At 46.3% G+C, this 72,089-nt stretch overlaps 2 protein-coding genes and 1 non-coding gene across 10 annotated transcripts in view; all 3 read right to left on the reverse strand.

The window, feature by feature from the left end:
- Positions 1-1,666: 1,666 nt before the first annotated feature.
- ZFP28 (ZFP28 zinc finger protein) lies at positions 1,667-35,439 on the reverse strand. 6 transcript variants are annotated; one of them, XR_012780889.1, is made up of 10 exons: positions 35,186-35,439; positions 33,660-33,754; positions 30,070-30,196; positions 27,251-27,346; positions 22,963-23,126; positions 21,369-21,468; positions 20,726-20,821; positions 20,328-20,342; positions 16,505-16,637; positions 1,667-2,306 (listed from the first exon to the last, which is right to left on the reverse strand). XR_012780889.1 is itself a non-coding variant. In XM_075537664.1 (9 exons), the coding sequence occupies exons 1-9, from the start codon at positions 35,388-35,390 to the stop codon at positions 16,612-16,614; spliced, it is 924 nt and encodes a 307-aa protein (XP_075393779.1). In that variant the 5' UTR covers positions 35,391-35,439; the 3' UTR covers positions 7,845-16,611. The 6 variants fall into 6 exon arrangements, 5 of the variants coding, with proteins under 5 accessions (XP_075393779.1, XP_075393780.1, XP_075393777.1 ...); XM_075537664.1 differs by lacking the exon at positions 1,667-2,306 and having other exon boundaries at positions 7,845-16,637; XM_075537665.1 differs by lacking the exons at positions 1,667-2,306; positions 20,328-20,342 and having other exon boundaries at positions 7,845-16,637.
- Positions 15,442-15,604, reverse strand: LOC142432984 (U1 spliceosomal RNA). The gene has a single exon (XR_012781054.1). It is a non-coding gene; the product is annotated as a U1 spliceosomal RNA (small nuclear RNA).
- Positions 35,440-49,812: 14,373 nt separating the features above from the next.
- ZNF582 (zinc finger protein 582) overlaps positions 49,813-72,089 on the reverse strand; it is a 32,422-nt gene continuing 10,145 nt past the window's right edge. The window contains exons 4-6 of one of the 3 annotated variants that reach the window (XR_012780890.1): positions 68,327-69,711; positions 50,799-50,942; positions 49,813-50,115 (exon numbers count right to left, since the gene is read on the reverse strand). Coding sequence is in view for 1 of the 3 variants with exons in the window: in XM_075537686.1 (XP_075393801.1) it covers positions 68,408-69,711 (1,304 nt within the window). In the remaining 2 variants the exon portion in view is untranslated. Of the gene's footprint in view, positions 50,116-50,798; positions 50,943-58,573; positions 69,712-72,089 lie in introns of those variants that run through there. The other 2 variants (XR_012780891.1, XM_075537686.1) reach the window with 2 other exon arrangements.

The raw sequence follows: 72,089 nt of genomic DNA on the forward strand, positions 1-72,089 counted from the left end.
TGGAGAAAAGGTGCTGGATTTCAGAGGAATTTAGAGCACTGAATCTAGAGGACTTTCTGCTGTGGGGGTTGAGAAAAAAGAAATGAGGAGGCCCTCCAGTATGAATCCGCTGGTGATGAGCAAGATGTACACTTTGCCTGAATGCTTTTCTGTACTCATTGCCTCCATAGGGCCTTTCTCCGGTATGGATTCTTTTATGCCGAGTAAGGTGAGCAATCTGACTGAAGGCTTTGCTACGTTCTGTTCATTCATAAGATTCTCTCCTGTATGGATTCTCTGATGGAGGGTAAGGGATTTTCGATGGCTCAAAGCTTTCCCAGAAACTCGACATTTGTAAGGTTTCTCACCAGTATGGCATCTTTGATGACAAATAAGGGATGCCCTTTGTCTGAATGCCTTTCCACACTCAACACATTCCAGTGTGGAGTCTCTGGTGTTGAACACCACAGGAGCCATCACAAAAGGCCTTCCCACATTCAACACATTCCTAAGGCTTCTCACCAGTAAGGTTTCTCTGGTGTTGGACAAATCATACAGTTTGTAAGCAATGGAGCCCAGCTGCCAACCTAGGTTCACCTGACCCCTGACCAAACCCAAGCTATTTGCTCGAGGACACTGCTTAAATGGAACACACACACACACACACACACACACACACACACACACACCCAGTGCACAGAGGTTAAGCGCCTCACTGCTAGTGGTTCAAACCCGTGAGTGACTTGGCAGGAGGAAGATGTGGCCATTGGCTTCGGCAAAGATGTGTAGCCTAGGAAACTCAGTGGGGGCAACTCCACTTCGTGGCGACAGGCTTGGCAGTTATGATGAGTGCTGTTTGGCAGGGTTGTTCCTGGTGTGTCCCTTGCCAGGGTTTGTGAAGATTCTAGGAGATGAGTTCCTGGAAGAAAGTCATCTTCCACGAAGGCTTTGCTGCAACAGAACACGTGGCTTGTGGGTAACTGAGTCAGAGTCGTGTCTCCTCTCTGGGCGTTGCAAGTGTTCGTGTGAGGACGGTCACACCACACAGTGAACATACTCACGCTGACTGGATTGCACCCTTACAAATGGTTAAAATAACACCTTCACATTTTATACATTTTACCACAATGAAAAAACATTTTTTTTAAGCCCCACTCACCCTGCGGTGAGGATTTGTGGCAAAGATTGGCCCCTATCTATCCAATATCCATTCTCCACCCAATACTCCATCTCCCCTTCTTTCTAAGGAAGAAAGAAAAGTTGCCACAAAAAGTAACATTGGGGGTTTTGCTTTGTGATTCAAACCACAGGTTTGCAGAAGTCACCTGACACACCTCCCCCCCACCGCAAACACTATTTTTTCAAGCAGAGAAAACAATGAAACTCCTTTACTTCAAATAAAGGTTCTAGACTCAGTGGATCCTCAAGTCCCCTAGTTCTAGCTTCTTTCCTCGAAACGCCTCACCTTCTCAAAGGGCTCTCCGGAAGGTGCTAAGGCGGAGGAACCCATTGCCGGCCCTTTTTATGTGGCAGGAGCGCTATCGAGCACTTTACACGTATGAACGCTCGTCATCCTTACAACAGTCCTCTGGAGAGAGAATACTGTAAGGAAGTCGAGAGGCGCTAGAGACCAAATCAGTCGAATTAGAGCAAACAAGCTTTATTGGGGAGAAAAACCCAGCCTGGGTGAAGTCCCACAGTCCACAGTGTCTGGGCCGGAGGAGTCGTGCCTCTGGGCTACTGGAACAATCCTTTTATTGCCTGGAGACATGCGGTTGGGTTGGCCCTGGGCCCATATCTAGTAAGGTGGTCAGGGATTGGTAGGTACCGGCACATCCGAGGAAGGCTGTTGGTGATTGGTAGACGCAGGCACGTCCATGCTCCTAGCCAGATGAGGGAGCACTTCCTAGGTCCCAGTTCAGCACGCACATGGCCAAGTGCAAGGTCCGGTGAAAGTTGCATCAGGCAACTCTGACCAGCTCCACATGGTGTGGGGGGATTTATTTATTTGGCCAGACAAATATCATCTCTGCTTTGTGTAGGAACTGACAGAAACCTTAAGAGAAAGAGCGGAAGAGAACTTGTTCATGCATGTTGTAGGATCCAAATCCTTGAGGTTATTTAACCCTCACATAGGTTTTTCAACCATCCAACGCAAAACGTGTCCAGAGAAGTTAAAACGATCGACCTTAGGCAGCCGTGGAGAGGGGCGCAGGAAAGCAAGTATAGAGCAGACACTGGATGGAGACCGGGTCTCCTGGATCTGAGTCTGGCGCTGCTTCACAGACTAGTGATGACTTATTCTCATGCTGCTTCCGTATCTTCATCTGTAAAAGAGGCAAAAATATGTCTGACTTGATAATGTTGAAAGTTCCGTGTAGATATTCCGAAAGGTCTCAGGAAGGCGTCTGGCAGACGGTAAGCACTCAGTAAACCTTAGATGTTTTGACATGAAGTAAAATAAGCAAAACACAACGTGGCTGTTACCCCTGAACTCCTACTGCCTCCCCGTCTTCAGTCGCACACCAAACTGTCCAGAGAAAGAAGAACAAGAATATATCCTTCCATCAACTAAACCTGCAACTGTGGAATCAAAACCGTGGGCCAATGACGACCCCAAAGCGTTACAAAGCACAATTATCCCATAGGGTCTCCTTGGCTGTTAGTAATCTTTACAGACACGGATCACACAGACCGGTGGGGAGGCTGGGTGGGGGTCAAAACCACCACGACAAACCACTTGGACCGCCCAGCACGGGAATGCTCTTTCACTGACTTAGGAAGTACAGGTTGAACGGCTGGAATCCCTCCGTATTTGTGGATGGAGCTATGAATCTCACCTCCCTCCCAAGTCCTAGAGCCCAAGGATTTATAAGAACGGGCTCTGGATGGATGGTGCCCGGCTATCAAAAGATAGAGCGTCTGGGGTCTTGAAGGCTTGAAGTCAAACAAGTGACCATCTAGCAAGAAAGAAAATAAGCCCACATGGAAGAAGCACACCAGCCTGTGTGATCATGAGGTGTCAACAGGATCAGGTATCAAAACATCCAAAACAAGTAACTAAATGGAAGCAAATGAGGAAGGTTGGAGTGGAGAGCCAAAGCCCATATCTAGGCAATTGGATATCCTCCCACAGAAGGGCTATAAGGAAGGGTTGATTCAACCAAGGTGCAGTATATCACCGATGACTCACACATCATTCCTCTAGTTCCTGAATCTCCCCCTCCCCCCACCCCCACTACCATGACCCAGAAGTTCTACCTTACAAATCTGGCTAGACTGGAGAACACACATTGGTACAGGTAAGAGCTCTCAACACATGGAATTGAGGAAAGGTAAACCCCTCAGGAATAGTAGTGGGAATAGTGCTATAATGAGGGGAGAGGAGGGGGGTGGCCAGGGAGGGGAATGGTAAGAAAGAGGGAACCCATCACAAGATTGGATAAATAGCACGCCCCCCCAAAGGGGATGAATAGCAGAGATGTGGGTGCAGGGAGACAATGGACAGTGTAAGACACAAAATAATACTAATATATAATTGATCAAGGATTTGCAAGGCTGGGAGGGTGGAGGAGGGAGGGGGAAAAAAAGAGGAGCTTATACCAAGGGCTCAAGTAGAAAATATTTTGGAAATGATGATGGCAACCTATGTACAAATATGGTGGATACAACTGATGTATGGAATGTTATAAGCGCTGTAAGAGCCCCCAATAAAATGACTTAAAGAAAGAAAGAATGAGTTCTGAGCAAGTGAACAACTAAATGCCAAGATCCTTGTCGAGAGCAGCAGAGCACCCCCCCCCACCCCTCCACCCAGATGCATCCAGCAGACAAGGTGGCCCTGGCCTATGCATCATTCTCAGGCCCAGGGGGAACCTCCAAATCACTGGGGCTCCCATGTCCACCCAAACTGAAGGCTTCCAGGACATTCTACTCCAGCACTTGGGCCCTGAGGGACAGTACCTACCTTCAAATCTCAATTTCCACCCTTCCCACAACACCTGAGCCGCCTGTCACTCATACCCCTGCACACAGGCTCCAGGGTTTCCTGTGCTGTGCACGAGATGTTTCAGTCTTGGCAGCCTGACTGGAGCGCCTTTCTGGAGCTAGGTGAGTTTGTGAGTGAGTGAGTGAGTGAGTGAGTGAGTGAGTGAGTGAGTGAGTGAGTGAGTGAGTGAGTGTCCGTGTTTCTGCTAGCTCTCGGCCACTTTTCATACTTCATTTCAAGACACACTGACACCCACAGGTGTACACATGTGCAGAGTCACACAGGCATACTACACACACACCCCTGAACTAGTCACATCTCGCACGGGCACAGACTCCTCTCTCACGTACTCCTCACAGCACCCCAGTCGCCAATCTCCACAGAGTGACGGCTCCCACAGCCAGCACTTCAGCCACAACCCCTCCCCGGGCTCCGTTCGGTGGCTTGCATCACACAGCTCCCAAGATGGCAGTTGGTACTCAGTGGTACCGTCACCACTCTGCACTCCCGCACCCCCTCCCCAGTCCCAGTTACACGCACGCACGATGCACCCTGAGACACGCCGGCCCCACAGCACACTTGCAAGTTCCCGCCGACCCCCCCACCCCCACCCCCGTGTCCTCCCGCGGTCAAGGTCTTGTCCCAGGGGTCAGCCCTGCACAAGCCCCGACTTCAGCCCTGCCGGATGTGGGCATGTCCCCCATTGCAATGACTTGTGGGAAATGTAGTTCCCAACTGGAGTGGCAGCGCTGGGAATGGAGGCTAGGGCTAGACGCTTCCTCTCCAGGCCTGCCCTCCATCCCACGTGGGTGCCCTCTGGTACTCCTGGTTTAGTCGGTCTGTCCAGAAGCCTCTCAGACCCCAGCCTGAATCCGACACGTACAAGCCCCCAACAAACCAACCCCAAACCAGCAAAAACCCTGAAACCCAATGCCAGGCTCCGTATTTCTACTCACACCCATCCCGTATGACAGAGTGGAACTCCTCCCTAGGGTGTTCAAGACATAAACCCTTACAGGAGCAGAGAGCCACAACTGGCTCCCATGGCTGGGTGGTGGGTTAAACTGCTCAAGGTGTAACCCACTACCCTACCGGGCCTGAGACCCCAAATACACCCATTCTCAGTGAGTCAACAGTGGCCCTGTGGGTTTCCAAGACTGCTAAGTCTTTACAGGAATAGAAAGTTGCGTCTTTCTCCTGACCAGGGCCCAAAGTTCCCGCAGATTGAGAAGCAGCAATTCAATACCCATGACATCTGTTCTGACACAGTCTCCCAACCTTACAGGACAGGGCAGAATCAAGGATGTGATTTTAATTTATTTGTTTGCTTATTTGTTTTAGGGTGTAATCCTTTTAGAAGCAAGCGACCACATCTCTCTTGATGAGCCCTGGGTTTGAACCAGTGGCTTTTGGGTTCCTGACGGAGGTCTTAACAGTGTGTCTCTAGGATTCCACTGCAAACTGAGAAGAAAACAACACATGCAAACAAACCAAACCTGTAGTGAATAGATTCGGACTCCCGGCAAATCTACAGAACAGGGTAGAAACGTCCCGTAGAGTTTCCAAGATGCCCAATCCTTACAGGAGCCAACTGCCGCATCTTTCTTCTGCAGAGCAGCTGGTGGGTTTCAACCACCAACCAAGCACTAGACCACCCTGCCATGAAGGAGGCTTACCCACTGAGAAATGGCCTCTAATCCCTGGCTTGACCCCAGCAGTGGGCATGAAGGCAGACGTGGGGCATTGGGCTCTGACTCGGGAGAGGCAGCATAGAGAAGTGTAGCTAGGAGCTAGAAAGAAGGTGGGAAGGGTCTGGAATTTGCCTGGCTCCCAGCATGTCACTGTGCACTGATTTGTGACTGTGTGTGTGTGTGTATTTGTGACATCAATATGCCTGCTCTTATATCTGGTTAGGTTTTTATGATGTTGTGTCACTGATTGGGTGGGGCCACCCCAAAGGGTCACCTTTAACCGGTCCATAATTGCAACCACACTCCTACCTTGCTGCTGCTTCACTGTGCCGGTGTTGTTCACACGCTGGAGCCTGTGCATAAGCTTTCTGCGTGTACAACTTCTTTTCAGGCAGGAAAGTATGACTGATTTTCCACCTTACCTAACGTTACCCCCTACCACATGACATCCTACCTGTTACTTCACATGCCTACCTGTCAGTTGTCCTTCTCTGTATAGTCTTACATGGCCTACCCTACATCCACTTTGTTTCTTCTTGTCAGACTGAGGATTCCATCAGGGACATCCTTGTGTAATCTTGTTCAGGGATCTACTCCTCAAACTCAAAACCATTACCATTGTGTTAGACAGGGTTCTCTAGAGAAACAAAACCAGGACACTTATGATTATATAGATATAGATATAGATAGATATACAGCACAAAGGAATATAACAGCTATTTAGTCCACACAGCAGTACAGAGTGCTCAGTTCAACTCATTTCCATGGAACAGTTAATAAACTACAAGTCCTTCAACTCATGAAAATCTGAGAAAAAAATCTATTTCAAGAAAAAGGTGGAAAAGTAACTAACGTATATACTCGAATATAAGCCGACCCGAGGTACCTAATTATTACCTGGGAAACCAGAAAAACTGATTGACTCAAGTATAAGCCTAGGGTGGAAAATGCAGAAGCTATTGGTGAGCTTCAATAATCAAAACAAATGAAAATAAAATTACTAAAAATTGAGACATCAGTGGGGTAATGTATTTAAATATTTATTTTAAATAAAAAACATAAAAGGACAAGTCATTTAACATTAGTAAACAAGCACAGTAAGTGGAAAATAGGTTCAACAAAAACAATAAGGTATCAACAATGATACCTTAAGAGTACTATTTATTCCCTGAGCTCAATCAGCAACCAAGCTAAAATGTAGAGTTAAAATCCTTCAAAACTGGATTCCTCATCATCATCCGTATCCCAATGCAGAGCTTCAGCTGGTGTGAGGTCATCACAGATGCTGTCCTCACTGAGCTCATCGTCATCACCGTCACTGCTGTCATTTTCATACAAAGCGCAGTCTTCACTGCCATCCATAGCATTACTAATACTACATTTCTGGAAGGCACATTGCACCATGTCTTCTGGAATGTCTTCCCATGCATCTCGAACCCACTTTACTAAACTCTATGCCAGGCTTCATGAGATTCCCTCCTTTTGTTAGTCAGGCTTGACCAGATGGCATCCATTCATGCCACTGACTCGTGTACAAGCTGAACCCCAGTTTTTCAGCACATTTTTTTGTGCTGAAAAACTCGACTTATACATGAGTATATACGGTATTCTGAATGTATCCAGGACAGTCACCAGATCAGGGCAGTCACCAGACCAAAATCCTGTCCTCCAGAGGAAATGACTCATCAAAGCTGAAAACTACCTCTTGACTGGTAGGAGCCCTGGTGATGCAATGGCTCAGGCACTGAGCTGTGGGGCTGCTAATTTCAAGGTCTGCATTTCAAATGTACCGCCTGCTCCTGGGACGAATTAGTTGCAGAAACATTAGGGAGTGGTTCTACTGTGTGGGCTACAGAAAGGTTTTCCCCAGGTTGTCCCCCCACCATGTTCAATGTCTATACACTTGGGGGGCCAGCTGCTTAAAGGTTATCTCCCTGAGCCATCTAGAGCAATCAGACTCTATATATAGTTGGTCCCACCCTATGTAGGGTCCACTCCCTGCTGATAAGGATAATAGATTGGATAGTGGACTGCTCCCCTGAAGGAGAGCCCAAAAACCAGGTCAAGCCAACTCAAGAAGGACCAAGGTTAGGCTGCCATCTTGAATCTAGGGTCCTTGTCACATGTATGCACCCAGTGCCTCCCCTTCCTATTGTGTATACACCCCTATCTCGTCCCCCTCCTATTGCATGTATACCTACGGTAAACCCCTTCCTGTTATGATGTATATAAGCCATGCTTGAAATATATTCTCTCTCTCTGCGCGATCTGGCTGCTGAGATCCTGGCTGTCCAGGAGGTGAGCAATTGCATGTCTTATATTGTCTGATATCTCTTTATTTTTGCCCCTCAATTACACAACCACCCCTTGGATCTGTTCGACTGTGGGAGCTGGTCCCCCACACTTCTGTACCCTTATAGGGTCACTGTGAATTAGAATCAACTTGATGTCAAACGGTTTGATTTGGGTTTTAGTATCTGACCTGAGGGAAGTGCGATTGACTCACGTAAGAGCAGGGGAAATAAATGCCCCAGCACATGTGAGATCACAGGTCAGGCGCTCAGACCCACAATGGGCCTGAGGTTTAGTCATAAGACTATAGAATGCTTGGCAGCTTCAGGGAACAGTCTTATTGGCATCTTGGAGGAAGGCAATCTACTTCCAAAAAGGCAGCCACTGAAACCTCTATGAAGCACAATTCTACTGACGTACTTGGGGCCATCATGAGATGATCTGAGGGCAACTGGAAACAGATCGAATGGAACCACACTTAAGAAACCTAACTGAAGAGCCTCATCAGAACCTACAGCTGGTTAGATGACAAAATTCTTGAATGGAGCACACTCATGTGGGCCTCCACTAGCCTGAGACCAGAACTAGATGGTGCCCAGCTGCCAATGCCGACCACTCTGATCAGGATTACAGGAGAATGTGCTAGGCAGAGAGGGAGAAAAAATTTTTTTTTAATTTAAGAATCCTAGTAAGACCTGCCTTACTGGTCTGCTAGAAACAGATGAAACAAACTGTGACTTGGAGACACCCTTCAAATTTGACTCATAGTAACCCTACAGGACAAAGTGGGCGTGCCCAATGCCTGTAATCTTTGTGAAGGCAGACTACCATTGTTTCCTCCTGAGGAGCGACTGGAGCATTCAAGCTGGCAACTCTTGGGTTAATAGTTGAGTGTTTAAACAGTTGAGGGTTTAAACATGGCATTGCCAGAGCTCCTTAACTATGATGGGTGGCTTCAAAGATGTTCCCAGAAAGCCCACTCTCATGGCATTCATATCCTCACAATCCCCTTGTCTTGACCTTGGCTGGGAGAGTTGACTTGCCTTCTCAGTAACTAAATATGGCAAAGACAATGAAATGACACTTCTGATGTTACATTGCAAATAGACTTTCATTTCTATCTTGGGTATACTCTCTTTCTCACTCCCTCTTTCAGGGAAATCACTTCCGTGCAAGTCCCACAATGAAAAGAACTGATGGGGTCCAGTCACAAGTCAGAGAATCTGAGGCCTGTCAACATTTGTATTTGAGGGCTTGGAAGCTGATTATTCCATAATTAAACCTTCACATGACAGGAACGCCCATCAACACCTTAATTGCAACCTTATGAAAGACCTTAAGCCAGAGGTCCTGAGCTAAACTACACCCAGATTCCTTCCTCGAAGAAATAGTAAGAGGATGTTTGTTTGACATCACTACATTTTGGAGTATTTTGTTACACAATAGATAACACACTACCAGAGTTTTTACTCTAGGTCTTTGTGAGTTAGGAATTCTAGCAATAGTAAAAAAGATCATAGTGATTAGGATTAGACTAGAAGTCACAATTAAAACCCAAGCATTATATTTTCACCCTCCCCACAATGTATGCTTCTCATTCACATAATTGCTGAAGCTCCTGGTGCTTGCAGACATATTTCTTTATAAACATAAGCTCCTCCATTTGCATTTTCCCACCCCATGTGACCACAATGGTTCTCCTGGAAGCTGGGCAGTAAGTACATCCTCTTCTGAAAAACTGACTTCCACGGACATGCTTCTGTTCACAGCGCACTGAAGAAAGTTAATCTAACAACTGAATGGAGTTTGTGTTCAGGCAGCCACACACCAGAGTCCATTCCAGACAACAGAAAAGTAACCTTAGATTTTTGGGTGAGCAGCTCATGCTAGCATAACAAATACATACCCAGGACCTGAGAAAGTAACCACAGTGGGTTTGTAGTCACACTGAACATACTGTCAACAACACCCAGTTGAAAATGCCATCATATATTGGATATACACTTCAATCTAGCCCCAATCTAAAAACAATTACAGCATGACCTTACTTGGTTTTGCCTTCACGAAGAGAGCACTAGATGGGTGATAGAGCAAACTGTGGCAAAGAGAGTAGATGGTTCCTGGCTCTCAGAATAGTGCCTGGGTCTTCAAGGCTTGTCTTCAAACATGCAGCCATTGAAGTGTGGTGTCAACTAAGTCCACATGGAAGAAGCATTCCAGCCTGTGTGATCCAAAGATCTTAACTAATAAAATCCAAATTCAAAGGAGGGAATTGTATCAGAGCTTAAAGTGTGAACACCTGGTTTGCAGAAGGCTATGGATGATGGTGGAAGCCGAAAATCTATTTGCAGGGTCCACACATAGTAGATTGAGCCACGAGTGATTGCCCTCTGAGCATAGAACAGAGATGTGAGTAGTCTTGCCATCATGCAGAGTGCATTGGAAAGTGGATTGTTACAGATGGAGTAAGGTTAAAATGTCACACCTTATCATTTGACTTCACTTTTGACCTATTTAAATTTTTTCCTTTTTAATATTATCTGCTTTCTTTTCGACTGAACTTTTGCTCTGATTTACTTTGTTGTGATAGTTACATAATTTCATGTCAACTTGGTAAATATAGTGTAGGGGTGGAGTCTAGCCTGTCAATCAGGTTATAGGTACCTCCTGATGGCACCTCGTGGTGGGTGTGGCCTTCTCCTAATGAGTATCCTGGGAATGTCTTCTCTTCGTTGGCCTTCACCTTCCTGCTATCGAGTCACTCAGAGAGCTGCCAGAGCCACCATTGGATCCACGGGACTTTGCACCCATCAGCCAGTGATGTCGCTGCATTCTGTATCATGGCATGTGGCTTCTTGAGTCTGAAGAAGGACTTATGGACTAGTGTCTGTGGTTGTCACATAATCTATTGTCAAATGGAGACTTACAAGTGAAGGGGTGGAGTTTGACCTGTCAATCAGGTCACAGCTTGATGACCTCATTTAGAAGCGCTAAGGAGATAGATAGCTCATTGAAGGCAGGACACGTGCTCACTCCCTGCGAGACATTTTGAATGAGAAACCACATAAAACTACCATGATGCAGCCAGAGCCCTGGGAGCTGGATGAGCCATGTGGAGACCCCTGCCAGCTCTGAGATGCTTACAGTGCCACTGGATCCACAAGATTTCCCATCCACTGGCTTGTGAACTTCCTGAATTTGGTGTCATTGCACGTGTTTCATGATTTTTAATTGCCCACTGTCATGCAATCTTTTCAGCACTTCTAAATAGAAAGCTTGATTAACAGTCTGACCTAGTGAAACAAACCCCTAATGCACTACAGGCAACATTTTCATCCATTCGGGAAGTTGACAGACGTCCAGAACAAGATTTGTCATCAATCAACATTACACCTTTTTTGAAATGAAAAACCACTTGTACACTTGCATTTTTTCCATAACACTGTCCTTTTAAGCTGTGTTCAACATCACAAGTTTCAGCAGCATTTTTACCCAAACAGGAAACAAAATTTCATAGCAACACATTGTTGTTTAAATCGGCTATCACAAAAAAGTTAGGTTCAAACGAAACTGTTTTTATGAGAAAATTCACTGTGACCAGAGAGAACCTTTCTAGGCGACGCCACTGGGTGCACTAACTCAGAGCAAGTTGCTTGATGCTCTTCTGGCAGGAAAAAACAAGTGTATTTTTGGGGGGTTAGCTTCTTGTACATAACACGCAAAATAATTTCTAACCTTCAAAATACATTTCCAAAAATGTCCTTTGGATTATTTTTCCTGTAATTAGTCGACAATATTAACTCTTTTGACCTCTGGGTCATATTCAATTCAGATTTTGGATATCAGAGAAAAGCATTTTTTGGTTACAAGGGCCAATTTAGTAGGGAGGTATCTGGGAGTTTGAGAGGGGATATAAGGTTTTTCTATAATCCTTGGATCTTTGCTAATAGCGCTACTTCAATAACCTGGATTCAAATCTTCCCCAAACAAGTGCCTCAATTTCTTTGAACAATAACGGCAGGATGAGGCATTCAGTAAGCATCACAGCTCGGCAACTCACTGGACGGGTTGCCTTTGGTTCTCAGGTGTTCTGAGATGATTCTGTAGAGCTCAAAAGAGCCCCCATGTTGAGGTTCTTAACAGACAAAAAGATGCTAAGTGTTTTATGTGAAAACCAGGCCAGCTCAACCTGTTTTCAAAGACCGTGGCTGCTAGAAGGCGCAAACCAAAATCTATCCTATAAACGTCACTGCCTAGAGGAAATGCCTAACTGCTGAAAGAGGCCCCCATATGATCCGTTCCTCTTGGAGGGAGCAGAGAGGATCATGATCCAAAGGATGCTTCTGGAAAACAACGAGTAAGACCCTCACTGCATGTTGGAACAATTACTCTCAAGCAAGCCACTGGCCACAAACCACCAAAGGGGACCAGCAGCCTCTAACTATGGAGTCTCAGTCCCCTGCTGTGGACACTCACCCTTCAACACTGCAGACATCTATGTCTGCGTTCACTGTAAAATTGCTCCATCGTATTACTAATCTGAAATAAGTCTTCCGTTATAACTTTAGAGCAGCTTGTGCTTTATGATCAGAACAATTAGGAGAGATTCTTCTGGACATAGTAACAATATTGCCTTGAGTTCAGTTTCTTGGGGCCAGAATATCAAGAGGCCTTCTAGTTTTAATTATGGAGCCCCGGTGGCATAGAAAGATGGGCTTTCTGCTCCTGTAAAGAATTAGTCTGTAATAACGACCAGTGCAAGAATGAAGAAATGTTCTCAAACTGACTGTGGTGATGGCGGCACCACTCCTCTTGAGGTGACTGAACTACAGAATGGTAAGATACGTGAACTACATGCCAACAAAACTGTTAAAAAATGAGTGTAGGAACCTTACAAGGGGAGTTCTACCCTGTCCTATCGGGTAGTCGAGGTGGTATCGACTTGAGTGACAGTGAGTTTGGTCTTGTTTTGGTTGGTGGCCTAGTGGATTACCTGCTGAGCTGCTAACAAGGTCGGTAGTTCAAACCCACTAGTTACTCTAAGTCTTAGATGTGGTGGCTGTCCCTATAAAGATTTAAAAGACTTGGAAACCCCAAAGGGGGGAAGTTTCTACTCAGTTCTACAGGGTTGCAGTGAGAAGGCAATTACTTCAGAGCAGAGTTTGGTTTGAGTTTTGGGTTTTATTTTTAATTAAACCATCATGTTTCCTTAGCAAGAAGCAAATACACGTTTGAACCTAGCATTCCTCATTGCCTTTCCATTGTGTGCTGAGAAAGCTATCACTTGCACAAAGAACTTGATTCTGCTATAAAAGACAGTCCTCCCTAGTACAAAACGTGAGTAGGAGTGTGCCTACTTCTGGATCTACTTGTATGTCACTTAAATAGCAATCCTTAGTACTTGGCTTCTCTGGGGCCAAATAACTATTTTCTGGTAAAATTTCTGTATTAGGTAGATTTACTAGCTTGAGAATAAAAGAACCTGACTAAACGTCAAATTAGAAGTTAAGCATTGGAAGAATGTTGGATTACGCATAGATTTGAAGGCCTAAAGAAGAGTGGACCATAAAAAAACAAGGACACGTTAAATAGGTCACCGTGACAGGTAGAGGTGTAGAGTACCTGAGCTGTCAAAAGTGAAGTCAATGCCAACTACGGGCGAACCGCAGAGAGATTAATACTTTGATTTCACATCACAATAAAGTGAGTCACACAAAGTGTTTGGTTCCCCATGCATCTAAAAAGTTATGTTTACACTATACTGCAGTCTAGTAAGTGTGAGATAACATCACATTCTGGGTCTCTATGGGTTGGAGTTAAATAGGCAGCCCCTAACAGCGTTATGAGAAAGTATGAAGTATTCTGAGAATGATAAAAATCTGATGCAAAGGCATGGACTAAGCACATGCTGTTGGGGAAAAAGGGCAGCAGTGGAGTTTGGCTCCTTGCCGAGTTGCCACAAACCTTCCATTTGAAAAAAGAAGAAAAGTGGGGTGTGTGGGGGTGGGGAGGGGATGGTGGTGGACGGAAAGGATTACTGGTGAAACAGTGAAGTGCAGTAAGACAAGGTGTGCCGGGACTTCTGTCCTGGAGCGACATATTAAAGGTAGTACAAGAAGGGTCCCAACCAACCAAGTGGGTCCTGACGGAAAGCAACCATCCTTTATGGACACACTGGCTCACAGAGCCAAAGACTGGTCTTGCTCCTGTACTCGTGTCAAATGACAAGGGATGAAAAATCTGATTGGCTCAACTGAGGCTAAATACGGCACAGCAGCACTGGATGGAAGTGCTCAGAGCGAGCTATGTGTGCCTACAGACAGAAGCATTTCTACAGGTATACTACGTGCATACTCAACACTAACCTGAAGCCATGACTTCCAGATCAAGTGCATATGTCATCCATATATTGTGCACGCCTCTCCATGGGACTCAGCATCCTTACTGTACTTTATGGACAGTTCCCACGGAATTAGAAAATGCATCTTTTTTATGGTACAATACTGAATAAGCACCATTTGATCAAGCTGTTTGACTGGACACTAAACCCTCTTTGTTGCTACTAAAGCAATTTTGAAATAAGCATTTCTGTGGGGGAAACCAGTCCCTCCCAACTATACGATGGGTCTGATAGGTGCAATTGTATGGTTAAAATATATAAAGATTATAGTAAAGTCATAGAGAATAAGGGATAGAAGAGCAGGTAAAATAGTCAGACACATTTCAGGGTAGCATGTTCACCTCCTGAACAGCCATGATCTCACCAGCCAGGTCCGCACACAGTGCAGGGCAAGAGGGCGAGAGCAGAGTTTATTTTTAACCAAGGCTTATATATCCTTGGGGGTGTGATCACAGGTAACCATATGAATATCAGGAAGGGGCTGTATAAGAGGCATACACGTAACAGGAAGGGGATGAGCTAGGGGTGTACATGCAATATGAAGGGGAGGGATTAGGGGTACACATGTGACAAGATGGACCCTAGGCTTAATATGGCGGCCTAACCTTGGTCACCCTTGAGTGGGCTTGACCTCCCTGGCTCTCCTTCAGGGAAACAATCTACTATCCTTATCAGAAGGGAGTGGGCCCTACTTAGGGTAGGACAGACTGATAGTCTGATTACTCTAGATGGCTGATAACCCTTAGGGAGAATAACCTCTGACCTGCTTTTGTTTGACCTCCAAGTGTATAGTCATTTGCCATGTATAGCAAGCAGCATTTTATGTTTGGTATATATTTGGGGGAGAAATCCAATACATTGCTATCAAAACAATTCTGAAATAAGCATTATTGATGTCAATTTATTCCAATGGGACAAAACTCCTACATTCAGATTTGTTTCAAAAGAAACCCATATTGATAATACAATACCATAATGTTAACCCCAAAAGGTAGGAGACAAATGTACACTGCTGATGAACAAATACATTTCCCCATATGATAATACTCCTGGATATTATCAAGATTTTAGACTTAAACCTTTTTTTCCCCCAGGGGAGAGTGAGAACATAGTTCCCCACTACCACAAATTATGCAGTCGAGTTTCCCACATTTGGGGAAGTCGCAGGGGTCAGCACATCCAGAGTGCAGTGGATAAGCCTCACCCTGGGAAACCACCTTCGTGATCATGGTCTCTCCTCTGTCAGGTCAGGCTGATGTAAACTTCTAATGAAGGAAATGCTTTAATTAGCACTTTCTGTCTTAGTGATGTTAACTTCCCGATTTTACATCTAATCTTTACACAGGTCAGCTTGTTCTCTTCCTTTGTGGAGTTTTAGGAATCCATGCTCTGCTCACTAAAGCTTTCCTCTTTTCTGTTTGCCTCAAACATTTAATCATCTCATACAGTTGTTAAATGAAATTGCTCTATATTGCTCTGTAATGGCAAGAATGACCAATTCTCAAAATGTAATTTCCTCAATATCGTGAGACTAGTTTGATTATATAGTAAAATCTCACATGCAAAGAATTGTATTTCAAAAATCTCACTATTCTTGTTTTAATTATTTCTCATATTGTTTCAAGTAAAATGGTTGAGGTAAATCTACCCTACGGAGGTTGTTTGAAAATACAATTTAAAAATGTCTTAATAGCACCAAGTCTTTCATCTAGAAAAATGTCCTACTTTTCATTTACCTACAGTTTTTCCTTATCCTCGGGAGACACATTTCAAAACTGCCAGTGGATACTTGAAACTAGATAGTAGCAAACCCTACATAGACTATTTCCCCCCTATATATACAAGCGTACTCAGGGTGCACCAGCAGAGCAGCATTAACCCATCAGATGCTGGCAAGGTGCAGCACAATTACCCATCCAACCATATTTTCCAGGGTTGTATCCAGCAGAGGAGAAGCCAGCCAGCTCTGGTGTGGAGCTCTTAAGATGGTGCAAGATGTCAGCACACTACTCAGAACAGCACACCGTTGAAATACCCCTGTTTTCAGATTATGGTTGACCACCGGTTACTGAAACAGCAGAAAACACAACCAAGCATGGGAAGGAGTGTCCTGTCTTTTCTATTTTCCAATATAGCTTAATAATTTGCATTCACCTGCATTCATCGATAAATTGCTTGATTTTGTGCTTTCTTGTTCCAGATTTCATAGTTGCTGTTTCTTCATAAAAATAATGAGAACTTCTTGGATATTTTTATCTGCTCTACAACAGTGGTCCGCAAACTTTTTCTGTAAAAGGACAGATAATGAATATGTGAGTGAGGCTTTGTAGCCCCTCTGGAGTCTAGTTCAACTACTCAATTGAAAGTAGCCATAATCAACTGTAGCTATAGCTCCAATAAAACTTTATTTACAAAAACAGCAGATTGGACATGGCCTGTAGCCTGTAGCTTGCTTACCTCTGCTCTACCACAGGATTGGCAAACATTTTCTGAAACAGGCCACATGTAAGTATTTTTGGCTTTGTGGACCAGAGTGTCTGTCACAACCATCAACTCTGCAGTTGTAATCATCTGAAAGCAGCCATACTCAATGTGTGAGCAAATGAATGTGCATATGTTCCAGGAAATCATTTTATTTAGGACACTGAAACATAAACATCACAGACTCTTCATGTTGTCCCAGATACTGTTCTTCTACTTTTATCAAACACTTAAGACTATTAAGAAAAGGATTCTTCCTCTCACAGAGGGGTCTAGGGGAGGAGATGAGTTAGTCAGGGTGCGATGTAGCACCGATGAAGAATACAGCTTTCCCCCAGATCCTGGATGCTTCCTCTCCCCCAACTGCCATGATCCGAATTCTACCTTGCAAGTCTGGATAGAGCAGAGGATGTACACTGGTGCATATAGGAGCTGGAGGCACAGGGAATCCAGGGTGGGTGATACCATCAGAACCAGGGGATGAGGGGCGATACTGGGAGAGGAGAGGGTGAGTGGTTTGGAAAGGGGGAACTGATTACAAGGATCTACATGTGACCTCTTCCCTGGGGGATGGACAACAGTGAAGGGGGTGAAGGGAGACACTGGATAGGGCAAGATATGACAAAATAATAATCTATAAATTATCAAGGGCTCATGAGGGAGGGCGGGGAAAGAGGACCTGATGCAAAGGGCTTAAGAGGAGAGCAAATGCTTTGAAAATGATTAGGGCAAAGAATGTACAGATGTGCTTTATACAATTGATGTATGTATATGTATGGATTGTGATAAGAGTTGTATGAGCCCCTAATAAAATGTTTTTAAAAAAATAAAATGAAATGAAAAAAGAAAAGTATTCTTAGTTTATGGATAGTACAAACACCAACTAACCATTTGCCATCAGATCAAGTTTGACTCATGGTGACCCTGTGTGTGTCAAAATAGACCTGTGCTTCACAAGGTGTTCAGTGGTTGATTTTCAAAGGTGTGTTATCAGACTTTTCTTCCCAGGTGCCTCTGGATGACCTCCAACTTTCAGTTAGCTGAGTGCATTAACTGTATCTGTACGATCTAGGGACTCCCATACGAAAACAGCACGTGGAAATTTGGCCACAAGTCTTAATTTGCTGAACTCTGCTCTATATTAGTTTACATTTGAATTCATGACTTAATTGATTCTTAAAAGTTCAACATAAACCTATGTGACTTTAAATAGAATAGGTTCTGAGTTTTTGGATTATTGGGGATCATGTCAGTACATTTGACTCTATGCACATACATTTTGGAACTTTCTGATTTATTTCGTTCTTTTGTTCAAGGTGGTCCTCCTGACCCATATTATTGTCAGACATGCAGTAAGGTTGAATCAGCTAAGAGGTCACAGCACCTTATGTTTAGAAAGCCACAGTACTAAGTGATATTGTAGAACCAAGTTTCAAACCCACAGTGGCTAAATCTCACTAATTCATCTCAAGAACTCCTGGTTCTATAGTCTGAGTTCTCCTAGCCTTGTTCTAGGCATTGTTATTCAGAGCAGACTAGGTTAATTCTACTGTGTCCTAAAGTGATGTTTCTAAAAGCACTAACACTGTTACACAGCTAGCATGACCCAGACACGTTGCTAAGCAGATAGGATGCATTAACCAAGGAGCTCGGTGCAAATTTTACACGAGTCAAAGAATTAGCCCCAAAATCACTCTGGTTGCAAAGCGAAGAATAAATTTCTAAGAGACAAAAACAAAAGTGGAGAGACGTCAGTTCTTAAACTGTTGATGTAATCTGGGTGCAGTGGTGATGTCTTGAGATCAAGGTGATGACAGGGAGGGTGGATTCCAGAGAAATTTTGGAAACAGATCCACAGGATTTGATGAGGAAGGTAAGGAAGGGCGTGTGGATGACTCTCCAGAATGAATTCTCGGGTGACGCGCAAAGGGTGAAGTCTGCCTAAAGACTTTCTTACTTCTCTTACAGCTATAGGACCTCTCTCCAGTGTGAACCCTTTTGTGTTGATTCAGGTGTCCAATTTGGATAAAGGTTTTTCTGCATTCTTTGCATTCATATGGCTTCTTTCCCGAATGAATTCGCTGGTGAACACTAAGGGATTGACGATGGCTAAAGGCTTTGCCACACACACTGCATTCATAGGGCTTCTCTCCAGTGTGACTTCTTCTATGACAAATCAGGGATGACTTTGTCTTGAATGCCTTCCCACACTCAAAGCATTCATAAGGTCTTTGGCCAGTGTGAAGTCGCTGATGTTGAGTACAGGATGAATTGTCACCAAACGCCTTCCCACATTCAAGACACTTATAGGGCTTCTCTCCAGTATGAACCCGCTGGTGTTGAATAAGGTGTGTGGTCTGGCTGAAGGCTTTGCCGCACTCCTTACACTCATAGGGTTTCTCTCCTGTGTGGATTTTCTGATGCTGGGCAAGGTGAGCCTTCTGGGTGAAGGCTTTACTACAGACCTTACATCCATAGGGTTTCTCTCCGGTATGAATTCTCTGGTGAGTAGCAAGCTGCGAGCTGATGCTGAAGGACTTCCCACATTCTCCACATTCAAAAGGCTTCTCTCCAGTGTGAATCCTCAAATGACTAGCAAGGTGTATATTCTGCCGAAAAGCTTTCCCACATTCTTGACACTTAAAAGGTTTTTCTCCAGAATGCACTCTTTGATGTTGCGTGAGGGATGCATGGTGGCTGAAGGCTTTCCTACAAACATCACATTCATAGGGTTTCTCTCCAGTATGGATTCTTTGATGCACAGTAAGGGACGAGCCATACCTAAAGGATTTGCCACACACATCACACTTGTAAGGTGTTTCTCCAGTGTGAATCCTTCTGTGCTGACTAAGTCCTATGTGATCACTGAAGGCTTTCCCACAATCAGTGCAATCAAAGGGTTTCTCCCCAGTGTGGTAATACCTCCAGTGTCGGATAAGGGATGTGTTCTGTATGAAGGCCTTCCCACATTCAAGACATTCATAGGGCTTACTGCCCGTGTGACACCTCTGATGTCGTGCAAAGGATGAGCCGTCACTGAAGGCTTTTCCACACTCAGTACACTTATAGGGCTTCTCTCCGGTGTGAATCCTCTGATGAACCGTAAGGGATGAGCTCTGAGTGAAAGTTTTCTTGCATTCATTACATTTGAAAAGCTTTTTCCCTGCATAGATCCCTGGGTGCTTAACTAGCATTGAGTTTTTTGGGAGCTCTTTCTTAACTGAATCAAGATTGCGTGCCCTATCTTCTGAATCATCCAGATGGGACCATCCTCCAGATTTGGTATGTGTCCAGTCTCTGTCTTTAGAAAGGGTGTTGTTGTATGGCATCAGCTCTTGCCGGAACCGTGCCTCCTGACCTACAAGCTTCCGTTCAAATAAGCTACCAGTATTCCACTGTCCTCTGAAAATGGAACATCCACGGTTACTGTTTGAAATTCTGTTGGCTACTATTTCATCGTATGTGTACTGCTTCGAAAAGAATTTCCGGGTCTCACCTACAGAATGCTGGCCTGAAAGATAACAAGGAAATTAATGCTTTCGTTTTTCATGTGCTATAATGAAGAAACCACTTAAAAGGAAGGTTGGTCAATGAAAATGCTTATTATACCACATACGGAATGCAGTGATTACTAGTAGACTTAGCTATAATGTATGTAAGAGGACCCCATATGAGGATTCATATACAAATTTATGACTTATCACTAAGCGCAAAAGCAAAGGAGGAAAAAAAGATGTTTTAGAATCCCAGACTAGATTTCAAACTTCTCACCATACCTGGGGGGGGGGGGGGTTGGTAAAAGTTGTCTACTGTATACATTAGTGAGAATTTAGCCTCTGAAAAAAGCTTCACTCTCTTCTCATTGCTTTTCATATCACATTCTCCTGCACTCACCTGAGAACAGACTTCTTGCCAGCTCTCTCTTCACCAGCCAGGGCTCTGTTCCTTGATCCAATAAGGAGACCAAATGTGGCCTACAAACACTATGCCCTGTACAGATGGAAAGAGATGGTATGTGATCACATTATTAGCATAGTAAATTGATACCTAGTTCCTGGATTTTAGAAGAAAGGGGGTATCACAGAGAAGCAGAAAGAAGAGCAAGGGATATCTGAGAGACATGAAGGATGATGCTTCGAGCATAACCAAATTAACCAGTATTGCTTGCTGTGGCAATGACTCTCACTCATAGCAACGCAAGGGCACATAGACTAGAGATGTGCTCCCTGGATCTTCAATCGCTAATTTCTCAGAAGCAGACTTCCAGGCATTTATGCTGAGGCACCACTGGGTAGATGTGAATCTCTAACCATAGTCATAGCAGCTGATGTGTTAATTATCTGGAACTCGATAACTGAGTAACTTTCAACGCTACGAATGTTAAACACTTTTCTTGGAGATTGGGAGTACAGATTGAGCCTAGTACTTCAGAAGACAGAGCCCCAATTTTTCCATGCACTCCCCATAATTTAAAAAGAGGTAGGAAAATGGGGGTCCCTGAATGAACATTTAGATTTGGGAGTAGTCAGGTCCTTACCTATAGACGCTAGGTTACCATGGTTCTCCCACATCGCGTTCTTACAGAAATCCTTCTGCTGGGAGAAGTCCACAGTCACATTTTTGACAGTCAGCAGGCCCTGAAAGAGAGCAGACACAATTTCGATCACACCTTGCTCATGAACCCAAATGGCACTACAGGAACAGGCTGTGTGCACAGGCTGCCAAAGAGTTACTCTGTATCAACACTGTGACTAAGCTGATGGGACAATCCAACCAATCATCCCAGCGTGATGAGTAGTTTCTGGCATCTTGAAAGTTTATGAGCAGCCATCTAAGATACCACTGTTGGTCTCTGGTCATCCGAGCAAAAAAGAATCAGAGAAAAGACCCAGACTAAAGGATTAACTTCTCTAGGAACTACTAGAGGTCAAATGAGGTAGGTGGTGCCATGAACATTCTGATCAGGAATACGACAGGTAAATCCTGACAGAAAGAGGGAATAACAGGACAAACCTCATATTCTTAAATAATCCAGAATTCTGGTCCATTGAGGCTACAGGAGTCCCCAAGACTACTGTCCCGAGTTACTCCTCAACCCTACACTGAAGTAATCTCCAAACTAAGCAGCAGTTTAGCTTAAAAAGTAGATTTCTAGGCTTGAATACTGGTTCCTTTAGAAAATGATATCAGACCAAATAGACTAACATTTATTTTGAAGCCCAGATAAGAGAGTTAAGAGCACAGGTAAGAAGAACTAGAAGAGAAATAAAGAGAATGCTGACACAATGTAAAGAATGCAATCCATGGAACATTCATTACTTCCAGAGGTTGTTAAAGGAGGTGAGGTTTGCTATATAAATCTCACCAAAAATAGAAGAATATACTTAAAACTAACCAACCAACAAACCTTGCAACTTAGGCTCCTAAGAAATCCTAGTGGCGCAATGACTGGGCCTAGCTAAGTTTTATGTGGGGGTGAAGAGAGGGAAACAGAAGAAATCACTTCTCCCATGAAGAATAACATTCCGGGGAGAATTAAATGACACACAAGATGGATGTGTAATGCTTACTGGAGAAGCCCTAGTGGGATAGTGGATTCCACGTCAGGCTGTTAACTTCAAGGTGAGCAGTAGGAAACCACCAGCCACTGCAGAGGAGAAAGAAGAGGCTTTCTGCTTCAGGAAAGGGCTAGTGTCATAAACCCACAGGGAGAGCTCTGCCCTGTCCTGTAGGGTCCTGAGCTGCAATCGACAAAATGACAGTGAGTCTGGTTTGGGTGGTTTGGAATGATGGCTGCAGGCTTTCTAAGATTCACTATGCCCTCAACACCCCATCAGGGATTTTCTCTCAGATAAAATCTGATAAAGAACAAGGGGTGAGGTTTTGCTCAAATTTCTCATATTAATGACATTACAGGGCTTACAGACTTACCTGTGATTCTTTTTAGTGGCTGTATTAGGTTTCCCTGTGTGTATTGTCATTATGCACTGTTTCACCTGAGGGAGCAATCTGTTCTAGTCCACTGGGCAGGTCTCCTGTACTTATTGCAGTTCTGAGTGAGAGTCTCTTTACTCAAGAAAACGTTTCCTTACGAAGATGTTCTCCGGCCTAGAATTTATTCCCCAACTTACCGGCTGTCTCCCAAACAGAGCACTGGAATTCCAGTTTCCTCTTACTACGGAGCACTCTGAGCTATAGCAGGGACGTCTCTCGATGAGCAATGCCTGTGATAACTTCTCTTCACAAAAGTCCTTCTTGGCAGGCAACTCCTTGGTCTCCTGCAAAAGCTTCCAGTCTGAAAGATATTAAGAAAGGCAAACATTTTCTTTCGGATGGATTGTTGTTGCTTCTGCCGGCCACAGTTAATGCCAACTGACGGTTGCCCCATTTAACAAGGAGGAGCTCCCCATCGAGTTTTCTTGGCAGTACTGTCTCCAGGAGCAGATTGACAGGTGTTTCCTTGGGAAGGGCTGGGTGAGTTAAAACTAATGAGCACTTAACTGTTGAACCACTAGTCTCCTTTTATTATGCACTAATATCAAGGAATCTTTCAAAACTTAATCAATTGATTACAAAAAAATACACAACTTTGGGAATTCTCATAAATGGCAGACAATATTCAGTCAACCTGAAATTCCTAAAACAAAACCTTAACAGATCAAGCAGGAATTTACTTTTTAAGTAAACTGCTGATATCAAGGCATTTGGTAAGGCAGTGTAAATATAACTCAAGGTACTGTCAAATAAAGAGCTCCTGTTTATGTGGGGGAGAATTTTCTTTTTTTAATATCTGGAGAGGGTCAAGGACTCAAATAAATGCTTAGGTGAAGCAACAAATTTGTGCCTGACTATTAACCTAAATGTCAGAGTCCGGAACACACCCAGTGGCCATGTGGAAGATAGCCCAATGATCTGCTTCTGTAGAGATTCCTGCCTGAAGTTCATGAACACAGAGTAGCTCAAGAAAATGGAGGAGATGATGAAATAAAAGAGCCGAACAGCACATTTTCAAAGGGCAGCTTGAGAAGGCAAAGCATTTTGATGAAAGCCGAAACAGGAGAACACAGTTACCATATCTCAAACTGAAGGAATTAAAACAATTCAAAGCCTCAAGCTCCAATATTGTAGGATTTGTATGGGTAAAATGTTGAATGATGTAGAAGACATCAAAGGATGGTACACAGTCACTCCACCAAAAGTAATTGGTTGATGTTCAACCATTCCAAGAGGTAGTATAGTGTGGGAGACAGAACCAGGAAGAGAGTGCATGCGGACAAACTCTCCACATTCATACAGTAAGGAGCCTGGGAGGCCAAGGCTCCCGTGGAGGGAACCTTCATGTTCGTGGGCTAGAGATGCGTCCCACTCACATTCTCCTGAGTAAAAGTTATTCCCCATAATAATGCCAAATCTCAGGTGCTGTTTGCACACACATGCTCACTGACTATACGTTTTGAGGTCACCTGCTTGAAGGCTATCTGTCTGAAGGTAGGCAGCCATCTAAGGCAATCAGAACCTACTGCCTGTACCACCTATGTAGGATCCACTCCTTTCTGATAAGGATAATGGATAGTTTCCTTGAAGGAGCGTCCAAAGATACCCAAGGTCAAGCCAACTCAATGGCCAAGGTTCCACTGCCATCTTGAATCTAGAGCCCACCCGTTTGTTAATTTGTGCCTTCCTGTCACATGTATGCCCCTAATGCCACCCCTTTCTATTGCTGCACGCCTGTAGCTTGTCCCCCTCCCGTCATGTGTATGCCTATTGTACAACCTCTTCCTGTTACGTGTGCTTACTGTGGCCTGAGTGCCCAGATCATACAAACTCGTGAGATTACATTACTCGCTCTCTGTGCTGACCTGGCTCCTGAAGTCATGACTGAGGGGGTGAGCACTTGCATGCCTTATCTTGTCTGATGTCTCTTTAATTCACCCCTCAATCACACAACCAGCCCTGGGACCTGTTCAGTTGTGGGGAGGCTGGTCCCCCACAGTACATGATCAAAAATCAATGGTATTAAACAGACAAACAAAAGAATCAATGCTACTGATGGAACGAGTCCAAGCTGAACTGAGGGCAGTAGCCAAAAACAAGGCTCTGGGAATGTGCTGAACACCAATGTCAACTACGCATGCAGCAGTGGAAACAGTCACTGGTTCATGCCATGAAACCTGGAAGGCAGCCACCTGGTCAACTGACTAGAAGAGATCCATGTTTGTGGCCATGCCGAAGAAAGGGGGCCCAACATAATATGGAAACTATCTAAAAACATCATTCATAGCACATTTAAGTAAACTTTACTGCAGAAGTTTCCTGATTTTACAGCTATAGGGAGTTGCCAGAAATTCAAGCTGGATTTAGACGAGAAGCAGAGACTATCAGAGAGATGTTTATTTTTTATTGACTACGCAAAGGCATTGAGCGGTGTGGCTCATAAGACACCGAGAGTCACACTGAAGAGGAACGAGGATTCCTGAGCACTTCATGGGACATCAACCAAGAGGCGGCTGTGTGAACAGAACAAGAGGGTGCTGCTGGTTCAAATCAGGAAAGGTGTGCATCGAGGGGGCACCCTCCCACCGTACTTGTTCGATCTGTAAACTGAGAAGCTGCCTTATATGAAGACTGTGACATCGGCACTGGAGGAAGGCTTATTAACTACCTTCGATCTTAGCGCGATACAGCCTTGTCTGCTGAAAGCAAGAGGGGCTTGAAGCACTTGCTGATGGAAATCTAAGGCTGCACCCTTCAGCCCGGACTGTAAGTAAAAACAAACAAAATCCTCCCCATTAAACCAACAGACCACACCATGATAAACCGGGAAAAGATTTAAACTGTCACGGCTTTCATCTTGCTTGCATCCACACATCAATGCTCACTGAAACAGCATCCGAGTCAATGGCATGCTGCTGCTGCTGCTGTGGCCGCTAGGGGTCATCAAGGCGGCTGTGCTCCTAGCTGCCAGAGGTACAGCAGAAAGGAACCTCACCCGGTCCGGCGCCATCCTCAAAATTGTTCTCATGTGGGGCCCACTGTTGTAGCCGCTGTATCCGTCCATCTCGTTCAGGGCCTTCCTCTTCTCCACCAAGCACGATGTCCTTCTCCAAAGACTGATGTCCTCTCCTGAGGACATGTCCCTCCTTGCCTTGAAGGGACGTTGTGGCTGCATTTTCTACAAGACAGGCCTGTCTGCTCTTTTGATACATTGTATTGGGCAAATCAGCTGCACAAGATCTTTTGAAAGTGTCAAAGAGCAAATATGTCAATTTGAAGACTAATGTACATCTGACCCAAGCCAAGGTATTTTCAATCACCTCATATGCATGTGAAAGCTAGTGAATAAGGAGACCACAGAAGAACTGATGTATTTGAGCTATGGTGTTGGTGAAGAATATTGAAAACAATGTGGATTGCCAGGGGAACAAACAAATATGCCTTGGAAGAAGTACATCCAGAATGCAAGCAAGAATTGCACCATTGAGTGGATTCAGATTGCACTGATTTTGACTGATAGTGACCTCAGAGAATGAAGTAGAACTTCCTCATAAGGTTTCCCAAACTGTACATCTTTATGGAAGCAGGCTGCCTCATCTTTCTCCACCGGAGTGGATGCTGGGTTCAAACTGCAAACCTTCAGGCTAGCAGCTCAGTGTTTAGCCGCTGCCCGGCTAGTTCCCTTCCTATGCATTCAGAGACCTATTACTACAACCAGACGGGATGAACGCAAAGAAAAGCACCAGGCAAGAGCTGGGAGAGCTCCCAGCACAGGGTCTCAGTTGGCCGGAGGGCAAGCCGTCTGCACCACCCGGGAGAGGTAGAATGGTGTCATCTACCAGGCCCTGTTCTGGTCTCTTGCACGTAGCCACTGGGACCTGGAACTGACTCGCTGGTGTCTGACAGCATCAAGGGTCTTTATGGAAGTGCATGCCTATGTTGAAATGGACTCCGTGACAATGGCCTCGGGGTTTTGTGATACACACGTTTCATCTCTCCTACCCTAAACAAGACAAGCAATTCTTTAATGGCTGAAACACATTTTTTTCACCCAACCTGGACCTGCTGTCCATAGCTATAACTCGGTTAATATCGGTGAGAGGAGTAAGCCAATGAATGAAATGGGCATTTAATCAAAGAGAACCAATAGAGTGCAAAGCACATCAAATTGGCAAACTTATCCCTAAAGTACAGAGATTACTGTACAAGTCTCAATGACCAGGCTAAACATGGAACCCGGGCAGAGAAAAGGCAGGGTGGCAAAGCTGGAGAGGAGAGTCGGGAGGAGGCTGGAAATGTGGGAAAGTCACACCAGTGGGCTCTGGTTTTTCTCTCCGGGCTCATCAGGCACAGGAAGAGACCACTGAGGACACGTCAGAGAGGGCCAGCAGGTGGCTTCCCTCCACCTAGTTCTCCAACACTCACCTGGGCTGCGGCCTCGTGTCACCTTTCTCTCCACCCTCCAGGGTTCTTTTCCTTGTTCCAGTAAGGTGATGACATCAGGCTTAGAAACGCAAAGTCCTAAATTAAGAAATAAACACAGAAACATAGTTCCTATCAAGTTCCTTTGCTCTGAGTTGGGAGGGTCGCATGGGAGTCAGTAAGGGGCAAAGGACTTCATGTGGCCCTTTGTCTCTGGTTTCGGACAACAGAGGAGCGAGGAAGGGGCTCTCTGTTTCCTAAGGAGCCCTGCTGGGTCAGCGGGTCACTTGCTGGGCTGCTACGTGAAAGGCCAGCAGTTTGATTCTATTGGGCGCCCATGGGTGAAAGATGAAGCTTTCCTGTACAGCAGTGGTTCTCCACCTTCCTCCTGCCACAGCCCTTTCATACAGTTCCTCATGTGGCGGTGACCCCCAACCATCACATTATTTTCATTGCTACTTCATCACTGTCATTTTGCCACTGTGATGAATCGGGCGACCTGCTGATCTACAGCCTCAGATGCCCACAGGGCGGTTCCACCCTGTCCTCTAGGGTCACTCGACAGCAACAGGTTTTGATTTTGTCCCTAAAGGAACCCTGGCCCTGCGGCAGGCAGGAGCATAGCGGCTAACAGAGAGGTTAGTAACTGGGACCCACCAGCTACTCGGCAGTAGAAAGGTCTGGCACTCTGCTTCCATAAAGATGCAGCCCTGGAAACCCCAAGGGGCAGTCCCAACCTGTCCTCTAGGGTCACTATGAGTCAGAATCAACTTGACAGCGATAAGTTTAACATTTTGGCTTGTTCTCTGAAACAGCCAGGCAAGAATAACTGAATGGGAAAGTGGGGATATGTGTGGTCCTCACATTCTGGAAATTACAGTCAAAGAGCAAACTTAGCAGACAGCTCGCTCTGCTTTTGGTGTTTTCTCAACCAGGAAACCCAATTGTGTGATGTAAGGAAGTTCTGACCAGGACGAGCCTGCCAGCAGTCTTCCCACTTGAAGGTGCTCCTCTGGCCTGCTTGCTTGACGTCCCAGCACGCTGACTTTGCATTCCACACGCTATGGCTGGGTTGAAGGTCACCTGGTGAGCTGGTATCAATTGATCTCAGCTTTTAAAGCACGGGGTTCAACCAATCACGTTAAGATTAGCCCATGGCTTGCTTACCTTCTAGATTACTCCTTCCTCTTCTCCTTATATGCTTCTGCACAGAGTATCAGATTTGGAAATCCAAGGGGGAAGTTCTACTCTGGCCTAGTGGGATCACCACGAGTCGGAGTCGACCCCGGGGCAGTCGGTCTGACTTGGGGTCTCTTTACAAGCCAGTGGTGCAGTGGTTACACACCGGGCTGCTCTCTGCAAGGTCAATGCTCAAAATAAAATGCCGGCTACTCCGTGGGAAAAAGATGAGACTTTCTGTCCCATAAAGAGTACAGTGGGGGGGAGTGGGGAGGGAGGGGAAAAAAAAAAGAGGACCTGATGCAAAGGGCTTAAGTGGAGAGTAAATGCTTTGAGAATGATTGGTGCAGGGAATGTATGGATGTGCTTTATACAATTGATGTATGTATATGTATGGATTGTGATAAGAGTTGTATGAGTCCCTAATAAAATGTAAAAAAAGAAAAGGAAAAAAAAAAGAAAATGATTAGGGCAAAGAATGTACAGATGTGCTTTATACAATTGATGTATGTATATATATGGATTGTGATAAGAGTTGTAGGAGCCCCCAATAAAACGTTTAAAAAAAAAAGAGTACTGTGGGGTTGGGGTGAGGTGGGAGCAGGGCACGAAGATGTTCTAAAATTGACGTGCTAATGATTGTACAATTCTCCTTGATATGACTGAATGACTGAAATGTGTGCTATGTAAACTTTGTGCCAATAAAACTTGAAAAAAAAAGTTAACAGTCTCATAAACCCACAAGGGCCTCTATGAGTCAGAATCGACTCGATGGCAGAGATTTTGAGCTGAGTTTACATGTCCCACCATACGTCACTGTCCATGCTATTTTTTGTTTTGTTTTATTTCTGGACTCAAAACAGTCTCCCTATTTGTAAAACCCAGACTTACTCCTGCGGAGTCCACTCTGACTCACAGCAACCTGGTACAGGGCTGCTGACGCTGCTGAGACTGGAAATCTTTAAAGGAATGAACAGCCTCGTCTTTCTCCCATGGAGTGGCTGGTGGGTTTGAACCGCCAAGCTTGCGGTTAGCAGGTCAATGCCTAACCCACGAAGCCACCCACAAGGCTCCTTCACCGTCTATATGTACATATGGAACAATTGCTCAGAATAAATCTTATGTTCAAATCTCACTGAGTTTTAATTATAGGTATAGCTTGGAGATCTTACGGGTGTGATTGCAGCCGGCCATAATAAAGCAAATATCACAATTGGAGTCACAAGAATGTTTTCGTCTACCAGTACTTATAAACGTTATGCTTACACGAGACTGCAGCCGATTCAGTGTGCAATAGGATTATGAAAAGTTTGAGGTATTGTGAGAATAACCAAGCTGTGACCCAGAGACAAAGTGTGCTCACCCTGTTGGGGAAACAGTGCCAACTGATTTACTTGACTTGGGGGTGCTACAAAACGTCATTCTGTAAAACACACAATACTTGCAAAGCGTGAGAAGGCCAAGCACAATAAAAATGACACAAGTCTGCCTTGTGTCACTAACATTCACCATCAGACTATATGCCAGCAAACTGCTGTGGTCAGTTTGTCCTGACTGAAGATGCCACTCCCTCTGTCGCAGGGCAGAGGGGCAGTGCGGGGAGAAGGAGGGAAGTGCTCCCGAGTGGTGTCCGGGGATCTTACCCAGGGAGACCAGGTTCCTGTAGTTCTCCAGTGTAACCTTCTGATACAGGCTCCTCTGAGCAAGCGTCAGCCATTCCCACTCCTCTTGGGAGAAAACCATCATCACATCGTCCAACGTCACCAAGCCCTGAAATGACAGAGACCCATTCTCACTCAACTAAGACATGCGCCGCCCACCTTGGTTAGGGTCTCAGGATGACCTTTTCTTCACACTGGATAAGAAACAATACATGAAAGGATAGCAATATGTGATTCGGAGAGTCGGCTAATTATTGGGCAGCTGGTCTTGCTATGAAGTGGATGAGTGGCACAGTTAACCTGACTGGCTATTCACCAAAAGGCCGGGGGATCAAGTCCACCAGAGGCACCTTGAGAAAACAACTGGCCATCTACTGTAAAGATTACAGCCGAGGAAACCCTGTGAGGTAGACTGAGCCTGTATGTACAGGATTGCTACCAAGTGTAATGAATTCCACGGACAAGGGGTTTGATTGGGTTCTTCATGGATGAGCGGGAAGGGGAAAGGGGCAGTTCTTGCTTTGAGGGCCGTGAGTTTTTATTAACAAACCTGGAACGATTTTGGGGAAAGAAGGCAAGAATCAGTGGGTTTCAACCACTAACCTTTTATGGTTAGCAGACAAGTGTTTCACCATTGTGCCAATGGGCCTCTTGATAGGACGCTTACACTTAAAGTAAACAAAACATTTCTTTTCATATTGGTAACACTATACACTGCGAAACATTTGCCAACATGACTTTCACTGTGGTCAATGTGGCGCTCATTAGGAACCTTCTAAAAAGCTCTGTGGGCAAGGTGAACAAGCGGCCATCAAGCTCAGAAGCAAAAAAGCCCACATGGAAGAAGCACACCGGCCAGTGCGATCACGAGGTGCCAAGGGACCAGGTATAAGGCATCATGCAAAAAAAAACCAACGATATAAGTATGTGTATGTATGTGTATATATGTGTATATGTATATATGTATATGTATATATGTATATATATATACCATATTAAATGAAGGGGGAAGTGCAGAGTGGAGACCCAAGGCCCAAGTGTCGGCCACTGGAGATCCCCTCATAGAGGCGTTTAGGAGAGGAGATGGGTTAATTAGGGTGCGAGGTAGTACCGATGAAGAACACAGCTTTCCCCCAGATCCTGGATGCTTCCTCCCCCCAACTACCATGATCCGAATTCTACCTTGCAGGCCTGGATAGGACAGAGGCTGTACACTGGTACATATGAGGGCTGGAGGTACAGGGAATCCAGGGTGGATGATACCTTCAGGACCAAGGGTGTGAGGGACGATGCTGGGAGAGTGGAGGGTGAGTGGGTTGGAAAGGGGGAGCTGATTACAAGGATCCACATGTGACCTCTTCCCTGGGAGAGGGATAGCAGAGAAGGGGGGAAGGGAGACTCCGGATAGGGCAAGATATGACAAAATAATGAGGTATAAATTACCAAGGGCACATGAGGGAGGGGGGAAAGGGGAGGGAGGGGGAAAAAAAAAGAGGACCTGATGCAAGGGGCTTAAGTGGAAAGCAAATGCCTTGAGAATGATTGGGGCAGGGAATGTATGGATGTGCTTTATACAATTGATGTATGTATATGTATGGATGGTGATAAGAGTTGTATGAGTCCCTAATAAAATGTAAAAAAAGGAAAAAAACAACAAAAACAAACAAAAAAGCTCTGTGGGCAGAGCCAATGGAGAGTGGTCTGTTAGGTTACGAGTTGGTTATCAGATACTTAAGGAGCTCTGGCAGTGCACTGGGTTAACTGCCTGGCTGCAAACGTACAGGTCCGTGGTTCCAGCCCACCGGCTACTCCATAGGAGGAAGAGGTACCAGTCTGCGTCTGTAAAGGTTACAGACGTGGAAACCCTACAGGGCAGTTCAGCTCTGTCATACATACAAGGTAACTTAGTCGGAATTGACTGGCCAGCAGCACAAGACAACAATCATGGTTATGACATACAGCTCACAGAAACAAACAACGCTGCCTATTGTATTTTATAAAAACCACACAAGCAAGCAGAAAAAGAAGAAAGCCTTTACCACACAAAGGCCAGCCACCGTGATCCTGTGACCAGAAGAATGAGCTATAGCCCTGATCCCTCTGAGAGGGATCACAGGAGGAAGCCTTGGATAAACAGAGAAAATTGTGGAATAAAACTAATAATAATAATAATTTTAAAAGACCAACCTTATTGGTCTGACAGAGACTGGTGCAAGTACCAGAGACTGGCGCTCCCAAGACTACGGCCCTTAGTCATCCTTCAAGTCTGGGACTGAGCTCAACTTTCAGCCCAAGGAGTCCTGGTGGCGTGGGTGGGTTACACAGTTCTGTGAACCACGAGGTTAGCAGTTTGAAACTACCAGCCACTCCGTGGAAGAAAGACGAGGCTTTCTGTTCCCAGGAGGAGTTAAGTCTCAGTGACCCACAAGGGCAGTTCTACCCTGTCCTACAGGGTCTCCATGAGTTAGAATGGACTCAATGGCAGTGAGTTTGGTTTGGGTATATGGTGAATAGTAACATCAGGGGAGCACCCTCCCCTAAAACAAGCAGCTAAGAGTTCAAAGTGCAGCATCTGCTCAGAGGCAAAGCTCAGAGAGCCAGAAGGACAGGGAAAGAGGAACAAATGGAAGCAGAAAACAGAGAGAGGAAGGGGGAAGAGAGCTGTTATTACATCGTGAGGATTGCAACCAACGTCCTGGAGCAAAATGGGTCTGGATTGGTTAATGGAAAACCAACATCCTCTGTAAATTCCCACCCACATCACAATAAAAAGTTGAAACATCCCCACTGCTTTCAAGACACTGTACCAAAGCCCCTCTCCCGTGAAGCGCGCCTTCTCCAGGCCTCTGCCTCGAGGCAGCTGCAGGTCAGGGCTCCGTGATGCCAATCTCACAATACTTGTTCAGACTCCTCCCTTCTCTCCTCCCAGAAAGCGCTTCTCCCCTCTGACTTCCTACCAGGAGACTGTGATGGTCCTGGGACCAGGGAATGAGGCTCAGTCCCCAACTCCCCCCCCCCCTTCTTCTTTTTTTGCCCCAGGGACTGGCATGCGGTAAAGTCTTCAGTGGCACAAGTGGTTTGTGCTTCACTAACCCAAGGGCTGCTGGTTGAGAACCTGCCAGGGCCACCCTAGGAGAAAGGCCTTGGAAGGTGCTACCGTGAAGATCACAGCCAGGAAAGCCCAACGGGGCGCGGTTCTACTGCGCAACAGAGGGAGCCCCAGCGGTTGAGATCAGCGGGCAGGACTGGGTTTGGTTTGTTCTTTATGTTGCTGTTGCTTGGTAGGGAGAGGGCACCGAGCCAGGGACAGTGTGAAGGAGCTGCCATGACTCCCCCAATGAGTACATTTCCGTTTCATCAGGACCCCTCTGAGAAAAGTGACACTGGGAGGGGCTTGATCATTTCAATGAAGAATGAACACTGAATTGGGTGAAGAGGCAGCAGGGAAGCCAGACTGTAAAGGACCCCAAGTTTGGGGTCAGGCCTTTTAAACTGGAAAATAAATAAATTTATGATAAATTCTAGAAAAGCAAAAGCATGCGGAAAGAGAGAGAGAGAAAAGACCAACTCACCTGGGACATGGCTTTAGGAAGCTCATTTCCCACCCCAGCTGCCTCCTGCTTGCAGCTCCTCCTTTGTGGACGGACAGTGTCCCAGGAAAGAGGAGCTGAGGGAGGAGAAAGGAGTAGCGAGAAAGCAGGCTTTCAACAGGCTCCCTGCCTGCTTATTCTTAAACCACAGCCACGCATCAGAAAGGGCTCCCACAGGCAGGCGGTCAGATGCTCAGGCACCCGCAGAAAGGCAGGACAGCTGGGATATGGTTAAGCCTTCCTCCCAGAGCAGCAGTTCTAACCTGCTTTGGGGTCGAACGACCCTTTCACAGGGGTCACCCAATTCATGGCAGTAGCAGAATGAGAGTTATGTCGCAGCAACGAAAATAACTATGGTTGGGAGGCTCACCACAACAAGAGGAACTGCATTAAGGGGCCGAGGCATTTGGATGGTTGAGAACCACTGCCCTAGAGGGGGATCAGAATCAACTTCATGGCAGTGGGGTTTTCTTTCTTTTACCTAGAGACGGAGCACGGGGGGTGGGGGAGTGCTTTTCATTCCTTGCAGAACTTGGAAGAAGGGGGACAGGTCCCTGGGCGGTGGAAACTTTTGTGTTTCAGGACGACTCAGAACGTTGTGTGCTAAATCAACTAGACGGTGTCGAGTTGCCGGGTGCTCTATATCAACTAGATGGTGCCTCAAACCAACAAGCAATCCAACGTTGACGATTTGGCCTCACTCGGAGGCACTGCGGAAGAAAAGCTTGTCCATCTGCTTCCAAACAGAATGCCCTGATCCCTGAAGTAGGTTCTGAGTCATATCAATTCTCTACGAAGGTGCAGACCAGTCCTGTGCGGTTTCCGACGCTATAGTCTTCAGACAGAAGCAAACCAAGCGGCCTTTTCTCCTGCGGAGGAATGGGTGGGTGCGGATGGCCAGGAGGACCCTTCGAAGCAGTTCTCAGTTAACACAAGGTGTCGCCCACAGGCTAGGTTGTTTTTATTTATTTATGTATGTATTTCTGGTTAGGGTGGCCCTGGGTAAGTCAAGGGCATCCCGGCACCTTTGCGGCTCTTCACACCATTTGAACTCTCCATCCAGCAGCCTTTCCACGCCATTGGAGAACGTCAAGGCCGAGCTGCTGCCCACGGTTTGGATTCTCGAGTTCCACAAGCCTTGAAGACCTGAGAAAGTCACGCTGCTCCCCAACACCGCTGCTGGGGGCTTGGCTCAAGCCTGTGCTTCCAAACGTTTGGGTGTCCGGATCCGCCAGCCTCGACACCCCGAGAAAGTCCCGGTCCCTCTGCGGGCACCTCTGAGCCTCCCAACGTTGGGGCTGCCCGCTCCGCTCCCCTGGCCGACCCAAGAACGGGAAGGCGGAGCTTCCAAACGTGTAGACGCCCTCTGCCACCAACCTTGAGGACCAGAGACACCGCTGCCCATCACTTGGGCTCTCAGAGGCCACCCAAGCCCCCACCGTCCCTCCCCTCCGCCCCGACCCGAATTGTTCCCTGCTCACTCGGCCCCGCCCTCCCGTCCCCCTCACCTCTCCTCCCGGGCCCCGAGGTCACTGCCCCTCGCTGGCCCTGGGCTGCGAGGCCGTTCCCGCGGCTCGGCCTTCCCCGAGCACGGCTGGCAGAGGTCGCTGGCGTCCTCCCGGCGGAGGGCCCTCGGCCGACCCTCGGCTGGCAGCGGCGGCCCGGGAGGGGGTCGTGCTCATGGGCGCGCGCGCCCGCTCTCACGGTCCCCATGCCACTCTCGCTCGCCCGGGTCGCAGGGACGCTTTCGCGGTCACGCCCTCCCGGGCGCCCAGTCACGCCCCGGGCTCGCCCCGCGGCCGCCCTCTTCTAAGTGTCCGTCCCTCCACCGGGCCCCGCCCCCGCCCCGTCTCGGAACCAATCCGGGACGCCGAACGTCCGCCGGAAGTGGGCGTGCTCCGTCCGCCGCAATGGCCTCTGGGAAACGTAGTTCCAAACAGAGGCGCGCGGGGCTAGACAGGTCCTCTCCGCCCCAAGCAGTCGCCCTCGGTCTGAAAGGATCACGGCCTCCCGTCCTGCTCTCGATGACCAGGGGGACCTAGCTGTTAGCAGAGGCCTTTCCAACATAGCGGGCCGCGCCCCAGAGGCTTTTGGGAATCGACACCCACCTTGGAGGGCGCAGGCGTGCTTAAAGCGAGGGGGCGGGGCCTACAGTGGGGGCGGGGCTGAAGTTGGCGTTTGTGATGGACAGGTGCTTGGATTACGGGCGCACCAACTGAGGGAGACCCACAAGCCCAAGAGCTGGCGGGAGGAGGCAACACTGGGTCCTCTTATGAGAATGTATCTTGAGCTGAGTCACACTCTTTTCCTCCCTTCCAAGCTGGTCTTTTATTGTTGTTTTTTACAGATTATATTTTTTATTAAATTTAATACCATTTAATACTCACTGGTGTGGGTGACTTCTCAGAGCAAATTGGTTTTCCATTCACTTCGGACACATTTGGTTTTGTGACATTGGTTGCCATCCCCAGAATGGAACAGGTGGAATCGTACTGTTCGCACGCCTCCTTCCCTGGCTACCCTTTACACCCCCGTTCCAATCCCTTCCTGCTTCAGGGCGCTTTTGTGACTTAAGGCTGATTGTCCTAAGAGTACAGGCCTCCCTGATGCTAATTGTTCACCTTACACACCTGCCTGTTGTTTGGCTGGAAGTTGAGGCATGAAGTGAGTTCAGTTCTAGGCCTGAAGGGTAGGGCGCTAATCTCTTCTGTGCCTCACATGTTTGACCTTGGATAGAGTGATGGGGGTGGCTTGGGGCATTGCTCTCACTGGGCCAGGTAGTATTTGGGTGTTGGTTTCACTGCCTCTCCTTGGTTGCACGGACTTCCTCTGCCCCTCCCTCATCGACCACGATGCTACAGTCCTGATTTTGCACCAGCCTTTGTACTTGACTGTTTCGTGTCTGAAGCACTCTTTCCCCAAAGCTTTCCTCTGGCCTGTCATCTCTTCAGAGAGGAATGCCTTACTTCCTAATAAGAATATGCCAACACTCCTAGACGCTAAAACAAAAATCCTCAAAGATCAGGGAACAAAGCAAAAGCAAGTTTTAAAAAAATATTTATTGGGGACTCTTACATCTCTTATCACAATCCATACATTCATCCAGTGTGTCAAGCACATTTGCACGTATGCGCCATCATCATTTCCAAAGCATTCTCTTCCCACTTGAGCCCCTGATATCAGCTCCCCATGTGCAAAAGCAAGTCTTGATCGATTTTAAAAGATTGAAACTATACAAAGTATGTCCCCACACCAGAATAAGGGCATAGTGCTTGAATTAAAATCAGGAAAGGTGTGTGCCTGTGTATCCTTTCACCTTACTGATTCAATCTGAATACAGAGCAAATTATCTGAGAAGCTAGACTGTTGGAAGAACACAGCATTAGGTTTGCATGAAGGCTTAAGCACGGCCTGCCACAGACAGGCGACACAACCTTGCTTGTTGAAAGTCAGGAGGACTTGCAACACTTGCTGATGAAGATCAAAGATCGTCTGGAGGATGACTCAAAGTGCAAAGAAGCCAAGTGCTCAGAGTTGGACCGATAGGATCATAAATGGAGAAAAGACTGAAGTCATCAGGGATTTAATTTTCTTAGATCCATGACCAATGCTCATACAATGGCAGTCAAGCTATCAAGTGACATATTGCATTGGGTGAATCGCTGTATAAGACCTCTTTAAAGTGGTGAAGGGCAAGGATGGCACTTTGAAGACCAAGATGTGCCTGATGGAAGGCGTAGTCGTTTTTCTTTAATCACATCATCTGCATGCGAAAGCCGGGCAATTAATAAGGAAGACCGCAAAGAATCGACGCATTTGAATCATGGCATTGGCAAAGCATATCGACAGTGCCTCCACACACCAAAAGAACACACAGACCTGTCTCTGACGAAGTGCAGCCAGCAAGAGGGATGGGGAGGTTGCCTCACCGACGTTGGACATGTTCTCAGGAGAGAGCAGTCCCTGGAAAAACACATCATTCCCGGGAAGGCAGCTCAGGGAAAAAGAGGATGACCTTCAAGGAGATGGACTGACACAAGAGCTGCTACCACGAGCTCAGGCACAGCACAGATTGTGAAGATGGTACTGGGCCGGCTATTGCTCTGTTCTGTTGTAGAGGAGGTGGCTGAATGTGGGATGCAGAAGGGTTTTCCCCCAGGTTGTCTCCCCCAGATATTTGCCAAACCTAAGATGCTGCTTGCTAGCGCATGTTGGGAGTTCAGCTGCTTAGAAGTGTTCTTGCTGAAGGCATTCAGCCATACAGAACAATCAGACGCGATTGCAGTGGTTCTTCGCCTTCTGAAAGCCGTGGCCCTTTCACACAGCTCATGTTGTGGTGACCCCCAACCATCAAGTTATTTTCGTTGCTACTTCATCACTGTCATTTTGCTACTGTTATGAATCATCATGTAAATATCTGATTTGCAGGATGGATTTTCGTGGTCACAAATTGAACACAAAGCATAATGATGAATCACAAAACAGTATGTCATTATATATGGTGAAATACTTATTTCTAATGACAAATCAATGAAATTTTGTCTTGAAGCACAGTGTAGTGTGGGTAACAGTCTTCACGCCGGGTACTCGTTCGTGAGTATGTCTGCATGTGGGCAGACCTGCCTGGAGACAGATAGAGGAGCGGTATCTCGGTTCCTAAGACCATCAGAAATAATGTTTTCCAATGGTCTTAGGTGACCCCTGTGAAAGGGTCGTTCGGCCCCCGAAGTGGTTGCAACCCACAGGTTGAGAGCCGTTGCTCTATTGTCTACTGGATAGACTCTATCCCACCATAGTGGGGCTCACTCCCTGCTGATAAGGATAATGGATTGCTTTCCTGAAGGAGAACTCAGAATAAGTCAAGCCAGCTCAAGGACAACCAAGGTTAGGCTGCCATCTTGAACCTAGAGTCCACCCATCTTGTCACACATGTGCCCCTAATCCCTCCCGCTACTATTGCATGTACACCCCCTAAGTTGTCCCCCTCCCATGGCTTGTATTGTCTATAGCACAACCCCTTCCTGTGACATACGTGTTCACCTGTAATCAGGGGGGCTTATATGCCCCTAAGTACATGTAGGCCTTGGTCAGAAATAAAGATGCCACCCTCCATGTGGACCTGGCTGCTGAGGTCATGGCCTTTCCAGAGGTGAGCATGCTACCGTGAAATGCGTCTGACTCCTTTATTTTACCCTCTCTCCTATCTTTCATGACTTTACTATGAGCTTTATATGTTATAACCATATAGTTGCACCTACGGACCCGTGATATTGTCAGAGGCTGGTTACTCTGACAGCTGAGTTGCAGCTGACTTGACAGCACCAAACCATGACAGACCGAAGCTGGAAAGTAATAGCAGGAAGAAGAAAAAAACAACCTAAAACTGGAAGAGAGACAAACATGAAGATAGGAAACTTAGTGGACAGGGAGTTCCCGTTAAGGCAGTGGTTCTCAACCTTCCTACTGCTGCAACCCTTTCATACAGTTCCTTATGTTGTGGCGACCCCTCCCCCATAAAATTATTTTCATTGCTACTTCATAACCGTCATTTGGCTGATATGAATCGGGCGACCCCTATGAAAGGGTCGTTTGACACCCCCCCAAGGGGTCATGACCCCCAGGTTGAGAATCGCTGTATTAATGGGAGATGACTCAGGAAAGGAGGGTGGAAATGGTACCAAATGTACTGAAAATACCAAATTATCTGTGCAGAATTGTTGAATTGGTGTGTGTTCTACTTTGATATGTTATCAATGATAACAAAAGAAATAAACGAGTGAAAATATTTCTCATTTATGATCTGAACGAGCTTGGTTTTGTTCATTGATGTTTAGGGTTGGTCAAAGTCAGTAGGAACGTTAGCTCCACACAGTTAAGGGTGGTGCCTAAGCTGTACAGAGCTTTGATAACCAGGCTCTCTGGTCCGCGTGGACCAGAGAAACAAATCCAGAGACACTCGTATGTGTATAAGAAAGAGCTTTATATACAAGAGCAATTGAATATTGAGAACACATCCCAGCCCATTCCAGATCAAGTCCATAAGTCTGATACTAGTTCATATGTCCAATACCAACCTATAATGTCCTCGTCAGACAGGCCAGTGGGTGGAAAGTCTTGTGGATCCAGTGGCAGTGGAAGCATCACAGCACTGGTGTGGGTCTCCATGCTGAACCCTCCAAGGCTCTGGCTCCATCAGTGTGTCTCTATGTGGCTTGGTGTCAGTAATGTCTCCCAGGGAGTGATCATGTGTCCCACCTCCAGCAAGCTATTTATCTCCTTAGATCCTCCAAATGAGGTCATCAAGCTGCAACTTGATTGACAGGCTAAACTCCACCCCTTCCCTCTTAATAAGTCTCAAATTGACAACAGCGTGATTACATTCAGCATCCCAACGACACTGACCTCTACACACCCATCACGTGGGACGACAAAATCATAGCCAGAAGCCAGGTTTCTTGACATACTGATGATAGATCCCACTTTCTTGAGACCTTCTGGGCTCCACGATGGAATTAAGATCATTTCTCTCTAGGGAAGCCACATGCTTTTAGAAAGTACTTCAGCATTTCCATGATGCACCAAAGTCTGGCAGAAAAGGTTCCTTTTAGAGTCTGATTGACTGAACCACCTATGAGCTGGGCACTCACTGCCAGTGGCCTCTCCAAGATCTACTTTTCCCTACTTCCCCCACAACAGCACCGGCTAACAATACAACCCACACTCTTTTAAAGCAAACAAGTCACCGGTGACCAGTCTTGTCAGAGGAAACCAGCCTCCAACAACCGAAGGTCCGGAAGGTGCCAATGTACAGTGATAAAGATTTTAGTAAAGTCATAGAGGATCAGAAAGGTAGGAGAGAGAATACAATAAAGGGGTCAGACACATTTGATGGTGGAATGCTCACCTCAGCCCCTCTTGATGGACCACGTGGAAGTGGGAGAAGAGAGAGCCCCTTTACTGTCTTGGGATATTTGCAGTTAGTCATAAGACATGCATCCTCAGTGGTTACATGCATCACAAGGCAGGTGGTATCTACATTAAGGTCTCTGAGCTCGCAGGTGAGGAAACCTAATGCCTGCTACATCTGGGGAAGGTATGAGGGGGGTTGGGAAGAGAGAAAAGGATGTCTGCTTCTATAGGGAGACAGAATCCACCATGTGCTCAGTTTAAGGCAGCACAGCTGTTAGGGGAGAATCTGCGGGAATGATATTTAAAGCAGGATCATATACTTGGACTTGACCTCTAACTTACCAAAGTGAAGGCTTCCTACTGAGGAATACCAGCTTTTCAGATTCCCTCTGGAATCCGGGAATATAGCCCTCATCACATTTCCCTCAGTGTTAGCTTCCCACCCAGTCTGACTAATGAAATACAAGCACTGGTTACAGAGGGGGAAAGGGTAGAGGTTGTCAGGGTTTGAATTGTGTCCCCAAACATATGTGTCGACTTGGCTGACTATGCCTCTCAGGGGTGAGGCAGCTGTGTAGTGATGTAAGTTGGAAATCATGTACGATCTCATTATCGTTCATTTTGGGATCTGAGATGATTATCCTATGGGTAATTATCTTACGTCTATGATGTTCATGAGGCCAAGTTAGAGGCACTTAAGTACAAGGAGGCAGGCTGCAATCCACAGAATTAGGGTGCCAAGCTTATCAGTCTCTTTTGAACGATAAACCAAAAGCACAAACTCACTGGCATCGAGTTGAGTCCGACCCTAGCAGCCCTATATGACAGAGAATCACTGCCTCGGTGGGTTTCCAAGACTGTAAAAAGCTTGGAGTAGAAAGCTTCCTTTTTCGTTCTACAGTGGGCTACTGGTGTCAAACTGATGGCCTTGTGGTTAGCTGTCCAAGGAGTAACCCCCTCCACCACCAGGGCTCCTTGGTGAGATTATGATGATGTGCCCGCAAGTTGTTTCCGCCCTGTTTCCAACAGGACAGCATCCGGCCGAGTCCCGGGCCTTCCTCAACATTGTTCTTCTGTCCGAGCCCATTGCTGCAGCCACTGTGTCAACCCACCTCCACGGGAGCCCTCCTCCTCCCCTCTGCCCTCTACTCTGCCAAGCGGCAATTGTTGTTGAGCACCCCCCAGTCAGTAGTTCCAACCCATGGCCATCCCATGTGGCCGAGGACAACCGTCCTCGAGGGGTTTCCGGGCTGCAATCTTTTCAGACGCAGGTGACCAGGTCTCTATATTGGAAATGGAATGATTTTGTTTTGTTTTTGAAACAGAAAAAAAAATTCAATGACGGGCTCATCTTCCGAGTGAGTTACAGTAAATGCTTAAGGCAGAAGGGACGTCAATTTTAAAGAGTTTTCCAGAAAGCAGAAGAGGAGAAAAGAAAAGGAAAACATTTCTCAATTCCTTTAATCAAGCCATTGTGAGGCCGGCAAGAAGAGAGAGAGGACTGATCACTCTACTGGATGTGAAAGATCACAAACGAAATGTTATCAGCGAATCAGGTTCCCGTTGTGCCACTCCAGACCAAAAGGCAGCTGTCAGAACAGGAGAAGGGAATACTGCTTGGTTTAAAATCAGGAAAGGTGTGTGCCAGAGTTGAATCTATATTTACTCAATCTGAAGGCTGAGCAAAGAATCTGACAGTGGTTCTCAATCTTCCTAACGCTGCAACCCTTTAATACAGGTCCTCATGTGGTGGTCACCCCCAACCATAAAATTATTCTCATTGCTACTTCTTCACTGTCATTTTGCTACTGTTATGAACCGGGCGACCCCTGTGAAAGGGTCGTTCGACCCCCAAAGGGGTCGCAGGTTGAGAACCGTTGCTTTATGAATAACATGGCTTCAGGGTGGGAGGAACGCTCATTCTCAACGTGGGACATGCAGATGACACAACCTCGCTTGCTCAAAGTGAGGAGGACTCCAAGCACTTGCTGATGAGCATCAAGAATCACAGCCTTCAGTGTGGATTACAATTTAATGTGAATGAAAAAAAATCCTCTCCATTGGGCCAGTGGATAAATTACATCATGACAAACGGGAAAAGATTAAAGTTGTCAAGGGCTTGACCCAAGTCATGGTATTTTCAGTCGCTTCCTATGTTGGACATTGAATAAGGAAGTCAGAAGAATCACTGCATCTGAATTATGGAGAGAGTGAAGAATATATAACTATAGGGACATAGATCGATGTATATACATTATATGTTAGATATTAAGTTAGCAGATGGACATTGGGCCTCTACTCAAGTCCTCCCTCAACACAAGAACACTTTGTTCTAATAACCTGGCATTCTGTGATGCTCACCTTCCCAACACAATTGCTGAAGACAAAATGGGTGTATAAGCAAATGTGGTAAAGAAAGCTGATGGAGCCCAGCTATCAAAAGAAACAGCGTCTGGGGTCTTAAAGGCTTGAAGAGAAACAGGCAGCCATCTAGCTGGGAAGCAACAAAGTCCACATGGAAGAAGCTCACTAACCTGTGTGATCATGAGGTGTCGGGATCAGGTATCAGGCATCAGAAGACCCAGAACAAATAATCATATCAATGTGAATGAGGTGGAGTGGAGTAGAACAGGGTGGAGTGGAGACCAAGGCCCATCTGTAGACAACTAGATACCCCCTCACAGAAAGGTCACAGGGAATGGATGAGCCAGCCAGGGTGAAGCATAGCACCAATGAAACAGGCAACTTCCCTCTAGTTCTTTAATGCTTCCTCCCACCATCATGACCCCAATTCTACTTTATAAATGTGGCTAGACCAGAGCATGTACCCAAGTACAGATAAGAGCTCTTGGCACACAGACTCTAGGACAGATAAACCCCTCAGGACCAATAATGGGAGTAGTGATATCATGAGGGTCAGGGGAGGGTGGGGGAATAAAGGGAAAACCAATCACAATGATCGATGTATAATTGCCCACCCCCAAGATGGAAGAACAACAGAAACATGGGTGAAGGGAGACAGCAGTCAGTGTAAGATATGAAAGTAATAATTTATAAATTATCAAGGGTCCATGATGGAGGGAGGAGAAAAAACGAGGAGCTGATACCAAGGGCTCAAGTCGAAAGAAAATGTTTTGAAAAGGATGATGGCAACATGTGTACAAATGTGCTTGACACAATGGATGCATAGATTGTTATAAGAGTTGTAAGAGCTTCCAATAAAATGACTTTTTTTAAAAATAAGAAAGAAAGTCCCGTGGACAGCCAAAAGTTCAGAACAGACCTGGCTTGGGAAGAAACAGCCAGATTGGTCCCTAGAGGGGAGGACGGTGAGACTTCATCCCATGTGCTTTGAAGGCGTGATCAGGAGAGACGAGTCCTGGACAAGCGCTTCATCCATGGTAAAGTGGAAGAGCGGTGAAAAAGAGAAGATGCTCATCAAGATGGATCGACACGGCGCCTGCAACAATGAACGCAAATTATCGGCCATGGTCGGGATGCACAGGACCGGTCAGTGTTTCGCTTTGTTGTGCATAGGGTTGCTATGTGCTGAAACCAACTCAGCGGCACCTGATGTCAGCCACTATATATGACAGCCACTATAATGTCATGATAATTTAGAAGAGTCTTCACTCGGTTATAACTGGGCTGCTAGAGTCTCAAAGCGACTCTTTGACTGCAGTCCCAAGGGGACATTTCAGTCCTTTAAAGGACAAAAACTCATTTATCACCTGTCCAGGGCTCCAGCAGGCGTGAGCTGAAGCAGAGAGCAAAATTAATGGTAAATTGTCACTTCAAGGAGAGCAAGCACGCACGACAAGGTACATTCATTATCATAAAAGAAACAATGCCAAAATTGATTATGACATCCTGGTTCCATAACAAGATCATAAAGAAACAACACTAAAATTGATTTTAACTTCCTGGTTGCCATGACAAGATTAACAATACCATTCAGATGACAACAGCAAAAGGAACAGTATTGAAAATATTAAACCCACAATAGATTGAAGAATAGTCTAAACTAATTGCAGGGTCCTGCGCCTGGGAACATGGGAGTACATGCTAAAATTAATCACCAGCAGAGACTTTCCCATAAGGGAGGGAGAAGGGGAAGGTCAACTAGCAGTCAGCTTTTCGAGATGGGAGGGAGGGAAGGGCAAGTCACTTACCAGCTCACAAAAATGGAGTTTCTTTTGCTACTCTGCCTCACCACCACCACCACATCTATTCCATTTATAGAGCACTAGTGACACTGTGGGTGAGCCATCGGGCTGCTAATGCATGGTTGAGAGTTCAAATCCACCAGCTGCTCCCAGAAAAAGGAATCTGTTGCTCCCATGACGGACAGTCTCAGAGACCCTGTGTAAAGTCACTATGCAGTTGTGGGGATGGCGCAGGGCTGGCAGTGTGTCCATCTGTTGTGCATCGGGCGGTGTGGATCAGAACTGACTCGACGGCATCTAACACCGTAACAACACAAGTTGGAACCAGATCCATGGCCGTAGGTTGTTTTGCTTTTGGGGGTGTGTGGTAGTTACACAATCTGTTGTCAATTTGAGAGGATTAAAAGTGAATGGGGTGGGGTTTAGCCTGTCGATCAGGTTGCAGCTGGATGACCTCATCTGGAGGTGACCTCATCTGCAGGTGACCTCATCTAGAGATAAATCGCTGGCTGGAGGCCAGACCCGCACTTTCTGCCTCATCTTCCTGTTGACAAGACACATGGAGTTACGCTGATGGAACCAGAGCCCTGGGGGTGGAGGAGTCACGTGGAGTCCCACATCAGTGCTGAGATGCTTCCACTGCCATTGGATCCACAAGACTTCCCACCCACTGGCCTGTCATCTTCCTGCATTCAGTGTCTTTGCATGTGGTGCATGAGTCTGAAGAGGATATTATATATTCAGATTGGACATATGGGCTAATATTGGACTTATGGACTTGATCTGGACTGGGATGTTTTATTAATGTACAATTGCTCTTGGATATAAAGCTCTTTCTTATACACATATGAGTGTCTCTGGATTGGTTTCTCTAGTCCACCCAGACTAACACAGGGGCACAGTCTATTAAGCATTATAGGAGCAGCCCTGGTGGTGTGGTGGCTTATGCATTCAGCTATGATCCACAAGGCCAGCAGTTTGACACCACCAGCTGGCTCTTCGGGCGAAAGGCGGGGACTTTCTACTCATGTAAAGAGTTACAGTTTTGGGGACTCACAGTCTTGATCTCTGTGAGTTGGCACTGACTTGCTGGCAGTGAGTTTGTTTTCTCTTTACTGAAGCACCATGAAGAAGAGTGAAATGTGCCCAAATCAAAATATGACCCAGAGAGAAGAACAAACACATGCCGGGGGTGGGGGGGGCAGGGGAGAGGGAAGCAGGTAGACTTACCTGACACGGGGATTTCACCAACCTTCAATTTACAAAATAACCATCACCACACAATGAGGTGCACCTATAGCATCCCCAGCTGAATGGTGATTGGGTTGTTCCTCTCTCCTCAGGCCAGGAAGTGGGAGGAAGACATGTCATCATGCCAGTAGGGTGGCAGACCCTATGGAGAAGCACCCCAAACTCAAGAACTCACTGCCAGCCAGTCAATGCGGACACATAGCTGTGGGTTTCCAAGATGGTATTGTTTATGGGAATAGACAACCCAGTCTTTCTCCCACGCAGCTGCTGGTGGTTTTGAACTGCCAACCATGCAGATCACAGCCCGGCGTGTAACCACCAGGGCTTTCTTGGAAAAAGCAGAGTGGCTGCTAAGTCAAAGGGTCTCCAAAGTTGAAGTCGATGGTGCCAACCACAGGCATCCAGAGCTCTGAGTTTGTCCACTGAGCCTTTAGGAGAGTCTAAGATCATACTTGGTGGAGGGAAAGAAAAACGGCCCCAAAGTGGAGCCTTAACTTCTTTTTAAATAATCTTGGACGTGGATTTACACTCCATGTTGAATTTCCTCAAGTTACCGTTCCACACAGCCACGGTGCTCAGCTCATCACTAACCGTCCGCTCCCCTGAGGTCTGGTCGGCGCAGGACATCACAGACGATTTCCCGAAGGTCTTCTCTCTCTGGTCAAACAGATGCACCATGTGCTGGCTGGTACCACAGGGCCCTGGTGCACAGCATTATCCATAAATGTTTACAGGGACATTCCACCACAAGGAAGCATCATTGAGGAAACCATTTTTATATCCAGTTCCCAGAATAACTTGTCCCCCCATTGTGGGACCCGTTGTCCTGTGACCACCCCACACACACCCATGACCAACAATGTGGACCCCACTTGGGTGCTGTCCATCTACTCCTGCTAAGTTCTTGCCTTGACAGAGAATCTGGTCTCTGACTCCTCTGGGTGTCTTCAGTCAGCTGTCAATCTTGTCGCTTCTAATCCCTGCTCCAGCTGGACACGACGGTCTTCGTCCTGTTTGCTGTTTGGTGGAGTGGCCATGTCCACCCTGAATTGTGAGGTCTGTCTGGTTCAGACTGTCTCGGAATTTTTTTTTAAATCTTTTTTTTCCAGGGGGTGGGCTCTTACAGTTCTTATAACAATCCACACGTCAATTATATCAAGCATATTTGTACATATGCTGCCAACATTATTTTCTAAAAATCGACATTCTATATGAACCCTTGGCATCAGTTCCTCTTTTAACCCTCCCTCCCCCTGCCAGTGACCCCTTGGCAATTTATAATTTTCATATCTTACACTATAGTAGTTACATAATCTGCCATCGATTTGAGATTTATGAGTGAAGGGGTGTTTAGCCTGTCAATCAGATCACAGCATGATGACCTCATGTGGAGGCCCTAAAGAGATAAGCAGCTTGCTGGAGGTGGGACACATGACATGATCACACCCTGTGAGACATTACTGACAAGTTACATGGAGACACACTGATAGAGCCAGAGTTTTGGAGCTAGAGGGTCCAGCTTGGAAACCCCTGCCAGCACTGAGATGTGCTGAGATTCATGTGTTGCACGAGTCTGAAGAGGAATTTATAGATTGGTATTGGACATATGGGCTAATATCGGACTTATGAACTTGACCTGGACTGGGCTGGGACGTTTTCTCAATATTCAACTGCTCTTGTATATGAACCTCTTTCTTATACACAGATGAGTGTCTATGAGTTTGTTTCTCTAGCCGACCCAGACTAACACATATACTAACTGCTGTCTGCCTTCCCCTGATGTGTCTTCCCCCAGTCCCTCTACCCTCCTGGTATCTCAACTCCCATTTCTGTTCCTGAGGGGTTTATCTGACCTGGATTCCGTGTGTCCTGAGCTTTGTCTGTACCCGTGCATATGTTCCCATCTAGCCTGAACTGAAAGGCAGGGCTGGGGTCAGAGTGCCGGGTGAGGAAGACTCGGGGAAACAGAGGAATATTTTGTTTCATCGGTGCTATACTGTGCCCTGATTGACTCACCCCTACCTTGTGACCCTTCTTTGTGGGGATGTTGCACTGTCTACAGATGGGTTTTTGGTCTCTGCTCTGATCCCACTGGTTCTCAACAATATGGCTTTGTCTGTCTGTCTGGGGACTTCTGATGCCTGTTATCTGCTCCCGTGGATACCGCATGGTCCCACTAACTGGTCCCACTTCTTCCATGTGGGCTTGCTGCTCCTCTGCTAGATGGCTGCTTGTTTCACTTTGAGCCTTTATGTCTGTGATCTCTCACTCCATCTCTGACTTGTGCTTTTACAGAATGTGTGTGCTCTCACTCTGGCACAAGCCTGCGGAGGCAGCTGCACGTAGTTAACGTGATAACAGATGCCGAGGAAGCAACAGTAACCCTCCGAGTCTCATTCTAACTGCTTTGTTGTTGCTGGTGCTAAGTCCAGTATTTGGGGGAGCAGAGGATTAGGTGATGTGGGAGCTCCGGGGTGGAGTGAGGTAGGGGTGGTGGAGACCCAATCTTTTCCAGCTCTTTGCACTCAGCTCTTCTTATGAACACCCTCAAAACCCCACTGTCACCAAGCCAGTCCCGAGCACAGCCATCCGATGCACAGCGTCCCTCCATAATGCTTAGGGGGCAGAGGGGGCACTCTGGGCCACAATCCTTTGAGATCCTACAGCTGGAGGGAGCGCTGGGTGCAGTAAGTGCAGGAGAGAGAGAGAGAGAGACAGAGAGAGAAAGAAGGAGGAGGAGGAGGAGGAGGAGAGGGGAGAGGGGAGGAGAAGAGAGGAGAGAGGGGAAAGGGAAGGAGAAGGAAGAGGGGAGGAGAGGGGGAGAGGAGGAGAGGGGAGAGAAAGGAAGAAGAAGGAAAAAAACCGTAATGGCTGCCCCTACCACCCAGAATAACCTGATGACATTTATTCAACCTCCCCAGGTTGAGTTTGGGTGACGGAGGCAGCTGCGTTTCCATGAAACTCCACGGTTTGTGCTCTGTAGCCAGCAAAGAGCTAGGATCCAAAGGCAACGGCTCCAGCGGTGCTTGCGATGATGTGGAAAGAAAGGGTAAGGAAGGTAGGATGACACTGGTCATTGATGCCCGGAGCAGGGAGGTTCCTTATGGGGATGGCCTCCTGTTGAAATTATCTAAATGAAAACAAATACATTCCAAAACGCCACCTCCTGGGATAAGAGGAAGCAGAAAACACAAAAATCCGTTTGCTAGAAGACGGAGGTCATTTTGTGGTACAACACCGCCACCGGCTGGCCAATGCCACCAACAACATCAACTCTTCTACAAAGGGGGCTGGTTACAGGGCAATTGGTCCACTGTCCCTGAGCACATCCCCCCATATAGGCCTGGTTATTCACGGGCCTGACACGGGGCCAATATACTTGGACTTCTTGATGAACAAGCAAGAGACCCAAGAAACTTAACTGATGAAAGCAAAAATAGAAGGATCAGGGACCTATCTGGCTGCCCCCCTGACATCTGTTTTACTAACAACAGTCGCTAACTGCTCCTTCAGAGGAAATTTTATCTTACTCCACTGGCCTCCTAGCAAGCCACTAGATCCATAAAGTGTTCAATTCACAGAGGTCTCCCTGCATGCCACGGAGTAGACTCTGGCTGGTGGACGACAGAAACGAACTCTATTTGGATGGCATTTGTACAGAAGTTCACTGGACATTTCTTCTGCTGACTAGCAAGACACTTGCTCCACAAGAGCTGGAGGAGTTTGGGTCTCACCACCCTACCACCCCCTTCTTTAGACCAACATCCCCTGCCTTCCCCCACACATACCACCTTCTCCCCTCACCTGCAAAATGCTGGACTTTTTAATTTTTAAGCAGTTCAAGTGAGACACGACTCATGTGAGTCTCAGGGGTGAGGCAGAGACTGCCTCCGGTGCTCTTCCATAATGAGATCATTCTGCTGCGTCATGATGTGAACAGCTGGTCCACCGAAGGGGGCGTTTCCCTGGGGGTGTGGCTTGCCTTCAGCATCTGCCCTCTTGTTGCTTGACCTTCTGAGACTGTGGCCTGCTGCCTGGCCTGAAGATTTTCGATTCATCAGCCCTCATAATCCCATCAGCCAGCAGGACCCATGGACTTATTGAGTCACTCCCTAGGAGTAAATAAATCTCTTTATCCTTAGCAAGTATAAAGAGCAAAGCTTGCTGCTCTGACTTCTCCAGAGAACCCAGACTAAAGCATATCCAAAGGACATACTCTACAAGGTGTCCAAGAACAACTAAAGGGAGCCCCTGGAACCTCCTGTGGTACTGGGCCCAGCCTAAAACCCACCCTTTGGGTCCCCTTGCCCATATTTTCTTCCAGGTCAGCGAAGCCCCATGTAGCCACGATTCTCAAGCCTGCCCTGACTAGCGTTCTCTGAGCCACCCCAGGAAATAGCTCCACGTGGCGTGCCACTCCATGGCACCCCCTCTTGTGCCAATCACGTTATATGTGAGCCAAAAACTATTGCTAAAGAAATCATAGCGACTTTTATGAAACAAAAAAACCAATACGTGAAGCTACCATTTCTCAGCATACGCTCCATTTGGGTTTATACGAGGGGTTACCCTCCAAAAACATGAGGCTTTTTTTTTATTGAGGGGGATAGTGCATTTGGAGTTTGTTCCATCAAGCTTTCTATCGAGAGGTTCTGAAAAGATTGCATAAGAGTGGGCAACAAAAAAGGCCTGATTTGTGGCACACGGGGGACTGGTTTTGCCCCCATGACAATGCCCCGGCTCACACAGCCATCTCAGTGCGCCAGGTTTTGGCAACAACCAGCATCTTACTCACCTGACCTCGATCCATGTGACTTCTTGTTGTTTCTGCGAATGCAGAGGGGCATGAAAGGATATTGATTTGATGACACAAGAGTTGAGGAGAAGAAACGAGGGAGGTGCTGTCAGCCATCCAAACAGATGAGTTTGAAAAATGCTTCTAAGAATGGAATCACAGATATGACAAGTGTACTGAGTGTAATGGAGAGTAGTTTGAAGGTGATAAAGTTTTGTAAAAATAAATAAATAGCTTTGGAAGAAAAAAAAATTCAATTTTTGGGGGGTACCCCCTCATACACATTGAAGATGCTTGTTTCTCTAACCCTCCCCCCTCCCAAATTCCTGCACGCTTTCACTTATATCACATTAAAACAGCAGTTTTAGAATCTCAAAGCACAACAGAAATGACCAACATGGACTGATTTGAATACATTTCACAAATGAAGACGAACAGCAAGACGCATGAAGAGCTGCTCCTTAGGGAAATGGCTCATGAAAGTCAGTTCAGGATAAACCTGATGATTGTCATCCAGTCAATTCTGACTCAGAACGTGAGCCATTGATGGAACGGCATTGCCCCCAAGTATATCTTCACTCTGCTAGGTCATGATTCCCAGTAGTAGATGGCTGTCCTCCATTTTGTGATCTGATGTAACCATCCTCACTTTTCTGGTGTGCTGTAATCTTGACTTCTATGCACACACCCTGGCGATCTGCTTCTCAAAGGTCACATCTTGGAAATAGACTAGACAGCATTCTCAGGAATGGAACTTCCACACCATTTAATTGTGCTCGTGGGAAATCCGTAGAGAGAGCAACTGAACAAAAGAATGCTGCATGGTTTCAACTCAAAAAACGTGTGCATCAGAGTTGCATCCTGTGGCGGTTAAGTAATCTGAAAAATTGAGGAAGGGGTGGAGTCTGGCCTGTCAATCAGGTTGCAGCTTGATGACCTCATTTGGAGGCACAATGGAGATAAATAGCTCACTGGAGGCGGGACACACTCACTCTCTGTGAGACAGTCCTGTTTACAAGACACATGGAGCTGTTCTAGAGCCCTGGAGCTGGAGGAGCCACGTGGAGGAAGACCCCTGCCAGACCTGAGATGCTTCCACTGCCACTGGAGCCACAAGACATTCCGCCCACTGACCTGTGAGCTTCCTGCGTTCAGCATCATTGCATGAGTTGCATAAGTCTGAAGAAGAATTTAGAGATTGGTACTGGACATATTGGCTAATATCGGACTTATGGACTTGATCTGGACTGAGATGTTTCCTCAATATACAATCACTTTTTATATAAAAGCTCTTTCCTATACAAATATGAGTGTCTATGAGTTTTGTTTGTCTAGACTACCCAGACTAACACATTTCCTTTCACCGTACTGATTCAATCTGTGTATTGAGCAAACAATCTGAGAAGTTGGACTAGATGCAGATCTCCACATCAGGATGGAAGGCAGGCTCATTAATAATCTGCAATATGCAGGTGGCACAACCTTGCTTACTGAGAGAAGAACATTATGCTTGGTAAAGAAGGCCATCGAAGAAAGCGAGGAAAACCCTCCATGAGATGGCTGGCACCCTGGCTGCCACAACGAGCTGAAATATGACAATCGTGAGGGTGGCACCGGACCAGGCAGTGCCTCGTGCTGCTCCAAGAGGGTCAAGTTGGGAGCTGACTTGGCAGTACCTAACAAGGCGTTCTGGTGTGACAGTGGTTACATGTTTGTTTATTATGTTAATGAGGTGGGATTGGCAGGGGATAGATACAATACTCTTAGGTCACAATCTTGATTTTTTTTTAAAAAAATCATTTCATTGGGGGTTCATACACTTATCACAATCCATACATATATCGATTGTATAAAACACATTTGTACATTGGTTACCCTCATCATTCTCAAAACACTCGCTCTTCATGTAAGCCCCTGGCATCAGCTCCTCATTTCCATCCTTCCTCCCTTCCTCTGTCCCCTCCCTCATGAACCCTTGATAATTTATAAATTATTATTTTGTTCTATATTACATTGTCCAACGTCACCCTTCACCCACTTTACTGTTGTCCATCGACCAGGGAGGAGATTATATGTAGATCCCTGTAATTGGTTCCCCCTTTCCACCCCACCCGCCCTCCACCCTCCCGGTATCACCACGCTCACCACTGGTCCTGAAGGGATCATCCATCCTGGATTCCCTGTGTTTCCAGTTCCTATCTGTACCAGTGTACATGCTCTGGTCTAGCCAGATTTATAAGGTAGAATTGGGATCATGATAGTGGAGGGGGGAGGGGAAGCATTTAGGAACTAGAGGAAAGTTGTATGTTTCATCATTGCTACACTGTACCCTGACTGGCTCATCTCCTCCCTACAACCCTTCTGTAAGGGGATGTCCAGTTGCCTACAGATGGGTCTTGGGTCCCCAATCTGCAGTCACCCTCATTCACAATGATTTAATTTTTGTTCTTTGATGTATGTATGATAACCTGATTCCTTCAACACCTCGTGATCACTCAGACTGGTGTGCTTCTTCCATGTGGGCTTTGTTGCTTTGGAGCTAGATAGCCACTTGTTTACCTTCAAGCCTTTAAGACCCCAGACGCTGTATCTTTTGATAGCTGGACTCCATCAGCTTTCTTCACATCTGCTTATGCACCCGCTTTGTCTTCAGTGATCGTGTCAGGAAGGTGAGCATCAAGGAATGCCAGTTTAATAGAACAAAGTATTCTTACATTGAGGGAGTACTTGAGTGGAGGCCAAATGTCCATCTGCTACCTTAATACTAAACACACAAACATATGCATATAGATCTATTTCTGCCTCATCATATATAAATATATTTACATATGTATATGCCTTCATTTGTACCTTTATAAATGCCTTTTGCCTCCTAGTTCTTTCTTCTAGTTCCTGTTACTTGTCCCACTATCATGCTCAGCTTTCATTTGGGTTTCAGTAATTCCTCTCAGTTACATTACCCTTGATCAAGACCTACCAGGCTTCCTACACCCTCCTCACCACCGATTTGGATCACTTGTTGTTCCCTTGTCCCTGGGATTGTGAAATACTTTTTTCCAACAAAAGAAACAGCAACTATACAATGGACTTCCCAGGTGGAATGCACAGAAATCTAATCAACTGCATCTGCAGGAAGAGACAATGGAGAAGCTCAATATCAACAGCTAACAGTAGACCGGAAACTGATGATAGAACAGACTGCCAATTTTTCATATGTAAATTCAGGCTAAAGTGGAAGAAAATTAGAAGAGACAAAAGATCAAAGCAGGCCAGAAGGGACTCTGAAATGAAGTCAAAAAGCTGTATAGAAAATTTCAAACAGTAGCTTGTGAAGACAAAGTCACATATTATACTGAAATGTGCAATGAGCTAGTTAAAAAACCAAAGAGGAAGAACACACTCAGCATATGTGAAACTGAGAGAACTAAAAAAAAAAAAAATAGACACTCAACTGTTTCAAGAGGTAACATATGGTACTGAAGGGAAAAGTTCAAGCTGTACTGGAAGCATTACCTAAAAACAAAGTTCCAGGAATTGCTAGCATACCAGCTGTCGACAGGGTAAGGAGGCATGGAAGCATTTACTGCTTCTGTGCCAGGAAAACTAGAAGACAGCTACTTGGCCGACTAGAAGAGAACCCTATTTGAACCCGTCCAAAGAGAGGTGACTCAAGGCTCAAATTACAGAACAATATGATAGAGACACACGACATTTTGCTAAAGATCATCCAATAATGGTAGCCGCAGTCCCCTGACCGGGAGCTGGCAGCAGTTGAGGCCAGATTCAGGAGAGGACATGGAACGAGGGCTATCACTGCTGATGTCCGATGAATCTTGGCTGAAAGCAGAGAATACCAGAAAGATACTTACTTGTGTTTGATTGACTATGCCAAGGCAGTTGACTTTGTGGATCATAACAAACTATGGACAGCCTTGAGAAGAACGGGAATTCCAAACGCTTCATTGTGCTCATTCAGAATGCAGACCTGGATCAAGAGGCAGCTGTGTGAACGGAGCATGGGAATACTGCGTGGTTTAAGATCAGGGAAGTTGAGGGTCAGGGAGTATCCTCTTATTCAATCTGTTTGCTGAGCAACTAATGGGAAAAGCTGGATTATACGAAGACTGCGACACCAGGTCTGGAGGAAGACTTATTAACAACTTGTGATCTGCAGATGGTACAACTTTGCTGGCTGGAAGTGAGGATCTAAAGCACTTGAAGATCACAGGTGGCAGCTTTCAGTATGAATTATAACTCAATGTGAAGACCCAATTCTCACAACTGGACCCAAAGATAACATCATCATACATGAAGATAGACGCTGTCAAGGATGTCGTCTTGCTTATCTGGATTCATAATCGATGCTCACGGTAGTAGCAGTTAAGAGAGCAAAGGACACACATTATATTGGGTCAATGTGCCGCACAAGATCTCTTTTACAGTATTCCACATCAAGGATGTTACTCTGTGAACTACACTGTGCCTGAGCCAAGCCATGGTACTTTCAATTGTTGCACATGCATGTGAAAATTGGATATTGAGTAAGGAAGACCTAAGAAGTATGGCCAGAGTGCTCCCCAAAGGCAAGGATGGCTAAATTTCGACTTACCTACTTTGGGCATATTGTCAGGAAAGACCAGTCCCTGGAGAAAGACATCATTCTTGGTCAAGTAAGGCCCTTAACAGGGTAGGGCTGACACAATACTGACCCAATGGCTTCACAATGGGTTCAAGCACAGAAACACTGTGAGCTTGGCACAGGACCACGCAGTGCTTCGTTCTGTTGTGCATGGGGTTGCTAAAGGTCAGAACCAACTCTATGGGATCTACCAACCACAGAGAGGAGGGGGCTTCAAAAAGTCCACAGAAAAATGCCATTACCTTTGGGCCCTATTTTTTCTATGAGCTGAGAGAAAACTCCTCGTACAACTTTTAGCCCAGTCCTGCTTTCTGTTTCACATGCTCAAACCAAATCAGTATGCGTGGAAGAGTGACGTTAAAGGCGATGCAACCACAAACACATGGACCAGATGCGATTTCCAAGGAAAACACAACTACACTGAAAGAGGGTGGTGAAAATTAGCTCATGGTACATTTGATACTGTACATAATCTGGATACCCTGGGAGGGGGGCCAAAAATTCAAACAAATGAACTATCATTATAAGGCTGCCCTCTCCTCCTCCAGCAGAGGTGTAGATGTGTATATATATGTATATGCATACAGACAAATAAATGTATGTGTATATATTTGAATCTATCCTACTTGCTTTCCTGATAGGACCCAGAATGAATAGGGAAGACTGAAGAAGTAATGTCTTTGAATTGTGTTTTGACAATGAATGCTGACCATAACATGGTGCTGTCCAAGGAATGAACAAATCGCTTGGAAGACAGACATATAGTCAGAATGCTCCTTAGAAGTAAGGATGGCCATATTTCACCTCACATGCTTTGGATATGTTATCAAGAGGGACCATGTCCTTCCTGAAGAAGGACAATAGGTTGATTGAGAGTCACTGAAAAAGACCACCATCCATGAGATGGACTGACACAGTGGCCACAACAATGGACTCAAACACAGCAACTATGAGGATGAAGCAGGACTGCACAGTGTGTTTTTGTTTTGCTTTGCGATACACAGGGTTGCTGGAAGTCAGGACCAACACAATGGCACATAACAACAACAAGGTCTATCAACAATGACATCCAAATAGAAACAAGCACACACATCTCTCTGATCATGGTTCCTAAGTACCATTCTCAGGAAGAAAACAAAAGCCATGGATTTTTGAAGAAACTGTTGTCAAGGCTGGATCAGGGAAATGAAAATATGTAGTTCAAATGTCTGTGGTGGGAGAAAGTAAGGAAGTACCCAAAAAACAATGGGACATGCAGCTATTTAAAAATAGGGGTCTTAAAGGCTTGAAGTTAAACAAGCAACCATCTAGCAGAGAAGCAACAAAGCCCACATGGAAGCATACTGGCATGTGTGATCATGAGGTGGTGATGGGAAAAGGTATCAGAAATTCAAAAACAAGCAACCAACTCGATGTGAAGGGGCATGGATGTAGTAGAGACCCCAAACCCACCTGTAAGATATTTGGACAGTCCCTCTTAGAAGGGTCACATGCTACGAACGAAAAATCCAGGGTGTGACATAGCACCAATGAAACACATAACTATCCTCTCGTTCTTTAATATTTCCTCCCCTTATGTTTTAGTGTTACCTCATTAATCATGTTAGACTTCCATATGTTCATTTATATAATTAAGATTGTTCAGTACATGAAAGCCAAGATAGATAACCTTCAGAAACAGTAACATGAGTAATGGTTCCCTGAGGGTACTGGAAGGCATGGAAGGGGGAGCTGATGATGGTGTAACCCCACTCAAGGGGAGCAAACAACAGAATTGCATGTGAATGGATATATTGGATGGTGGAAGACATGGCAAAATCAATCAATAAATTAAAATAAGGGTCATTGGGGATAGGGAGGAGGAGGGGATAAAGGGGAGCTAATATCAAGGAGTTCAAGAAAGAAAATGTTTTGAAACTGATGGTGGTAGCAATTGTATGATACTGCTTAATGTGACTGAACTGTGGAATGTTATGTTATCTCCAAGAGCTCCCCCCCCAAATGATTTAAAAAAATGAAATAAGAACTGGGGTGGGGTTGGGGTTGGGGGTAATGGAGCATGTAAAAGTCACCAGGGACCCAACTTGACAGAGTCTCCAAGGGTTATGGCTGGGACAACTTGAGCAAAACCAACCATTATAAAATCCTTTTATAACCCGTAGACTTGAGTTAATACCCAAGAATCCACTGTGATATAAGTAACGAGAGAACAGATTTTATTTTAACAGCACAATGCCAACTAATAAATGTAGTAGTAGTCAGGGAAGAAGAAATTCAGCCTTAGGTAAACAGCACAGCAATGTGTTTGTACAAACCAACCATGGGTAGATGCTAAAATTGTTGACAGCTGTGTGCTGTCCAGTCACTTCTGACTCACAGAGCCCCAGGTGGCAGAATTGCACCTAGAGTTTCCAAGGCTTTCATGTTTATGCAAACAAACTACTCATCTTTCTCCCAAGAAGCAGCTGCTGGATTTGAACCACTTATCTTATGGAGTGCTTAACTATTGAGCGCGCGCGGACACACACACACACACACACACACACACACACACACACACACACACACAGAGAGCTTCCCAGCCATAATTTGACTCAGTTATACTAAAATGGGTTTGTGTCTCCCTCGGAGCAGTAGCTAGGTTTGAACTGCTCACCTTACAGCTAGCCATCTGATGCTTACCAAATCTCTTAAAACCAAATCACTGCTCCCGAGTGATCCTGATTCCGAAGGACCCTATTCTGAGGTGGTAAACATGGGAGCAGATGACCCCATCTTCGGAAGTTCCATTGGATCAGCTGGCAGGGTTGAACCTTCACCTAGCAGTTAGTAACCTAACGCTTCCCCAGCCTCTGAAAGCCCAAACCCAACCCAACCCACTGCCCTCCAGTTGGTTCCGATCCATGGTGACTCTACAGAGCAGGGCAGAACCGGCCCCAGGGTTTCCGAAATTGTAACTCTTATGTAGAGAGCCTCCCCTTTCTCTCGTTTAGGCTCTTATAGTCCACGTTTTCCTCCACTCCCCCGCAATCAGCACCGCGACCTGTCCGCCAAGGCAGAACTGCTCCTGTGGGTTTCCCAAACCTCAACGCTTTACGGGGGGGGGGGGGGGGGGGGGGGGGAGGGGGGTAGAGAACTAGTGGTTTCGAACTGCTGACCTAGTGGATAGCATTTTATGAGTCGGAATCGGCAGTGAGTTTGAGTTTTGAGCGTCACCCCCAACACACACACACACACACAATGAATTTGAGGCTTGAGCCCCAGAAGACCCAGGTCCTTCAGGGCGGAAGGTGACCCACGCCTCGTTAGCAAAGCCGCGTCCCACAGGTTAGCGCGGGATCCTGGAACCTCAGGTGAAGCCCCTGTGGCCGCACCGACGCAGTGTTTCATTAAGTTGTACGTGGGATCTCTAGGAGTCAGACCCAGCTCCACAGCACCTGGCAACAAGAACAACCATCATTCTGTGAGCGGACTGCCAGGCCTTTCTTCCGTGGCTCACTAATGGGTTCCAACCGCTGGCCTTTCAGTTGGCAGCGGAGCGCTTAACCATGAGGCCGTTAGGGCTCCGTGTGTGTACATGTACATATACGTATGTAAAATGGCATTTAAAAATATTCTAATGACTATCTTGGAATAGGGAATTGGGTTTTTACCAAAGGCCCTATGGTATATTCTGGAAAGTAGCAGTTTGGCAGATATGGTTAATCACTTTAATCCTTAGCCAAAGGTTGGCCCGTTGAACCCATCCAGCAGGGCCTGGAAGATAAAAGCTGGCAGTCTGTTACTGTTGCCCAGGAAACGCATTGGGGCACAGTTCCACCTGCAACACACGGGGTACCAAGCCAGCAGCCGAGAACAGCAGCAGTGTGATTCAGGACCAGACGTGGCATAGTAACCAGTGTTATCATTGAAAGGGGATGCTTTCTCACTTGGTATTTGTATGAGGTGGGGTAACGGTAGGCTCAGGAACCTGGTCTTATTAATTTGCTTCCTTCTCCTCAGCTCTGCATTCTGAGGACTTAATTCTTGCTTGAGAGTGGACCCCAGCAAAGTGGGAATTAGGCATGGTACAAGTAGTTTTCTTATCTTTGTGTCCTGCGGCAGCATCTTATTTCTCAATCCTGGCAGCGTCCTCGCTGATACGGTGGACCATGTTTGGTGGTAGAGAAGACGTGGACAAGATCCAGGTCCAGACAGCCCAGCCCCTCCCCTCAGTAGATGTCTCCTGTGCTCATTGGTTCATTCATTCAATTACTCGGAAGCCTTGCTGTGTTCCATGTTAGCACTTTTGGGCATCAAAGACACGCTTTTCAGCATTGTTTTGAAGTGATGACTTCTCTGTTATTTGTGAACTTCTTCACAACCTTGGGACCAAGGTGAAGCAGATAGAAAATGGCCCTGGTTTCCCTCAGCCCTATTCATCACTCTGTTTTTGGACAGTGTTGAAAACAGGATTGTGACTGGTGTCAGAAGTTCAGGTGAGCGGGGTCAGGGAATTTATGATATTTTCAGACACTTCCTCATGTATTAGTTCCCTGTGAGTGCTGTGCACGTTGCTTGTGTACATTAGGTATTGTGGGCACGTTACATGCCAACAACAACAAAAGCAGGGAGCAGGCTATCAGTGAAAGATAGAAATGGGGATTCCGGAATGGAAGAGCGCTCCAGCTCGAGACTGGATGGCTCGGACAGGAGTCGGGGTTCATCTGTGGAATCCGTGGAACTAGCAAGAGTGGTTGGTGTATGCGATAGTTTATTGTGCCAGCCTGGCCGATAAACACAAGTAGGATTAATTGAAGGGCGGAGGGATAAATGGCTCGGTGAGCCTCGCCTTGCTTGTTCTGTGCCTCAATTTAAAGGGATACACTACCTGCGGGATGCCTAGCCTGTGGACTGTGTCGCTGTAAGTTGAGGTCCCTCCAATCCCACAGGATTGGAATGTTCATCTCTGGAGCTGGGGACTGACAGCTGGTGACAGTTGGTGACCTGCCTTGCTGTTTGCTGCCTGGGTATATATAGCCCAGCTCTCTCTACAGAAGGGGACTGGCAACTGGCAGCTCTGAACCCTTAAAGGACGACTGCTAGTGTCTCACTGCTTTATAATTAAACTAATTTCTTGTATCATCTCTCTGTATATAATTTAACAGTTCATTTCTTGTATTATATCTATCTTTATAAATACATTTATATATAATTACTAGCAATCTGGTTGGTCTCTCTAGAGAACCCTGTCCAACACATTTTGGTACCAGGAGTGCTTCTAGAGAAATAAACCATAAATATGAGTTTCTCAAATTGGTTTTCCAACCTATTTAGTCTTGACGTGGATAAATCTGCTACCCTTACTAATCCATGGTGTGAAATAGCAAAGATAATACCTAAAGTAGCACCTAAAGTAGATGACGTGCTGGATAAAGATGCTCTAGGCAATCGTATATTTGATATTTTCCAGGAGTTTTGTGATAATGACAAGTATAGGGAAGCTGGTTGGCTAGTCCTTCGTACAATGGAAAGTGTTATTAAGGAGAGGGATGATCTCAGAGCCTCAAAAGCACACCTCACGTGCAGACTAACAGATTTGAAAACTTCCATCTGTGCTACAAAGGAGAGCCTTCTCTCCTCTAGTAAAAGAGCTGACATTGCTGAGAACCAGGTCCAGAGTCTCATTATACGAGTGGCTGAATTACAACGGCAGCTGAATTGCAGATCTAGAGTAGTGTCTGAAACCAAAGTAAGGGCATTAATTGGGAAAAGTTGGGACCCTGAAACATGGGATGGTAACATATGGGCTGATGAAGCAGAAGAAGAGGATATTGAGCCCTTAGAAACACCTGAGAAGATTAGCCAAACTATTCAAGTTGATATGCCAGGTGGGGCTGCATCAGTAGCATTACCTGAGGAAGATGCCTCGCAAGATATTGCTGAGCGCACCCAGGAAACACCCTCACCACCCATTATTTCCGCTAGACCTGTCACTAAAATGAAGTCTCAGAAACCTCCGAAAGGTGAGGTTGAGATGATTATCCAAGAAGTGCGCTACACACAAAGACCAGCTCGAGTTCTCAAATACGTACAAGCAAAATCCTGGAGAATATCCCTGGGAATGGTTACTAAGAATGTGGGATACTGGTGCACGAACTGTAATATTAGACCGGTCTGAGTTTCTGGATATGGGACCCCTAAGAACAGACTCTTCTTTCAATGTCTCTGCGAGACAGGCTAAAAAGGGATCTGAGTCTTTATTTGGCTGGTTCAATGAAGCATGGACTGCCAAATGGCCTAGATTAGACCAACTTGAAGTACCTGACCTACCTTGGTACACTGTAAAGGAAGGCATCCAAAAGTTTAGAGAAATTGGTATGTTAGAATGGATCTATCAAGATATTCCCATAGATCCAAAAAGAGGGTGTCCTGAAGACATACCCTTTACTACAACCATAAGGAACAAGTTTGTGAAGTGGGCCCCAGCATCTCTTAAGACTCCTGTAATTGCTATTCTATGTGCACCAGGATTAACAGTGGGCACTTCCCTAAGCGAACTCCGACATTTGCCCACAATGGGGCTGATTGGTCCCCGTGATGGTAGAGGGCAGGTGTCAGCACTGAGTCAACAGAGAAAGGGTGGGCATGGTTATAATAGACAACAAGTTTTCAATAATAATCAAAGCAACCTGTCTCGTGTGGAATTATGGCATTGGCTACTTAGCCACGGTGTCCCTAGGAATGAAATAGATGGGAAGCCTACTAAATATTTACGTGATCTGTACAGGCAAAAGAATGGTAGATCAGGTGTACAGCAGAATAGACTGTCACGATCGCTCAATCAATTCCCAGACCTGAGCCAGTTTACAGACCCACAACCCCTTGAATGAAGGGGAGGCCGGGTCCCTTGTAAGGAGGATCCTGCTATATCACTGAAGGTTTACACTGTTAATCTTTCTTCTAGCCTTCCCCAAAGGGACCTGCGGCCTTTCACAAGAGTGACTGTTCATTGGGGGAAAGGAAATAATCAAACTTTTCGAGGATTACTAGACACCGGCTCAGAACTGGCACTAATTCCAGGAGACCCAAAATGTTTCGAAGGCCCACCAATTAGAGTGGGGGCTTATGGAGGTCAAGTTATCAATGGAGTTTTAGCTCAAGTACGCCTCACTGTGGGTCCAGTGGGCCCCCGGACCCATCCTGTGGTTATTTCCCCAGTTCCAGAATGCATCATTGGAATGCATCATTGGAATAGACATACTTAGTAACTGGCAGAACCCCCATATCGGATCCCTAAAATGTGGAATAAGAGCTATCATGGTAGGAAAGGCCAAGTGGACACCATTAGAATGGCCATTACCTAGGAAAATAGTAAACCAAAAGCAGTACCGCATTCCTGGAGGGATAGCAGAGATCAGTGCCACCATCAAAGACTTGAAAGATGCAGGGGTGGTGATTCATTCCTACTACATCCCCATTTAATTCACCAATTTGGCCTGTAAAGAAGACAGATGGATCCTGGAGAATGACAGTGGATTATCATAAACGTAACCAGGTGGTGACTCCAATTGCAGCTGATGTCCCAGATGTGATTACATTGCTTGAGAAAATTAATACTTCGCCTGGTATATGGAATGCAGCTATTGGTCTGGCTAATGCCTTCTTCTCAATATCAGTCTCAAAGGACCACCAGAAGCAGTTTGCCTTCACCTGGCAGTGGCAACAATATACTTCCACAACTCTCCCCCAGGGGTACATCAACTCTTCTGCCCTGTGCCATAAGTTAGTCCGAAGGGACCTTGACCACCTGTCTATTCCACAAAATGTCACACTGGTCCATTATATTGATGACATTATGCTGATTGGACCCACTAAGGAGGATGTATCAAAGACTCTAGATTCATTGGTACAATATCTACGTACAAGGGGTTGGGAAATTAACCCAACAAAGATTCAGGTACCCTCCACATCAGTAAAATATCTAGGGGTCCAGTGGTGTGGGGCATGTCGAGATATTCCTACTAAAGTGAAGGATAAGCTATTGCATTTAGCGCTCCCAACGACTAAAAAAGAGGCACAATGCCTAGTGGGCCTCTTCGGATTTTAGAGGCAACATATTCCTCACTTGGGTGTTCTACTTCGACCTATTTATCAAGTGACACAAAAAGCCTCCATTTTTGAGTGGGGCTCAGAACAAGAAGAGGCTCTTCAACAAGTTCAGGCTGCCATGCAAGCTGCTTTGCCACTGGGACCATATGATCCAGCTGACCCGATGGTGCTAGGGGTGTCAGTTGTAGATAAAGATGCAGTGTGGAGTCTTTGGCAGACCCCTATTGGTGAATCACAGCGTAGACCATTGGGATTTTGGAGTAAAGTCCTGCCACCCTCTGCAAACAACTACTCCCTCTTTGAAAAACTGCTGTTGGCCTGTTACTGGGCCTTGGTGGAGACTGAACGCCCCTCACCATGGGCCACCAAGTCACCATGAGGCCTGAATTACCTATCCTGAACTGAGTATTGTCTGACCCACGTAATCATAAAGTTGGACGTGCGCAGCAACACTCCATTGTTAAACAGAAGTGGTATATACGAGATCGGGCCAAAGCAGGACCTGAATGAACAAGTAAGCTGCATGAAGAAGTGGCCCAAATGCCAACAGTCTCCACTCCTGTCACATTGCCTCCTTTCTCCCAGTCTGCACCTATGGCCTCTGGGGAGGTTCTTACCATACTTTAAGTGAAGACCAAAAAAGTCATGCTTGGTTTACGGATGGCTCTGCACGATATGCAGGTGCCACTCGTAAGTGGACAGCAGCAGCACTACAGCCCCTTTCTGGGATCTCCCTAAAGGACAGTGGTGAAGGGAAATCTTCCCAATGGGCAGAACTTCGAGCAGTGCACCTGGTCGTTCAGTTTGCATATAAGGAAAAATGGCCAGATGTGAGATTATATACTGATTCATGGGCTGTGGCTAATGGCTTGGCTGGATGGTCAGGGAATTGGAAGGACCATGATTGGAAAATTGGTGACAAGGAGGTGTGGGGACGAGGTATGTGGATAGACCTCTCTGAATGGGCCAAGAAAGTAAAGGTAATTGTATCTCACGTGAATGCTCACCAAAGGATCACCTCTGAAGAGGAGGACTTTAATAATCAAGTGGATAAGATGACACGCGCTGTGGAGACTGGTCCTCCTCTTTCCTCTGCCACCCCTGTTATCGCCCAATGGGCACATGAACAAAGTGGACATGGCAGCAGGGATGGAGTTTATGCATGGGTACAGCAACATGGACTTCCACTCACCAAGGCTGACTTGGCCACTGCCACTGCTGAGTGTCCCATTTGCCAGCAACAGAAACCAACATTTTAAGTCCAAGATATGGGACAATTCCTCGGGGAGATCAACCAGCAACTTGTTGGCAGGTTGATTACATAGGACCACTTCCATCATGGAGGGGACAGCGTTTTGTTCTTACTGGAATAGACACCTACTCTGGATATGGATTTGCCTTCCCTGCACGTGATGCTTCTGCCAAAACTACTATTTGTGGACTTACAGAATGCCTCATCCACCGGCATGGCATCCCACATAGCATTGCTTCAGATCAGGGAACTCACTTTACAGCAAATACAGTGCGGCAATGGGCCCATTCCCATGGAATCCACTGGTTGTATCATGTTCCTCATCATCCTGAAGCTGCTGGCTTGATAGAACGATGGAATGGGCTCCTAAAGACACAATTACGGCGCCAACTAGGTGGCAACAACTTGCGTGGCTGGGGCAATGTTCTCCAGGAAGCTGTATACGCTCTAAACCAGCGGCCAATATATGGTGCTGTGTCTCCAATAGCCAGAATTCATGGGTCCAGGAACCAAGGGGTGGAAGCTTGAGTGGCACCACTATTACTCCTAGTGATCCCCTTGCAGCGTTTTTGCTTCCTGTCCCAGCAACCCTCTGTTCCTCAGGCCTGGAGGTCCTGGTCCCGAAGAAAGGAACTCTCCCACCTGGAGACACAGCACGGATTCCACTGAACTGGCAGCTGAGAACGCCCGCTGGGCACTTTGGACGTCTCATGCCTTTGGATCAACAGGTCAGGAAGAGTGTCACCGTACTAAGTGGAGTGATTGATCCTGATTACCAAGGAGAAATTGGGCTGGTACTACATAATGGAGGTAAAGTAGAATATGTCTGGAATCCAGGAGATCCCATAGGCTGACTCTTAGTGTTACCATGCCCTGCTATTAAAGTAAATGGTAAGTTGCAGCAACCCAATCCTAACAGGACTTATAATGACCCAGACCCCTCAGGAATGAAGGTCTGGGTCACCCCGCCAGGCCAAAAACCACAGCCAGCTGAGGTGCTTGCTGAGGGCAAAGGTAATACAGAATGAGTAGCAGTAGAAGGTAGTTCTACCTATCAATTACAACCACGTGATCAATTGCAAAAGCGAGGCTTGTAATTGTCAATGTATTTTCTTTGTATGTGATTATTGCGCATATTTCCTTTGTTCAAGTATGTTATATCAGATATAATTTGACTCAGTGTGTTTTCATTTATATGTATGATAGATGATTGATGATAAGTATAAGTGTGATTTCATTAATATCTGGAAATTATATAGGTATGTATGGGTAAAGAATTGTGTACAGGTGCCAGGCTGGCAAGGGGTAGATTGCTATAGTTTATTGTGCCAGCCTGGCCGATAAACACAAGTAGGATTAACTGAAGGGCAGAGGGATAAATGGCTCGGTGAGCCTCACCGTGGTTGTTGTGCCTCAGTTTAAAGGGGTACACTACCTGTGGGATGCCTAGCCTGTGGACTGTCGCTGTAAGTTGAGGTCCCTTTAAGCCCACACGATTGGAATGTTCATCTCTGGAGCTGGGGACTGACAGTTGATGACAGTTGGGGACCTGCCTTGCTGTTTGCTGCCTGGGTATATATAGCCCAGCTCTCTCTACAGAAGGGGACTGGCACCTGGCAGCTCTCAAAACTTGAAGGACTGCTAGTGTCTCACTGCTTTATAATTTAACTGTTAATTTCTTGTATTGTCTATCTGTATATAATTTAACGGTTTATTTCTTGAATTATGTATCTATCTTTATAAATATATTTATATATAATTACTAGCAATCTGGTTTGTCTCTCTAGAGAACCCTGTCCAATACACTCACTGACACACATTACAAGCCACCACATTTGACGATTTTTGAGGAAACCGGGTCCAAACTTCCAAGAGTCCAGCACACAGGATGTGCCTAGTCCTCGAACCCATATTGTGACGCTGTATGAGAGATGTCTGCCAGGGATGCTCACTGGAGAGCCAGTGCTGCATGAACAATCTTAGACAGCAGCACAAAGGTGATTCCTGTGAGGAGGAGATGAAAGATGTTCCCATTTTTCCAAACTGCTGTACAACACCATCGTTATCTCTGACTTTAACTCCTCCTCCCCTCAGTACTGCCCTCCCATCTTTCCATGTTTGTCATTTGCTCTAACATCTGTCAGACTTTAGGAGTCGCCAAGACAATGGGTCACAGTGGTGGAAACTCCAAAATTACCAAGCCAACCTCACTACCATCAAGCGGATTGCGACTCATAGTGACCACCCTATCTGTGTCAGTCTGGAGGCCTCTCCTGACCCACATGGTCCAGGTTGAACCCAAATTAACAGGTCAGAGAAGGGGTTCTAGGCTCACTAGACTGGTAGCCTGCAAGTCAGGTCCTCAGAACCAAAGGTCAGATGAAGACAGGCCAGATACAGGATCCAGATCAAGGGCGAGACTTCTGCATACTAAGGAAACAGGGTAGTGACTTGAATAGCCCTCTAGTGAGGCTTCATCTCAAAATACATCCCACTCCAACCCTGCCCTGTTAGCATGAATGATTTTTTCTTTCTCTGGACCTTGCAGTTTGCAGCTCAACTCGTAACCACTATACCACCAGGGCGCCTTGAACTACGGCTTGGAGGAGCATATTAAATTCATTATGCCACAAGGGCCTAGAGAGTTACTGGGGTCTGGCCAGCAATGTAGCCTCTACTTAGCATGCACTGAAACTCCAGACTCCCAGGTGGAAGTCAGGTGATTGGCATAAGCCAGACCATAAACAAGACAGTGAGTCAATGGTATCAGTTCTTGGATGGAAACCCTCCTGAAAGCCAAATTCCTACATGCCAATTACCTTAATTGTCTACAGCTAATAAAACAAGTGGCCTTATAGAAATTTATTTTCTCACAGTTTAGGCAACTAGATGTCCAAATTCAGGGTGGAGTCTGTTTGTCCCTCCCTCTGTTCTCTCCCGTCCAACAACAAAGATCACTCTGAAGATACAGGCTTCCATAAGACGAGTCAGGGGTTACCCTTCCCACCAGCCCTTACAACAGCTGATGGCTGCGTGCTGCTGACTGACTCACGGAGACCCTACTGGGGCAGAGCAGATCTGCCCACACGGCCGCTATCTCTATGGAAGCAGCCTAAGCCCTCAGCTGCTACCCAAAAGGCTCAAGTCGGAACCCAGCAGCCTGTGCGGAGCAGAAGGACGAGGCAGTCTTTCTGTACAGATTACAGCCTTGATTACAGCAGGGCGTTTCTGCTCTGTCCGATAGGGCTGACGATAATTCCAGTCAAGGGCCAATTATAACCCAGCCTTTCTAAGGAGAGAAACCTCAGACCTACAGTGTAAGCTTTCACCTCCCACGGACAGGGGGCTTCACAAAGTTCTGGGAAAATTCCATTAATATTACACACACACACACACACACGATCCTGGGGTTTGTCACAAACAAAAACATTTTCCAACCCTTCCCCACTTCCTTGACACCATACTCAAAAACAATTTATCTTTTTTTTAAACAATGTGTTTTCCATCTCTGGATAAAGGATGACCTTTGAGCAAAGATCTTCTCACCTGCATGACTTTGTCGTTCCTCGAGATGCAGAGTTAAGGGTCATGAGCTCTCCCCGTTACTTCGATTCATATGGCTGCTTGTTAACACAGGTTCTCTGTACTGCCAGCCGTATGGGTACTTGCTAACACAAGCTCTCTGATGATCAGTACAGGATAAGGGCCGATGGAGGGCGTTTCCACATTTGTGATATTCACACGTGCTTCTCCACTACATGTCCTCTGACGCTGAATGGCTGCTGCCGCAGGACGTAAGGGCCTCCCACGTTCTGTGAAGGGCTTTCCCACAGGATGAACGAGCTGATGCTGAATCAGCCGTGAGCAGTGACTGAAGGCCTTCCCACACTCCCTACGTTCACACGGGTTCTCACCCGTATGGATTCTATAATGTACAGTCAGATGCGCCACCCGTTTGAAGGCCCTACTGCACACCTTACATTGGTAAGGTTTCTCCCCGGTGTGGATCCTTTCATGTTGCTTCAGTTGTGAGCTCACCCTGAAGGCCTTCCCGCAAGCCTTACATTCATAGGGCTTCTCACCCGTGTGGATCCTCTGATGCCGGAGGAGGGCTGAGCCCTGGTTGAAGGCCTTGCCACACTCCGTACAGTCGTGGAGTTTCCGGCCAGTGTGACTTGTCTGATGTTGAGTCAGCTGACACCGATGGCTGAAAGTCTTCCCGCAATCCTTGCATGCATATGGTTTCTCACCAGTATGGATTCTGTGATGCACTTTAAGATGGGAGGTCCGACTGAAGGCCTTGCCACAGTCCGTACACTGATAGGGCTTCTCGCCCGTGTGAATGCGCTGGTGCTCCATCAGCTGTGAGCTTCGACTAAAGGCCTTTGTGCAAGCCTTACACTGATAGGGCTTCTCGCCCGTGTGAAGCCTCTGATGCTGAACGAGATTTGAACAAGAACTGAAGGCCTTCCCGCATTCCGTACATCCATAGGGTTTCCTGCCAGAGTGAGTGTCCTCATGTTGACTTAGCCGTGAGCCATGTTTAAAGGCCTTCCCACAGTCCTTACACTTATACAGTTTCTCATCAGTATGAATCCCTTCAGGGTTAATACGGAATTCCTCTGGACAGAACATTCTGCCACACTCATTATAGCCAAAGGGTTTTTTGGCAGCATGGATTTTCTGGTAAAATGTAATGGACGGCTGCTGGCGGAAAGGGGGCATTTCTTCTCGACTGGTCGTCACTGGGCTGAAATGTCCGTCTGGAGTTCCCTGCTGTCTGTCAAGCTGGCCTCTGTGCTCCCAGCTATCCTGGGAACACTCAAACACACAGCGTGTAAGGGGTTCCATGTCCTCCCACTGGGGTGACTTTTCTTCACAAACTTGCTGCTCTCCTGGCACTAGCTCAGTACCAGGCCCAGACTCCACTTCTGGAAGAGAACAAAAAGAGCACGTGCACAGTTGGTTTCTGTTTCGGAAAAAGGCCACATCTGCAGTCAAAATGGAAGGCTGAGCCTCAAGATAATACCTGTAAGACCTCAGTTATGGCTAAGCAATCAGAAAGCTGGGCTAAGAGAACAAATGGAGGAAATATGAACAAGACAAGGGAGGAAAATCAGAGACCCTGGAAGGATGCGTGAAAACCAGACTGATGTACCAGTGTCGCTTCTGGCTCCCTCTCTTTCCCTGCATGCCCTCCATGTGCTCACGCAGGGCCTGAGCCAGCTACCCCTCCCCCCAGGCAATTAAAGAAAACAAACAAATATATATAAAACCTATGAGAGAAGATCCACGGTCTTTTTTGTCATACAGATTGGTCTTTACTATTGCAGAGAAATCACCTTGCCTTCTTATTTTCCTTTTAAATGATTTTATTGGGGCTCGTACAACTCTTATCACAATCCATACACACATACATTGTGCCTAGCACATCTGTACAGTAGTTGCCCTCATCGTTTTCAAAGCATTGCCTTTCTACTTAAACCCTTGGTATCAGCTCATTTTTCGCCTCCCTCCCACTTTCCCTCCCTCATGAACCCTTGCCTTCTTAATCCACCCACCTCCAAACTGACGATTACTGAGCCTATCAGGTTCCTATTATTACCATGACGCTGTGGTAGTGTTAGCTGCTGTCGAGTTGGTCACACTCATAGTGACCCTCTGGGATCGAGACAGCACAGAACTGCCCCCATGGAGTTTCCAATACTGTGAAGCACTGGGGAAGCAGGCGCCCTATTTCTCCCAAGGAGTAGCTATGGGTTCAAACTGCCCACCGTTCCATTAACAGCTGAGTGCTTTAACCACTGTGCCTGCAGGCTAGCAGGCATGGGGTTTAGCTACTGCATCACCAGGGCTCCTGATTGCTAAGAGTCGTTCTGAACTGTCAGTGAGGACCTGCCCTGCATCCCATTCCCCCCCCCCTCAGTGTTCTGTGAAGCTCTAGAAAAGACAGTGATGGAAAGCACTCATGGGTGGCCTGGGGCTGGTGGTCTGAGGGGTGACGTGGGAAGGAACACAAAGGCAACATTCAAGAAGATGGAAATGTTTCCTATCTTGACTGGAAGGGTGGTTGTACGTGGGTACATAGCTGTCAACACCACAGTATCGCTCTTACAGTCAGAAAGAACGTATCGAGACATGTGCTGAGGTACATACTGTGACAGGATAATGCCCATCTGAGGACCAGCTAATCCAGCCACTACTCACATCCACATATGCTCACAGAATATGCCAAGTGTGAAGAAACTAAAAAAAGATTAACAACTTCTGAAACCTGAAACTGATCCAACATACAATTAAGATGCATTACTATTTACTGGTAATTTGAACAAGAAAGTTGGAAACAAAGAAAGACTGTTACATACAGCCATGGAGATAGATACTTCACCTGGAATCGCATGATTAAGTTTTGCAAGACCAAAAACTTAATGATCAGAAATAGCTTTTCTTAATAACATAAATGGAAACTCACGGACGTCAGTGGGTGGACTACGTAAAGATGAAATCAATTCCATCTGTGGAAGGAGACACCGAGAAGCTCAATACCACCGTGCAGACTAAGGTCAGGGATCAACTGCAAAATAAATCATTGATTGCTAATGCACAAGTTTGAGTTGAAGCTGAATAAAATGAAAACCAGTCTATGAGAACCCAAATACAACTTGGAGTATATTCCCCTGAGGTTAGAGACCATGTCAGAAGTCGACTAAATGCACTGACCACTGATGACTGGAATCCACAAGACGATGTGATGACAGCAAGGACATCAGACATGATGATGGAAGTAAAGGCCCTTCCAAAGATCGGAAAGACAGAAGAGACCAGAATGAGTGTCAAAAGAGACTCTGAAAATCGCTCTTGTGCACAGCACATCTAAAGTGAAGGGAAGAAATGATGAAGTGAAATTACTGAAGGAAAGGTGTCAAAAGGCAGCTCAAGAGTCCAAAGGAAAGCGCTGCAAGGAGCTGGAGTTAGAAAACCCCAAGGGAAGAGCACACTCAGAAATCCTCAAGCTACAGGAACTGAAGGGATACCTCAAGCCCCACGTCCGAACACTAAGGGGTACAACGTGCTGCCATCGAGTCATTCTGACCCAGCGATCCTACACACAGGCACAACTGCTCCTGCAGGTTTCCAAGACTGTAGCTTCATGAGAGTGGGAAACCTCATCTTTCTCCGTGGTGGTTTTCAACCACGACCTTCCAGTTAGCAGCCTCCTGGGCAATCCACTACATCACCAGGGCTCCAATCCTGAAGGGTGCTGTGGGCAGAATACCGAATGACTCGGAACACATCGAAAGAAGATGGG

The sequence above is a fragment of the Tenrec ecaudatus genome, chromosome 18 (genome assembly GCF_050624435.1).
Source record: "Tenrec ecaudatus isolate mTenEca1 chromosome 18, mTenEca1.hap1, whole genome shotgun sequence".
NCBI classification, from domain to species: domain Eukaryota; kingdom Metazoa; phylum Chordata; class Mammalia; order Afrosoricida; family Tenrecidae; genus Tenrec; species Tenrec ecaudatus.

Coding starts and splice junctions, on each gene's coding strand:
- ZFP28 (XM_075537661.1), bottom strand. CDS start 35,390: ATGGGGACCGTGAGAGCGGGCGCGCGCGCCCATGAGCACGACCCCCTC. Junction 27,347..30,069: donor CAGGAACCTGGTCTCCCTGG/GTAAGATCCCCG, acceptor TTCTTAATTTAG/GACTTTGCGTTTCTAAGCCT. Junction 23,127..27,250: donor GACACGAGGCCGCAGCCCAG/GTGAGTGTTGGA, acceptor AATATCTTTCAG/ACTGGAAGCTTTTGCAGGAG.